The sequence below is a fragment of the Procambarus clarkii genome, unplaced genomic scaffold (assembly GCF_040958095.1).
Source record: "Procambarus clarkii isolate CNS0578487 unplaced genomic scaffold, FALCON_Pclarkii_2.0 HiC_scaffold_113, whole genome shotgun sequence".
Classification (NCBI taxonomy): Eukaryota; Metazoa; Arthropoda; class Malacostraca; order Decapoda; family Cambaridae; genus Procambarus; species Procambarus clarkii.
In genome coordinates this window covers 2,610,225-2,682,313 of record NW_027189146.1, presented here as the reverse complement: position 1 = coordinate 2,682,313, position 72,089 = coordinate 2,610,225, and positions in this window count along the sequence as shown.

Genomic DNA, 72,089 nt, shown 5'->3' with positions numbered 1-72,089 from the left:
GTCACACGCACCACTCCCCACCACTGTCACACACCACTCTCCACCACTGTCACACACACCACTCCCCACCACTGTCACACACCACTCTCCACCACTGTCACACACCACTCTCCACCACTGTCACACACCACTCTCCACCACTGTCACACACACCACTCTCCACCACTGTCACACACCACTCTCCACCACTGTCACACACCACTCTCCAAAACTGACACACACACCACTCCCCACCACTGTCACACACCACTCCCCACCACTGCCACACACCACTCTCCACCACGGTCACACACACCACTCCCCACCACTGTCACACACCACTCTCCACCACTGTCACACACCACTCTCCACTACTGTCACACACCACTCTCCACCACTGTCACACACCACTCTCCACCACTATCACACACACCACTCCCCACCACTGTCACACACACCACTCCCCACCACTGTCACACACCATTCTCCACCACTGTCACACACACCACTCTCCACCACTGTCACACACACCACTCTCCACCACTGCCACACACCACTCTCCACCACTGTCACACACACCACTCTCCACCACTGTCACACACACCACTCCCCACCACTGTCACACACCACACTCCAACACTGTCACACACCATTCTCCACCACTGTCACACACCACACTCCACCACTGTCACACACACCACTCTCCACCACTGTCACACACACCACTCCCCACCACTGTCACACACCACTCTGCACCACTGTCACACACCACTCCCCACCACTGTCACACTCCACTCTCCACAACTGTATCACACACCACTCCCCACCACTGTCACACACACCACTCCCCACCACTGTCACACACCACTCTCCACCACTGTCACAAACACCACTCTCCACCACTGTCACACACCACTCCCCACCACTGTCACACACACCACTCCCCACCACTGTCACACACACCACTCCCCACCACTGTCACACACCACTCTCCACCACTGTCACACACACCACTCTCCACCACTGTCACACACACCACTCCCCACCACTGTCACACACCACACTCCACCACTGTCACACACCATTCTCCACCACTGTCACACACCACACTCCACCACTGTCACACACACCACTCTCCACCACTGTCACACACACCACTCTCCATCAATGTCACATACACCACTCCCCACCACTGTCACACACAACTCTCCACCACTGTCACACACCACTCTCCACCACTGTCACACACCACTCTTCACCACTGTCACACACACCACTCTCCACCACTGTCTCACACACCACTCTCCACCATTGTCACACACACACATATGCCCGAAACGCTTTGAGTAATAGTGGCTTTAGGCATTGTATGTACTAGCTCTACCTATAAGTCAACCAATCCTTGTAAAAATTTATTGTATGTATGTACCTTACCTAAATAAAATTGTATTGTATTGTATTGTACACCACTCCCCACCACTGTCACACACCACTCTCCACCACTGTCACACACCACTGTCACACACACCACTCCCCACCACTGTCACACACCACTCTCCACCACTGTCACACACGACTCTCCACCACTGTCACACACACCACTCCCCACCACTGTACCCCACCACTCTCCACCACTGTCACACTCCACTCTCCACCACTGTCACACACACCACTCCCCACCACAGTCACACACCACTCTCCAGCACTGTCACACGCACCACTCCCCACCACTGTCACACACCACTCTCCACCACTGTCACACACACCACTCCCCACCACTGTCACACACCACTCTCCACCACTGTCACACACCACTCTCCACCACTGTCACACACCACTCTCCACCACTGTCACACACACCCCTCTCCACCACTGTCACACACCACTCTCCACCACTGTCACACACCACTCTCCACCACTGTCACACACACCACTCCCCACCACTGTCACACACCACTCCCCACCACTGCCACACACCACTCTCCACCACTGTCACACACACCACTCCCCACCACTGTCACACACCACTCTCCACCACTGTCACACACCACTCTCCACTACTGTCACACACCACTCTCCACCACTGTCACACACCACTCTCCACCACTGTCACACACACCACTCCCCACCACTGTCACACACACCACTCCCCACCACTGTCACACACCATTCTCCACCACTGTCACACACACCACTCTCCACCACTGTCACACACACCACTCTCCACCACTGCCACACACCACTCTCCACCACTGTCACACACACCACTCTCCACCACTGTCACACACACCACTCTCCACCACTGTCACACACACCACTCTCCACCACTGTCACACACACCACTCCCCACCACTGTCACACACCACACTCCAACACTGTCACACACCATTCTCCACCACTGTCACACACCACACTCCACCACTGTCACACACACCACTCTCCACCACTGTCACACACACCACTCCCCACCACTGTCACACACCACTCTGCACCACTGTCACACACCACTCCCCACCACTGTCACACTCCACTCTCCACCACTGTCACACACACCACTCCCCACCACTGTCACACACACCACTCCCCACCACTGTCACACACCACTCTCCACCACTGTCACACACACCACTCCCCACCACTGTCACACACACCACTCCCCACCACTGTCACACACCACTCTCCACCACTGTCACACACCACTCTCCACCACTGTCACACACCACTCTCCACCACTGTCACACACACCACTCTCCACCACTGTCACACACCACTCCCAACCACTGTCACACACACCACTCCCCACCACTGTCACACACACCACTCCTCACCACTGTCACACACCACTCTCCACCACTGTCACACACACCACTCTCCACCACTGTCACACACACCACTCCCCACCACTGTCACACACCACACTCCACCACTGTCACACACCATTCTCCACCACTGTCACACACCACACTCCACCACTGTCACACACCACTCTCCACTACTGTCACACACCACTCTCCACCACTGTCACACACCACTCTCCACCACTGTCACACACCATTCTCCACCACTGTCACACACCACACTCCACCACTGTCACACACCACTCTCCACTACTGTCACACACCACTCTCCACCACTGTCACACACCACTCTCCACCACTGTCACACACACCACTCCCCACCACTGTCACACACACCACTCCCCACCACTGTCACACACCACTCTCCACCACTGTCACACACCACTCTCCACTACTGTCACACACCACTCTCCACCACTGTCACACACCACTCTCCACCACTGTCACACACACCACTCCCCACCACTGTCACACACACCACTCCCCACCACTGTCACACACCATTCTCCACCACTGTCACACACACCACTCTCCACCACTGTCACACACACCACTCTCCACCACTGCCACACACCACTCTCCACCACTGTCACACACACCACTCTCCACCACTGTCACACACACCACTCCCCACCACTGTCACACACCACACTCCAACACTGTCACACACCATTCTCCACCACTGTCACACACCACACTCCACCACTGTCACACACACCACTCTCCACCACTGTCACACACACCACTCCCCACCACTGTCACACACCACTCTGCACCACTGTCACACACCACTCCCCACCACTGTCACACTCCACTCTCCACCACTGTCACACACACCACTCTCCACCACTGTCACACACACCACTCCCCACCACTGTCACACACCACACTCCACCACTGTCACACACCATTCTCCACCACTGTCACACACCACACTCCACCACTGTCACACACACCACTCTCCACCACTGTCACACACACCACTCCCCACCACTGTCACACACCACTCCCCACCACTGTCACACACCACTCTCCACCACTGTCACACACACCACTCCCCACCACTGTCACACACCACTCTCCACCACTGTCACACACACCACTCCCCACCACTGTCACACACCACTCTCCACCACTGTCACACACACCACTCCCCACCACTGTCACACACCACTCCCCACCACTGCCACACACGACTCTCCACCACTGTCACACACACCACTCCCCACCACTGTCACACACCACTCTACACCACTGTCACACACACCACTCTCCACTACTGTCACACACCACTCTCCACCACTGTCACACACACCACTCTTCACCACTGTCACACACACCACTCTCCACCACTGTCACACACACCACTCCCCACCACTGTCACACACCACTCCCCACCACTGCCACACACCACTCTCCACCACTGTCACACACCACTCTCCACGACTGTCACACACACCACTCCCCACCACTGTCACACACCACTCTCCACCACTGTCACACACCACTCTCCACCACTGTCACACACCACTCTCGACCACTGTCACACACACCACTCCCCACCACTGCCACACACCACTCTCCACCACTGTCACACACAACTTTCCTCCACTGTCACACACACCACTCCCCACCACTGTCACACACCACTCTCCACCACTGTCACACACACCACTCTCCACCACTGTCACACACACCACTCCCCACCACTGTCACACACCACTCTCCACCACTGTCACACACACCACTCTCCACCACTGTCACACACCACTCTCCACCACTGTCACACACCACTCTCCACCACTGTCACGCACCACTCTCCACTACTGTCACACACCACTCTCCACCACTGTCACACACCACTCTCCACCACTGTCACACACACCACTCCCCACGACTGTCACACACCACTCTCCACCACTGTCACACAAACCACTCTCCACCACTGTCACACACACCACTCTCCACCACTGTCACACACACCACTCTCCACCACTGTCACACACACCACTCTCCACCACTGTCATACACACCACTCCCCACCACTGTCACACACCACTCTCCACCACTGTCACACACCACTCCCCACCACTGTCATACACACCACTCTCCACCACTGTCACACACCACTCCCCACCACTGTCACACTCCACTCTCCACCACTGTCACACACACCACTCCCCACCACTGTCACACACACCACTCCTCATCACTGTCACACACCACTCTCCACCACTGTCACACACACCACTCTCCACCACTGTCACACACACCACTCCCCACCACTGTCACACACACCACTCCCCACCACTGTCACACAACACTCTCCACCACTGTCACACACACCACTCTCCACCACTGTCACACACACCACTCCCCACCACTGTCACACACCACTCTCCACCACTGTCACACACCACTCTCCACCACTGTCACACACCACTCTCCACCACTGTCACACACACCATTCTCCACCACTGTCACACACCACTCCCCACCACTGTCACACACACCACTCCCCACCACTGTCACACACACCACTCCCCACCACTGTCACACACCACTCTCCACCACTGTCACACACACCACTCTCCACCACTGTCACATACACCACTCCCCACCACTGTCACACACCACTCTCCACCACTGTCACACACCACTCTCCACCACTGTCACACACCACTCTCCACCACTGTCACACACACCACTCTCCACCACTGTCACACACACCACTCTCCACCATTGTCACACACACATATATGCCCGAAACGCTTTGAGTAATAGTGGCTTTAGGCATTGTATGTACTAGCTCTACCTATAAGTCAACCAATCCTTGTAAAAATTTATTGTATGTATGTACCTTACCTAAATAAAATTGTATTGTATTGTATTGTACACCACTCCCCACCACTGTCACACACCATTCTCCACCACTGTCACACACACCACTCTCCACCACTGTCACACACACCACTCTCCACCACTGCCACACACCACTCTCCACCACTGTCACACACACCACTCTCCACCACTGTCACACACACCACTCCCCACCACTGTCACACACCACACTCCAACACTGTCACACACCATTCTCCACCACTGTCACACACCACACTCCACCACTGTCACACACACCACTCTCCACCACTGTCACACACACCACTCCCCACCACTGTCACACACCACTCTGCACCACTGTCACACACCACTCCCCACCACTGTCACACTCCACCACTGTCACACACACCACTCTCCACCACTGTCACACACACCACTCCCCACCACTGTCACACACCACACTCCACCACTGTCACACACCATTCTCCACCACTGTCACACACCACACTCCACCACTGTCACACACACCACTCTCCACCACTGTCACACACACCACTCCCCACCACTGTCACACACCACTCCCCACCACTGTCACACACCACTCTCCACCACTGTCACACACACCACTCCCCACCACTGTCACACACCACTCTCCACCACTGTCACACACACCACTCCCCACCACTGTCACACACCACTCTCCACCACTGTCACACACACCACTCCCCACCACTGTCACACACCACTCCCCACCACTGCCACACACCACTCTCCACCACTGTCACACACACCACTCCCCACCACTGTCACACACCACTCTACACCACTGTCACACACACCACTCTCCACTACTGTCACACACCACTCTCCACCACTGTCACACACACCACTCTTCACCACTGTCACACACACCACTCTCCACCACTGTCACACACACCACTCCCCACCACTGTCACACACCACTCCCCACCACTGCCACACACCACTCTCCACCACTGTCACACACCACTCTCCACGACTGTCACACACACCACTCCCCACCACTGTCACACACCACTCTCCACCACTGTCACACACCACTCTCCACCACTGTCACACACCACTCTCGACCACTGTCACACACACCACTCCCCACCACTGCCACACACCACTCTCCACCACTGTCACACACAACTTTCCACCACTGTCACACACACCACTCCCCACCACTGTCACACACCACTCTCCACCACTGTCACACACACCACTCTCCACCACTGTCACACACACCACTCCCCACCACTGTCACACACCACTCTCCACCACTGTCACACACACCACTCTCCACCACTGTCACACACCACTCTCCACCACTGTCACACACCACTCTCCACCACTGTCACGCACCACTCTCCACTACTGTCACACACCACTCTCCACCACTGTCACACACCACTCTCCAACACTGTCACACACACCACTCCCCACCACTGTCACACACACCACTCCCCACGACTGTCACACACCACTCTCCACCACTGTCACACAAACCACTCTCCACCACTGTCACACACACCACTCTCCACCACTGTCACACACACCACTCTCCACCACTGTCACACACACCACTCTCTACCACTGTCATACACACCACTCCCCACCACTGTCACACACCACTCTCCACAACTGTCACACACCACTCCCCACCACTGTCATACACACCACTCTCCACCACTGTCACACACCACTCCCCACCACTGTCACACTCCACTCTCCACCACTGTCACACACACCACTCCCCACCACTGTCACACACACCACTCCTCATCACTGTCACACACCACTCTCCACCACTGTCACACACACCACTCTCCACCACTGTCACATACACCACTCCCCACCACTGTCACACACCACTCCCCACCACCGTCACACTCCACTCTCCACCACTGTCACACACACCACTCCCCACCACTGTCACACACACCACTCCCCACCACTGTCACACACCACTCTCCACCACTGTCACACACACCACTCTCCACCACTGTCACACACACCACTCCCCACCACTGTCACACACCACTCTCCACCACTGTCACACACCACTCCTCATCACTGTCACACACCACTCTCCACCACTGTCACACACACCACTCTCCACCACTGTCACATACACCACTCCCCACCACTGTCACACACCACTCCCCACCACCGTCACACTCCACTCTCCACCACTGTCACACACACCACTCCCCACCACTGTCACACACACCACTCCCCACCACTGTCACACACCACTCTCCACCACTGTCACACACACCACTCTCCACCACTGTCACACACACCACTCCCCACCACTGTCACACACCACTCCCCACCACTGTCACACACCACTCCCCACCGCCGTCACACTCCACTCTCCACCACTGTCACACACTCCACTCCCCACCACTGTCACACACACCACTCCCCACCACTGTCACACACCACTCTCCACCACTGTCACACACACCACTCCCCACCACTGTCACACACACCACTCCCCACCACTGTCACACACCACTCTCCACCACTGTCACATACACCACTCCCCACCACTGTCACACACCACTCTCCACCACTGTCACACACCACTCTCCACCACTGTCACACACCACTCTCCACCACTGTCACACACACCACTCTCCACCACTGTCACACACACCACTCTCCACCATTGTCACACACACATATATGCCCGAAACGCTTTGAGTAATAGTGGCTTTAGGCATTGTATGTACTAGCTCTACCTATAAGTCAACCAATCCTTGTAAAAATTTATTGTATGTATGTACCTTACCTAAATAAAATTGTATTGTATTGTATTGTACACCACTCCCCACCACTGTCACACACCACTCTCCACCACTGTCACACACCACTCTCCACCACTGTCACACACACCACTCCCCACCACTGTCACACACCACTCTCCACCACTGTCACACACCACTCTCCACCACTGTCACACACCACTCTCCACAACTGTCACACACACCACTCCCCACCACTGTCACACACCGCTCTCCACCACTGTCACACACACCACTCCCCACCACTGTCACACACCACTCTCCACCACTGTCACACACACCACTCCCCACCACTGTCACACACCACTCTCCACCACTGTCACACACCACTCTCCACCACTGTCACACACACCACTCTCCACCACTGTCACACACCACTCTCCACCACTGTCACACACCACTCTCCACCACTGTTGCACACACCACTCCCCACCACTGTTACACACAACTCCCCACCACTGCCACACACCACTCTCCACCACTGTCACACACACCACTCCCCACCACTGTCACACACCACTCTCCACCACTGTCACACACCACTCTCCACTACTGTCACACACCACTCTCCACCACTGTCACACACCACTCTCCACCACTGTCACATACACCACTCCCCACTACTGTCACACACACCACTCCCCACCACTGTCACACACCACTCTCCACCACTGTCACACACACCACTCTCCACCACTGTCACACACACCACTCTCCACCACTGTCACACACACCACTCCCCACCACTGTCACACACCACACTCCACCACTGTCACACACCATTCTCCACCACTGTCACACACCACACTCCACCACTGTCACACACACCACTCTCCACCACTGTCACACACACCACTCCCCACCACTGTCACACACCACTCCCCACCACTGTCACACACCACTCTCCACCACTGTCACACACACCACTCCCCACCACTGTCACACACCACTCTCCACCACTGTCACACACACCACTCCCCACCACTGTCACACACCACTCTCCACCACTGTCACACACACCACTCCCCACCACTGTCACACACCACTCCCCACCACTGCCACACACCACTCTCCACCACTGTCACACACACCACTCCCCACCACTGTCACACACCACTCTACACCACTGTCACACACACCACTCTCCACTACTGTCACACACCACTCTCCACCACTGTCACACACACCACTCTTCACCACTGTCACACACACCACTCTCCACCACTGTCACACACACCACTCCCCACCACTGTCACACACCACTCCCCACCACTGCCCCACACCACTCTCCACCACTGTCACACACCACTCTCCACGACTGTCACACACACCACTCCCCACCACTGTCACACACCACTCTCCACCACTGTCACACACCACTCTCCACCACTGTCACACACCACTCTCGACCACTGTCACACACACCACTCCCCACCACTGCCACACACCACTCTCCACAACTGTCACACACTACTTTCCACCACTGTCACACACACCACTCCCCACCACTGTCACACACCACTCTCCACCACTGTCACACACACCACTCTCCACCACTGTCACACACACCACTCCCCACCACTGTCACACACCACTCTCCACCACTGTCACACACACCACTCTCCACCACTGTCACACACCACTCTCCACCACTGTCACACACCACTCTCCACCACTGTCACGCACCACTCTCCACTACTGTCACACACCACTCTCCACCACTGTCACACACCACTCTCCACCACTGTCACACACACCACTCCCCACCACTGTCACACACACCACTCCCCACGACTGTCACACACCACTCTCCACCACTGTCACACAAACCACTCTCCACCACTGTCACACACACCACTCTCCACCACTGTCACACACACCACTCTCCACCACTGTCACACACACCACTCTCCACCACTGTCATACACACCACTCCCCACCACTGTCACACACCACTCTCCACCACTGTCACACACCACTCCCCACCACTGTCATACACACCACTCTCCACCACTGTCACACACCACTCCCCACCACTGTCACACTCCACTCTCCACCACTGTCACACACACCACTCCCCACCACTGTCACACACACCACTCCTCATCACTGTCACACACCACTCTCCACCACTGTCACACACACCACTCTCCACCACTGTCACACACCACTCCCCACCACTGCCACACACCACTCTCCACCACTGTCACACACACCACTCCCCACCACTGTCACACACCACTCTACACCACTGTCACACACACCACTCTCCACTACTGTCACACACCACTCTCCACCACTGTCACACACACCACTCTTCACCACTGTCACACACACCACTCTCCACCACTGTCACACACACCACTCCCCACCACTGTCACACACCACTCCCCACCACTGCCCCACACCACTCTCCACCACTGTCACACACCACTCTCCACGACTGTCACACACACCACTCCCCACCACTGTCACACACCACTCTCCACCACTGTCACACACCACTCTCCACCACTGTCACACACCACTCTCGACCACTGTCACACACACCACTCCCCACCACTGCCACACACCACTCTCCACCACTGTCACACACAACTTTCCACCACTGTCACACACACCACTCCCCACCACTGTCACACACCACTCTCCACCACTGTCACACACACCACTCTCCACCACTGTCACACACACCACTCCCCACCACTGTCACACACCACTCTCCACCACTGTCACACACACCACTCTCCACCACTGTCACACACCACTCTCCACCACTGTCACACACCACTCTCCACCACTGTCACGCACCACTCTCCACTACTGTCACACACCACTCTCCACCACTGTCACACACCACTCTCCACCACTGTCACACACACCACTCCCCACCACTGTCACACACACCACTCCCCACGACTGTCACACACCACTCTCCACCACTGTCACACAAACCACTCTCCACCACTGTCACACACACCACTCTCCACCACTGTCACACACACCACTCTCCACCACTGTCACACACACCACTCTCCACCACTGTCATACACACCACTCCCCACCACTGTCACACACCACTCTCCACCACTGTCACACACCACTCCCCACCACTGTCATACACACCACTCTCCACCACTGTCACACACCACTCCCCACCACTGTCACACTCCACTCTCCACCACTGTCACACACACCACTCCCCACCACTGTCACACACACCACTCCTCATCACTGTCACACACCACTCTCCACCACTGTCACACACACCACTCTCCACCACTGTCACATACACCACTCCCCACCACTGTCACACACCACTCCCCACCACCGTCACACTCCACTCTCCACCACTGTCACACACACCACTCCCCACCACTGTCACACACACCACTCCCCACCACTGTCACACACCACTCTCCACCACTGTCACACACACCACTCTCCACCACTGTCACACACACCACTCCCCACCACTGTCACACACCACTCTCCACCACTGTCACACACCACTCTCCACCACTGTCACACACCACTCTCCACCACTGTCACACACACCATTCTCCACCACTGTCACACACCACTCCCCACCACTGTCACACACACCACTCCCCACCACTGTCACACACACCACTCCCCACCACTGTCACACACCACTCTCCACCACTGTCACACACACCACTCTCCACCACTGTCACATACACCACTCCCCACCACTGTCACACACCACTCTCCACCACTGTCACACACCACTCTCCACCACTGTCACACACCACTCTCCACCACTGTCACACACACCACTCTCCACCACTGTCACACACACCACTCTCCACCATTGTCACACACACATATATGCCCGAAACGCTTTGAGTAATAGTGGCTTTAGGCATTGTATGTACTAGCTCTACCTATAAGTCAACCAATCCTTGTAAAAATTTATTGTATGTATGTACCTTACCTAAATAAAATTGTATTGTATTGTATTGTACACCACTCCCCACCACTGTCACACACCACTCTCCACCACTGTCACACACCACTCTCCACCACTGTCACACACACCACTCACCACCACTGTCACACACCACTCTCCACCACTGTCACACACCACTCTCCACCACTGTCACACACCACTCTCCACAACTGTCACACACACCACTCCCCACCACTGTCACACACCACTCTCCACCACTGTCACACACACCACTCCCCACCACTGTCACACACCACTCTCCACCACTGTCACACACACCACTCCCCACCACTGTCACACACCACTCTCAACCACTGTCACACACCACTCTCCACCACTGTCACACACCACTCTCCACCACTGTCACACACACCACTCTCCACCACTGTCACACACCACTCTCCACCACTGTCACACACCACTCTCCACCACTGTTACACACACCACTCCCCACCACTGTCACACACAACTCCCCACCACTGCCACACACCACTCTCGACCACTGTCACACACACCACTCCCCACCACTGTCACACACCACTCTCCACCACTGTCACACACCACTCTCCACTACTGTCACACACCACTCTCCACCACTGTCACACACCACTCTCCACCACTGTCACATACACCACTCCCCACTACTGTCACACACACCACTCCCCACCACTGTCACACACCACTCTCCACCACTGTCACACACACCACTCTCCACCACTGTCACACACACCACTCTCCACCACTGTCACACACAACACTCTCCACCACTGTCACACACACCACTCCCCACCACTGTCACACACCACTCTCCACCACTGTCACACACCATTCCCCACCACTGTCACACACACCACTCCCCACCACTGTCACACACACCACTCTCCACCACTGTCACACACCACTCCCCACCACTCTCACACACACCACTCCCCACCACTGTCACACACCACTCTCCACCACTGTCACACACACCGCTCTCCACCACTGTCACACACACCACTCCCCACCACTGTCACACACCACTCTCCACCACTGTCACACACCACTCTCCACCACTGTCACACACCACTCTCCACCACTGTCACACACATCACTCTCCACCACTGTCACACACCACTCCCCACCACTGTCGCACACACCACTCCCCACCACTGTCACACACACTACTCCTCACCACTGTCACACACCACTCTCCACCACTGTCACACACACCACTCTCCACCACTGTCACATACACCACTCCCCACCACTGTCACACACCACTCTCCACCACTGTCACACACCACTCTCCATTACTGTCACACACCACTCTCCACCACTGTCACACACACCACTCTCCACCACTGTCACACACACCACTCTCCACCATTGTCACACACACACATATGCCCGAAACGCTTTGAGTAATAGTGGCTTTAGGCATTGTATGTACTAGCTCTACCTATAAGTCAACCAATCCTTGTAAAAATTTATTGTATGTATGTACCTTACCTAAATAAAATTGTATTGTATTGTATTGTACACCACTCCCCACCACTGTCACACACCACTCTCCACCACTGTCACACACCACTCTCCACCACTGTCACACACACCACTCCCCACCACTGTCACACACCACTCTCCACCACTGTCACACACCACTCTCCACCACTGTCACACACACCACTCCCCACCACTGTCACACACCACTCTCCACCACTGTCACACACCACTCTCCACCACTGTCACACACACCACTCCCCACCACTGTCATACACCACTCTCCACCACTGTCACACACACCACTCTCCACCACTGTCACACACCACTCTCCAGCACTGTCACACGCACCACTCCCCTCCACTGTCACACACCACTCTCCACCACTGTCACACACACCACTCCCCACCACTGTCACACACCACTCTCCACCACTGTCACACACCACTCTCCACCACTGTCACACACCACTCTCCACCACTGTCACACACACCACTCTCCACCACTGTCACACACCACTCTCCACCACTGTCACACACCACTCTCCACCACTGTCACACACACCACTCCCCACCACTGTCACACACCACTCCCCACCACTGCCACACACCACTCTCCACCACTGTCACACACACCACTCCCCACCACTGTCACACACCACTCTCCACCACTGTCACACACCACTCTCCACCACTGTCACACACCACTCTCCACCACTGTCACACACCACTCTCCACCACTGTCACACACACCATTCTCCACCACTGTCACACACCACTCCCCACCACTGTCACACACACCACTCCCCACCACTGTCACACACACCACTCCCCACCACTGTCACACACCACTCTCCACCACTGTCACACACACCACTCTCCACCACTGTCACATACACCACTCCCCACCACTGTCACACACCACTCTCCACCACTGTCACACACCACTCTCCACCACTGTCACACACCACTCTCCACCACTGTCACACACACCACTCTCCACCACTGCCACACACACCACTCTCCACCATTGTCACACACACATATATGCCCGAAACGCTTTGAGTAATAGTGGCTTTAGGCATTGTATGTACTAGCTCTACCTATAAGTCAACCAATCCTTGTAAAAATTTATTGTATGTATGTACCTTACCTAAATAAAATTGTATTGTATTGTATTATACACCACTCCCCACCACTGTCACACACCATTCTCCACCACTGTCACACACACCACTCTCCACCACTGTCACACACACCACTCTCCACCACTGCCACACACCACTCTCCACCACTGTCACACACACCACTCTCCACCACTGTCACACACACCACTCCCCACCACTGTCACACACCACACTCCAACACTGTCACACACCATTCTCCACCACTGTCACACACCACACTCCACCACTGTCACACACACCACTCTCCACCACTGTCACACACACCACTCCCCACCACTGTCACACACCACTCTGCACCACTGTCACACACCACTCCCCACCACTGTCACACTCCACTCTCCACCACTGTCACACACACCACTCTCCACCACTGTCACACACACCACTCCCCACCACTGTCACACACCACACTCCACCACTGTCACACACCATTCTCCACCACTGTCACACACCACACTCCACCACTGTCACACACACCACTCTCCACCACTGTCTCACACACCACTCCCCACCACTGTCACACACCACTCCCCACCACTGTCACACACCACTCTCCACCACTGTCACACACACCACTCCCCACCACTGTCACACACCACTCTCCACCACTGTCACACACACCACTCCCCACCACTGTCACACACCACTCTCCACCACTGTCACACACACCACTCCCCACCACTGTCACACACCACTCCCCACCACTGCCACACACCACTCTCCACCACTGTCACACACACCACTCCCCACCACTGTCACACACCACTCTACACCACTGTCACACACACCACTCTCCACTACTGTCACACACCACTCTCCACCACTGTCACACACACCACTCTTCACCACTGTCACACACACCACTCTCCACCACTGTCACACACACCACTCCCCACCACTGCCACACACCACTCTCCACCACTGTCACACACCACTCTCCACGACTGTCACACACACCACTCCCCACCACTGTCAAACACCACTCTCCACCACTGTCACACACCACTCTCCACCACTGTCACACACCACTCTCGACCACTGTCACACACACCACTCCCCACCACTGCCACACACCACTCTCCACCACTGTCACACACAACTTTCCACCACTGTCACACACACCACTCCCCACCACTGTCACACACCACTCTCCACCACTGTCACACACACCACTCTCCACCACTGTCACAAACACCACTCCCCACCACTGTCACACACCACTCTCCACCACTGTCACACACACCACTCTCCACCACTGTCACACACCACTCTCCACCACTGTCACACACCACTCTCCACCACTGTCACGCACCACTTTCCACTACTGTCACACACCACTCTCCACCACTGTCACACACCACTCTCCACCACTGTCACACACACCACTCCCCACCACTGTCACACACACCACTCCCCACGACTGTCACACACCACTCTCCACCACTGTCACACAAACCACTCTCCACCACTGTCACACACACCACTCTCCACCACTGTCACACACACCACTCTCCACCACTGTCACACACACCACTCTCCACCACTGTCATACACACCACTCCCCACCACTGTCACACACCACTCTCCACCACTGTCACACACCACTCCCCACCACTGTCATACACACCACTCTCCACCACTGTCACACACCACTCCCCACCACTGTCACACTCCACTCTCCACCACTGTCACACACACCACTCCCCACCACTGTCACACACCACTCCCCACCACTGTCACACTCCACTCTCCACCACTGTCACACACACCACTCCCCACCACTGTCACACACCACTCTCCACCACTGTCACACACCACTCTCCACCACTGTCACACACCACTCTCCACCACTGTCACACACACCATTCTCCACCACTGTCACACACCACTCCCCATCACTGTCACACACACCACTCCCCACCACTGTCACACACACCACTCCCCACCACTGTCACACTCCACTCTCCACCACTGTCACACACACCACTCTCCACCACTGTCACATACACCACTCCCCACCACTGTCACACACCACTCTCCACCACTGTCACACACCACTCTCCACCACTGTCACACACCACTCTCCACCACTGTCACACACACCACTCTCCACCACTGTCACACACACCACTCTCCACCATTGTCACACACACATATATGCCCGAAACGCTTTGAGTAATAGTGGCTTTAGGCATTGTATGTACTAGCTCTACCTATAAGTCAACCAATCCTTGTAAAAATTTATTGTATGTATGTACCTTACCTAAATAAAATTGTATTGTATTGTATTGTACACCACTCCCCACCACTGTCACACACCACTCTCCACCACTGTCACACACCACTCTCCACCACTGTCACACACACCACTCCCCACCACTGTCACACACCACTCTTCACCACTGTCACACACCACTCTCCACCACTGTCACACACCACTCTCCACAACTGTCACACACACCACTCCCCACCACTGTCACACACCACTCTCCACCACTGTCACACACACCACTCCCCACCACTGTCACACACCACTCTCCACCACTGTCACACACACCACTCCCCACCACTGTCACACACCACTCTCCACCACTGTCACACACCACTCTCCACCACTGTCACACACCACTCTCCACCACTGTCACACACACCACTCTCCACCACTGTCACACACCACTCTCCACCACTGTCACACACCACTCTCCACCACTGTTACACACACCACTCCCCACCACTGTCACACACAACTCCCCACCACTGCCACACACCACTCTCCACCACTGTCACACACACCACTCCCCACCACTGTCACACACCACTCTCCACCACTGTCACACACCACTCTCCACTACTGTCACACACCACTCTCCACCACTGTCACACACCACTGTCACATACACCACTCCCCACTACTGTCACACACACCACTCCCCACCACTGTCACACACCACTCTCCACCACTGTCACACACACCACTCTCCACCACTGTCACACACACCACTCTCCACCACTGTCACACACCACCCTCCACCATTGTCACACACCACTCTCCACCATTGTCACACACCACTGCCACACACCACTCTCCACCATTGCCACACTCCACTCTCCACCACTGCCATACACCACTCTCCACCACTGTCACACACCACTCACCACCACTGCCACACACCACTCTCCACCACTGCCACACACCACTCTCCACCATTGCCACACACCACTCTCCACCATTGCCACACACCACTCTCCACCCCTGTCACACACCACTCTCCACCACTGCAACACACCACTCTCCACCACTACCCCTCACCACTCTCCACCACTGCCACATACCACTCTCCACCACTGACACACACCACTCTCCTCCACTGCCCTTCACCACTCTCCCCCACTGCCACACTCCACTCTCCACCACTGCCCCTCACCACTCTGCACCACTGCCACATACCACTCTCCACCACTGCCACATACCACTCTCCACCACTGACACACACCACTCTCCACCACTGTCACACACCACTCTCCACCACTGACACACACCACTCTCCTCCACTGCCCTTCACCACTCTCCCCCACTGCCACACTTCACTCTCCACCACTGCAACACACCACTCTCCACCACTGTCACACACCACTCTCCACCACTGTCACACACCACTCTCCATCACTGCCACACACCACTCTCCACCACTGTCACACACCACTCTCCACCACTGTCACACACCACTCTCCACCACTGTCACACACCACTCTCCACCACTGTCACACACCACTCTCCACCACTGTCACACACCACTCTCCACCACTGTCACACACCCCTCTCCACCACTGTCACACACCACTCTCCATTACTGCCACATACCACTCTCCACAACTGTCACACTCCACTCTCCATCACTGCCACACACCACTCTCCACCACTGTCACACACCACTCTCCATCACTGTCACACACCACTCTCCACCACTGTCACACACCACTCTCCACCACTGTCACACACCACTCTCCACCACTGTCACACACCACTCTCCATCACTGTCACACACCACTCTCCACCACTGTCACACACACCACTCCCCACCACTGTCACACACCACTCTCCACAACTGTCACACACACCACTCCCCACCACTATCACACACCACTCTCCACCACTGTCACCCACACCACTCTCCACCACTGTCACACACACCACTCTCCACCATTGTCACACACACATATATGCCCGAAACGCTTTGAGTAATAGTGGCTTTAGGCATTGTATGTACTAGCTCTACCTATAAGTCAACCAATCCTTGTAAAAATTTATTGTATGTATGTACCTTACCTAAATAAAATTGTATTGTATTGTATTGTACACCACTCCCCACCACTGTCACACACCACTCTCCACCACTGTCACACACCACTCTCCACCACTGTCACACACACCACTCACCACCACTGTCACACACCACTCTCCACCACTGTCACACACCACTCTCCACCACTGTCACACACCACTCTCCACAACTGTCACACACACCACTCCCCACCACTGTCACACACCACTCTCCACCACTGTCACACACACCACTCCCCACCACTGTCACACACCACTCTCCACCACTGTCACACACACCACTCCCCACCACTGTCACACACCACTCTCAACCACTGTCACACACCACTCTCCACCACTGTCACACACCACTCTCCACCACTGTCACACACACCACTCTCCACCACTGTCACACACCACTCTCCACCACTGTCACACACCACTCTCCACCACTGTTACACACACCACTCCCCACCACTGTCACACACAACTCCCCACCACTGCCACACACCACTCTCGACCACTGTCACACACACCACTCCCCACCACTGTCACACACCACTCTCCACCACTGTCACACACCACTCTCCACTACTGTCACACACCACTCTCCACCACTGTCACACACCACTCTCCACCACTGTCACATACACCACTCCCCACTACTGTCACACACACCACTCCCCACCACTGTCACACACCACTCTCCACCACTGTCACACACACCACTCTCCACCACTGTCACACACACCACTCTCCACCACTGTCACACACAACACTCTCCACCACTGTCACACACACCACTCCCCACCACTGTCACACACCACTCTCCACCACTGTCACACACCATTCCCCACCACTGTCACACACACCACTCCCCACCACTGTCACACACACCACTCTCCACCACTGTCACACACCACTCCCCACCACTCTCACACACACCACTCCCCACCACTGTCACACACCACTCTCCACCACTGTCACACACACCGCTCTCCACCACTGTCACACACACCACTCCCCACCACTGTCACACACCACTCTCCACCACTGTCACACACCACTCTCCACCACTGTCACACACCACTCTCCACCACTGTCACACACATCACTCTCCACCACTGTCACACACCACTCCCCACCACTGTCGCACACACCACTCCCCACCACTGTCACACACACTACTCCTCACCACTGTCACACACCACTCTCCACCACTGTCACACACACCACTCTCCACCACTGTCACATACACCACTCCCCACCACTGTCACACACCACTCTCCACCACTGTCACACACCACTCTCTATTACTGTCACACACCACTCTCCACCACTGTCACACACACCACTCTCCACCACTGTCACACACACCACTCTCCACCATTGTCACACACACACATATGCCCGAAACGCTTTGAGTAATAGTGGCTTTAGGCATTGTATGTACTAGCTCTACCTATAAGTCAACCAATCCTTGTAAAAATTTATTGTATGTATGTACCTTACCTAAATAAAATTGTATTGTATTGTATTGTACACCACTCCCCACCACTGTCACACACCACTCTCCACCACTGTCACACACCACTCTCCACCACTGTCACACACACCACTCCCCACCACTGTCACACACCACTCTCCACCACTGTCACACACCACTCTCCACCACTGTCACACACACCACTCCCCACCACTGTCACACACCACTCTCCACCACTGTCACACACCACTCTCCACCACTGTCACACACACCACTCCCCACCACTGTCATACACCACTCTCCACCACTGTCACACACACCACTCTCCACCACTGTCACACACCACTCTCCAGCACTGTCACACGCACCACTCCCCTCCACTGTCACACACCACTCTCCACCACTGTCACACACACCACTCCCCACCACTGTCACACACCACTCTCCACCACTGTCACACACCACTCTCCACCACTGTCACACACCACTCTCCACCACTGTCACACACACCACTCTCCACCACTGTCACACACCACTCTCCACCACTGTCACACACCACTCTCCACCACTGTCACACACACCACTCCCCACCACTGTCACACACCACTCCCCACCACTGCCACACACCACTCTCCACCACTGTCACACACACCACTCCCCACCACTGTCACACACCACTCTCCACCACTGTCACACACCACTCTCCACCACTGTCACACACCACTCTCCACCACTGTCACACACCACTCTCCACCACTGTCACACACACCATTCTCCACCACTGTCACACACCACTCCCCACCACTGTCACACACACCACTCCCCACCACTGTCACACACACCACTCCCCACCACTGTCACACACCACTCTCCACCACTGTCACACACACCACTCTCCACCACTGTCACATACACCACTCCCCACCACTGTCACACACCACTCTCCACCACTGTCACACACCACTCTCCACCACTGTCACACACCACTCTCCACCACTGTCACACACACCACTCTCCACCACTGTCACACACACCACTCTCCACCATTGTCACACACACATATATGCCCGAAACGCTTTGAGTAATAGTGGCTTTAGGCATTGTATGTACTAGCTCTACCTATAAGTCAACCAATCCTTGTAAAAATTTATTGTATGTATGTACCTTACCTAAATAAAATTGTATTGTATTGTATTATACACCACTCCCCACCACTGTCACACACCATTCTCCATCACTGTCACACACACCACTCTCCACCACTGTCACACACACCACTCTCCACCACTGCCACACACCACTCTCCACCACTGTCACACACACCACTCTCCACCACTGTCACACACACCACTCCCCACCACTGTCACACACCACACTCCAACACTGTCACACACCATTCTCCACCACTGTCACACACCACACTCCACCACTGTCACACACACCACTCTCCACCACTGTCACACACACCACTCCCCACCACTGTCACACACCACTCTGCACCACTGTCACACACCACTCCCCACCACTGTCACACTCCACTCTCCACCACTGTCACACACACCACTCTCCACCACTGTCACACACACCACTCCCCACCACTGTCACACACCACACTCCACCACTGTCACACACCATTCTCCACCACTGTCACACACCACACTCCACCACTGTCACACACACCACTCTCCACCACTGTCTCACACACCACTCCCCACCACTGTCACACACCACTCCCCACCACTGTCACACACCACTCTCCACCACTGTCACACACACCACTCCCCACCACTGTCACACACCACTCTCCACCACTGTCACACACACCACTCCCCACCACTGTCACACACCACTCTCCACCACTGTCACACACACCACTCCCCACCACTGTCACACACCACTCCCCACCACTGCCACACACCACTCTCCACCACTGTCACACACACCACTCCCCACCACTGTCACACACCACTCTACACCACTGTCACACACACCACTCTCCACTACTGTCACACACCACTCTCCACCACTGTCACACACACCACTCTTCACCACTGTCACACACACCACTCTCCACCACTGTCACACACACCACTCCCCACCACTGTCACACACCACTCCCCACCACTGCCACACACCACTCTCCACCACTGTCACACACCACTCTCCACGACTGTCACACACACCACTCCCCACCACTGTCAAACACCACTCTCCACCACTGTCACACACCACTCTCCACCACTGTCACACACCACTCTCGACCACTGTCACACACACCACTCCCCACCACTGCCACACACCACTCTCCACCACTGTCACACACAACTTTCCACCACTGTCACACACACCACTCCCCACCACTGTCACACACCACTCTCCACCACTGTCACACACACCACTCTCCACCACTGTCACAAACACCACTCCCCACCACTGTCACACACCACTCTCCACCACTGTCACACACACCACTCTCCACCACTGTCACACACCACTCTCCACCACTGTCACACACCACTCTCCACCACTGTCACGCACCACTTTCCACTACTGTCACACACCACTCTCCACCACTGTCACACACCACTCTCCACCACTGTCACACACACCACTCCCCACCACTGTCACACACACCACTCCCCACGACTGTCACACACCACTCTCCACCACTGTCACACAAACCACTCTCCACCACTGTCACACACACCACTCTCCACCACTGTCACACACACCACTCTCCACCACTGTCACACACACCACTCTCCACCACTGTCATACACACCACTCCCCACCACTGTCACACACCACTCTCCACCACTGTCACACACCACTCCCCACCACTGTCATACACACCACTCTCCACCACTGTCACACACCACTCCCCACCACTGTCACACTCCACTCTCCACCACTGTCACACACACCACTCCCCACCACTGTCACACACCACTCCCCACCACTGTCACACTCCACTCTCCACCACTGTCACACACACCACTCCCCACCACTGTCACACACCACTCTCCACCACTGTCACACACCACTCTCCACCACTGTCACACACCACTCTCCACCACTGTCACACACACCATTCTCCACCACTGTCACACACCACTCCCCATCACTGTCACACACACCACTCCCCACCACTGTCACACACACCACTCCCCACCACTGTCACACTCCACTCTCCACCACTGTCACACACACCACTCTCCACCACTGTCACATACACCACTCCCCACCACTGTCACACACCACTCTCCACCACTGTCACACACCACTCTCCACCACTGTCACACACCACTCTCCACCACTGTCACACACACCACTCTCCAACACTGTCACACACACCACTCTCCACCATTGTCACACACACATATATGCCCGAAACGCTTTGAGTAATAGTGGCTTTAGGCATTGTATGTACTAGCTCTACCTATAAGTCAACCAATCCTTGTAAAAATTTATTGTATGTATGTACCTTACCTAAATAAAATTGTATTGTATTGTATTGTACACCACTCCCCACCACTGTCACACACCACTCTCCACCACTGTCACACACCACTCTCCACCACTGTCACACACACCACTCCCCACCACTGTCACACACCACTCTTCACCACTGTCACACACCACTCTCCACCACTGTCACACACCACTCTCCACAACTGTCACACACACCACTCCCCACCACTGTCACACACCACTCTCCACCACTGTCACACACACCACTCCCCACCACTGTCACACACCACTCTCCACCACTGTCACACACACCACTCCCCACCACTGTCACACACCACTCTCCACCACTGTCACACACCACTCTCCACCACTGTCACACACCACTCTCCACCACTGTCACACACACCACTCTCCACCACTGTCACACACCACTCTCCACCACTGTCACACACCACTCTCCACCACTGTTACACACACCACTCCCCACCACTGTCACACACAACTCCCCACCACTGCCACACACCACTCTCCACCACTGTCACACACACCACTCCCCACCACTGTCACACACCACTCTCCACCACTGTCACACACCACTCTCCACTACTGTCACACACCACTCTCCACCACTGTCACACACCACTGTCACATACACCACTCCCCACTACTGTCACACACACCACTCCCCACCACTGTCACACACCACTCTCCACCACTGTCACACACACCACTCTCCACCACTGTCACACACACCACTCTCCACCACTGTCACACACCACCCTCCACCATTGTCACACACCACTCTCCACCATTGTCACACACCACTGCCACACACCACTCTCCACCATTGCCACACTCCACTCTCCACCACTGCCATACACCACTCTCCACCACTGTCACACACCACTCACCACCACTGCCACACACCACTCTCCACCACTGCCACACACCACTCTCCACCATTGCCACACACCACTCTCCACCATTGCCACACACCACTCTCCACCCCTGTCACACACCACTCTCCACCACTGCAACACACCACTCTCCACCACTACCCCTCACCACTCTCCACCACTGCCACATACCACTCTCCACCACTGACACACACCACTCTCCTCCACTGCCCTTCACCACTCTCCCCCACTGCCACACTCCACTCTCCACCACTGCCCCTCACCACTCTGCACCACTGCCACATACCACTCTCCACCACTGCCACATACCACTCTCCACCACTGACACACACCACTCTCCACCACTGTCACACACCACTCTCCACCACTGACACACACCACTCTCCTCCACTGCCCTTCACCACTCTCCCCCACTGCCACACTTCACTCTCCACCACTGCAACACACCACTCTCCACCACTGTCACACACCACTCTCCACCACTGTCACACACCACTCTCCATCACTGCCACACACCACTCTCCACCACTGTCACACACCACTCTCCACCACTGTCACACACCACTCTCCACCACTGTCACACACCACTCTCCACCACTGTCACACACCACTCTCCACCACTGTCACACACCACTCTCCACCACTGTCACACACCCCTCTCCACCACTGTCACACACCACTCTCCATTACTGCCACATACCACTCTCCACAACTGTCACACTCCACTCTCCATCACTGCCACACACCACTCTCCACCACTGTCACACACCACTCTCCATCACTGTCACACACCACTCTCCACCACTGTCACACACCACTCTCCACCACTGTCACACACCACTCTCCACCACTGTCACACACCACTCTCCATCACTGTCACACACCACTCTCCACCACTGTCACACACACCACTCCCCACCACTGTCACACACCACTCTCCACAACTGTCACACACACCACTCCCCACCACTATCACACACCACTCTCCACCACTGTCACCCACACCACTCCCCACCACTGTCACACACCACTCTCCACCACTGTCACATACACCACTCCCCACCACTGTCACACACCACTCTCCTCCACTGTCACACACACCACTCTCCACCACTGTCACACACCACTCTCCACCACTGTCACACACACCACTCCCCACCACTGTCACACACCACTCTCCACCACTGTCACACACCACTCTCCACCACTGTCACACACACCACTCTCCACCACTGTCACACACACCACTCCCCACCACTGCCACACTCCACTCTCCACCACTGTCACACACCACTCTCCACCACTGTCACACACACCACTCTCCACCACTGTCACACACACCACTCTCCACCACTGTCACACACACCATTCCCCACCACTGCCACACTCGACTCTCCACCACTGTCACACACCACTCTCGACCACTGTCACACACCACTCTCCACCACTGTCACACACACCACTCTCCACCACTGTCACACACCACTCTCCACCACTGTCACACACCACTCTCCATCATTGTCACACACACCACTCTCCACCACTGTCACACACACCACTCCCCACCACTGTCACACACACCACTCCCCACCACTGTCACACACCACTCTCCACCACTGTCACACTCCACTATCCACCACTGTCACACACCACTCTCCACCACTGTCACACACCACTCTCCATCACTGTCACACTCCACTCTCCACCACTTTCACACACCACTCTCCACCACTGTCACACACCACTCTCCATCACTGTCACACTCCACTCTCCACCACTGTCACACACCACTCTCCACCACTGTCACACACCACTCCCCACCACTGTCACACACCACTCCCCACCACTGTCACACACCACTCTCCACCACTGTCACACACCACTCTCCACCACTGTCACACACCACTCTCCATCACTGTCACACACACCACTCTCCACCACTGTCACACACACCACTCCCCACCACTGTCACACACACCACTCCCCACCACTGTCACACACCACTCTCCACCACTGTCACACACAACTCTCCACCACTGTCACACACCACTCTCCATCACTGTCACACTCCACTCTCCACCACTGTCACACACCACTCTCCACCACTGTCACACACCACTCCCCACCACTGTCACACACCACTCCCCACCACTGTCACACACCACTCTCCACCACTGTCACACACCACTCTCCACCACTGTCACACACCACTCTCCATCACTGTCACACACACCACTCTCCACCACTGTCACACACACCACTCCCCACCACTGTCACACACACCACTCCCCACCACTGTCACACACCACTCTCCACCACTGTCACACACCACTCTCCACCACTGTCACACACACCACTCCCCACCACTGTCACACACCACTCTCCACCACTGTCACACACACCACTCCCCACCACTGCCACACACCACTCTCCACCACTGTCACACACCACTCTCCACCACTGTCACACACACCACTCCCCACCACTGTCACACACCACTCTCCACCACTGTCACACACCACTCTCCACCACTGTCACACACACCACTCTCCACCACTGTCACACACCATTCTCCACCACTGTCACACACACCACTCCCCACCACTGTCACACACCACTCTCCACCACTGTCACACACCACTCTCCACCACTGTCACACACCACTCTCCACCACTGTCACACACACCACTCCCTACCACTGCCACACACACCACTCCCCACCACTGTCACACACCACTCTCCACCACTGTCACACACCACTCTCTACCACTGTCACACAACACTCTCCATCACTGTCACACACAACTCTCCACCACTGTCACGCACCACTCTCCACCACTCTCCACCACTGTCACACACACCACTCTCCACCATTGACACACACACCACTCCCCACCACTGTCACACACCACTCTCCACAACTGTCACACACACCACTCCCCACCACTATCACACACCACTCTCCACCACTGTCACACACACCACTCTCCACCACTGTCACACACACCACTCTCCACCACTGTCACACACACCCCTCCCCACCAATGTCACACACCACTCTCCACAACTGTCACACACACCACTCCCCACCTCTATCACACACCACTCTCCACCACTGTCACACACACCACTCCCCACTACTGTCACACACCACTCTCCACCACTGTCACACACACCACTCCCCACCACTGTCACACACCACTCTCCACCACTGTCACACACACCACTCCCCACCACTGTCACACACACCACTCCCCACCACTGTCACACACCACTCTCCACCACTGTCACACACCACTCTCCACCACTGTCACACACACCACTCCCCACCACTGTCACACACCACTCTCCACCACTGTCACACACCACTATCCACCACTGTCACACACCACTCTCCACCACTGTCACACACCACTCTCCATCACTGTCACACTCCACTCTCCACCACTGTCATACTCCACTATCCACCACTGTCACACACCACTCTCCCCCACTGTCACACACCACTCTCCATCACTGTCACACTCCACTCTCCACCACTGTCACACACCACTCTCCACCACTGTCACACACCACTCCCCACCACTGTCACACACCACTCCCCACCACTGAAACACACCACTCTCCACCACTGTCACACACCACTCTCCACCACTGTCACACACCACTCTCCATCACTGTCACACACACCACTCTCCACCACTGTCACACACACCACTCCCCACCACTGTCACACACACCACTCCCCACCACTGTCACACACCACTCTCCACCACTGTCACACACCACTCTCCACCACTGTCACACACACCACTCCCCACCACTGTCACACACCACTCTCCACTACTGTCACACACACCACTCCCCACCACTGCCACACACCACTCTCCACCACTGTCACACACCACTCTCCACCACTGTCACACACACCACTCCCCACCACTGTCACACACCACTCTCCACCACTGTCACACACCACTCTCCACCACTGTCACACACACCACTCTCCACCACTGTCACACACCACTCTCCACCACTGTCACACACACCACTCCCCACCACTGTCACACACCACTCTCCACCACTGTCACACACCACTCTCCACCACTGTCACACACCACTCTCCACCACTGTCACACACACCACTCCCCACCACTGCCACACACACCACTCCCCACCACTGTCACACACCACTCTCCACCACTGTCACACACCACTCTCCACCACTGTCACACAACACTCTCCATCACTGTCACACACAACTCTCCACCACTGTCACACACCACTCTCCACCACTGTCACACACACCACAATCCACCATTGACACACACACCACTCCCCACCACTGTCACACACCACTCTCCACAACTGACACACACACCACTCCCCACCACTATCACACACCACTCTCCACCACTGTCACACACACCACTCTCCACCACTGTCACACACACCACTCTCCACCACTGTCACACACACCCCTCCCCACCAATGTCACACACCACTCTCCACAACTGTCACACACACCACTCCCCACCTCTATCACACACCACTCTCCACCACTGTCACACACACCACTCCCCACTACTGTCACACACCACTCTCCACCACTGTCACACACACCACTCCCCACCACTGTCACACACCACTCTCCACCACTGTCACACACATCACTCTCCACCACTGTCACACACCACTCTCCACCACTGTCACACACACCACTCCCCACCACTGTCACACACCACTCTCCACCACTGTCACACACCACTCTCCACCACTGTCACACACCACTCTCCACCACTGTCACACACACCACTCCCCACCACTGTCACACACCACTCTCCACCACTGTCACACACCACTCTCCACCACTGTCACACACACCACTCTCCACCTCTGTCACACACACCACTCCCCACCACTGCCACACTCCACTCTCCACCACTGTCACACACCACTCTCCACCACTGTCACACACCACTCTCCACCACTGTCACACACACCATTCCCCACCACTGCCACACTCCACTCTCCACCACTGTCACACACCACTCTCCACCACTGTCACACACCACTCTCCACCACTGTCACACACACCACTCTCCACCACTGTCACACACCACTCTCCACCACTGTCACACACAACTCTCCACCACTGTCACACACCACTCTCCATCACTGTCACACACACCACTCTCCACCACTGTCACACACACCACTTCCCACCACTGTCACACACACCACTCCCCACCACTGTCACACACCACTCTCCACCACTGTCACACACCACTCTCCACCACTGTCACACACCACTCTCCACCACTGTCACACACCACTCCCCACCACTGCCACACACCACTCTCCACCACTGTCACATACACAACTCCCCACCACTGTCACACACCACTCCCCACCACTGTCACACACCACTCTCCACCACTGTCACACACCACTCTCCACCACTGTCACACACCACTCTCCATCACTGTCACACACACCACTCTCCACCACTGTCACACACACCACTCCCCACCACTGTCACACACACCACTCCCTACCACTGTCACACACCACTCTCCACCACTGTCACACACCACTCTCCACCACTGTCACACACACCACTCCCCACCACTGTCACACACCACTCTCCACCACTGTCACACACACCACTCCCCACCACTGTCACACACCACTCTCCACCACTGTCACACACACCACTCTCCACCACTGTCACACACCACTCTCCACCACTGTCACACACCACTCTCCACCACTGTCACACACACCACTCTCCACCTCTGTCACACACACCACTCCCCACCACTGCCACACTCCACTCTCCACCACTGTCACACACCACTCTCCACCACTGTCACACACCACTCTCCACCACTGTCACACACACCATTCCCCACCACTGCCACACTCCACTCTCCACCACTGTCACACACCACTCTCCACCACTGTCACACACCACTCTCCACCACTGTCACACACACCACTCTCCACCACTGTCACACACCACTCTCCACCACTGTCACACACAACTCTCCACCACTGTCACACACCACTCTCCATCACTGTCACACACACCACTCTCCACCACTGTCACACACACCACTTCCCACCACTGTCACACACACCACTCCCCACCACTGTCACACACCACTCTCCACCACTGTCAGACACCACTCTCCACCACTGTCACACACCACTCTCCACCACTGTCACACACCACTCCCCACCACTGCCACACACCACTCTCCACCACTGTCACATACACCACTCCCCACCACTGTCACACACCACTCCCCACCACTGTCACACACCACTCTCCACCACTGTCACACACCACTCTCCACCACTGTCACACACCACTCTCCATCACTGTCACACACACCACTCTCCACCACTGTTACACACACCACTCCCCACCACTGTCACACACACCACTCCCTACCACTGTCACACACCACTCTCCACCACTGTCACACACCACTCTCCACCACTGTCACACACACCACTCCCCACCACTGTCACACACCACTCTCCACCACTGTCACACACACCACTCCCCACCACTGTCACACACCACTCTCCACCACTGTCACACACACCACTCCCCACCACTGTCACACACCACTCTCCACCACTGTCACACACCGCTCTCCACCACTGTCACACACCACTCCCTACCACTGTCACACACCACTCTCCACCACTGTCACACACCACTCTCCACCACTGTCACACACACCACTCTCCACCACTGTCACACACACCACTCCCCACCACTGCCACACTCCACTCTCCACCACTGTCACACACCACTCTCCACCACTGTCACACACCACTCTCCACCACTGTCACACACACCATTCCCCACCACTGCCACACTCCACTCTCCACCACTGTCACACACCACTCTCGACCACTGTCACACACCACTCCCCACCACTGTCACACACACCACTCCCCACCACTGTCACACACCACTCTCCACCACTGTCACACTCCACTATCCACCACTGTAACACACCACTCTCCACCACTGTCACACACCACTCTCCATCACTGTCACACTCCACTCTCCACCACTGTCACACACCACTCTCCACTACTGTCACACACCACTCTCCATCACTGTCACACTCCACTCTCCACCACTGTCACACACCACTCTCCACCACTGTCACACACCACTCCCCACCACTGCCACACACCACTCCCCACCACTGTCACACACCACTCTCCACCACTGTCACACACCACTCTCCACCACTGTCACACACCACTCTCCACCACTGTCACACACACCACTCTCCACCACTGTCACACACACCACTCCCCACCACTGTCACACGCACCACTCCCCACCACTGCCACACACCACTCTCCACCACTGTCACACACACCACTCCCCAACACTGTCACACACCACTCTCCACCGCTGTCACACACCACTCTCCACCACTGTCACACACACCACTCCCCACCACTGTCACACACACCACTCCCCACCACTGTCACACACCACTCTCCACCACTGTCACACTCCACTATCCACCACTGTCACACACCACTCTCCACCACTGTCACACACCACTCTCCATCACTGTCACACTCCACTCTCCACCACTGTCACACACCACTCTCCACCATTGTCACACACCACTCCCCACCACTGTCACACACCACTCCCCACCACTGTCACACACCACTCTCCACCACTGTCACACACCACTCTCCACCACTGTCACACACCACTCTCCATCACTGTCACACACACCACTCTCCACCACTGTCACACACACCACTCCCCACCACTGTCACACACACCACTCCCCACCACTGTCACACACCACTCTCCACCACTGTCACACACCACTCTCCACCACTGTCACACACACCACTCCCCACCACTGTCACACACCACTCTCCACCACTGTCACACACACCACTCCCCACCACTGCCACACACCACTCTCCACCACTGTCACACACCACTCTCCACCACTGTCACACACACCACTCCCCACCACTGTCACACACCACTCTCCACCACTGTCACACACCACTCTCCACCACTGTCACACACACCACTCTCCACCACTGTCACACACCACTCTCCACCACTGTCACACACACCACGCCCCACCACTGTCACACACCACTCTCCACCACTGTCACACACCACTCTCCACCACTGTCACACACCACTCTCCACCACTGTCACACACACCACTCCCCACCACTGCCACACACACACCACTCCCCACCACTGTCACACACCACTCTCCACCACTGTCACACACCACTCTCCACCACTGTCACACAACACTCTCCATCACTGTCACACACAACTCTCCACCACTGTCACACACCACTCTCCACCACTGTCACACACACCACTCTCCACCACTGACACACACACCACTCCCCACCACTGTCACACACCACTCTCCACAACTGTCACACACACCACTCCCCACCACTATCACACACCACTCTCCACCACTGTCACAGACACCACTCTCCACCACTGTCACACACACCACTCTCCACCACTGTCACACACACCACTCACCAACCAATGTCACACACCACTCTCCACAACTGTTACACACACCACTCCCCACCTCTATCACACACCACTCTCCACCACTGTCACACACACCACTCCCCACTACTGTCACACACCACTCTCCACCACTGTCACACACACCACTCCCCACCACTGTCACACACCACTCTCCACCACTGTCACACACACCACTCTCCACCACTGTCACACACCACTCTCCACCACTGTCACACACACTACTCCCCACCACTGTCACACACCACTCTCCACCACTGTCACACACCACTCTCCACCACTGTCACACACACCACTCCCCACCACTGCCACACTCCACTCTCCACCACTGTCACACACCACTCTCCACCACTGTCACACACCACTCTCCACCACTGTCACACACACCATTCCCCACCACTGCCACACTCCACTCTCCGCCACTGTCACACACCACTCTCCACCACTGTCACACACCACTCTCCACCACTGTCACACACACCACTCTCCACCACTGTCACACACCACTCTCCACCACTGTCACACACCACTCTCCACCACTGTCACACACCACTCTCCATCACTGTCACACACACCACTCTCCACCACTGTCACACACACCACTTCCCACCACTGTCACACACACCACTCCCCACCACTGTCACACACCACTCTCCACCACTGTCACACACCACTCTCCACCACTGTCACACACCACTCTCCACCACTGTCACACACCACTCCCCACCACTGTCACACACCACTCTCCACCACTGTCACACACCACTCTCCACCACTGTCACACACCACTCTCCATCACTGTCACACACACCACTCTCCACCACTGTCACATACACCACTCCCCACCACTGTCACACACACCACTCCCTACCACTGTCACACACCACTCTCCACCACTGTCACACACCACTCTCCACCACTGTCACACACACCACTCACCACCACTGTCACACACCACTCTCCACCACTGTCATATCACCACTCCCCACCACTGTCACACACCACTCTCCACCACTGTCACACACCACTCTCCACCACTGCCACACACACCACTTCCTACCACTGTCACACACTACTCTCCACCACTATCACACACCACTCTCCACCACTGTCACACACCATTCTCCTCCACTATCACACACACCACTCCCCACCACTGACACACACCACTCTCTACCATTGTCACACACACCACTCCCCACCACTGCCACACTCCACTCTCCTCCACTGTCACACACCACTCTCCACCACTGTCACACACACCGCTCTCCTCCACTGTCACACACACCACTCCTCACCACTGCCACACACACCTCTCCCCACCACTGCCACACACCACTCTCCACCACTGTCACACACCACTCTCCACCACTGTCACACACACCACTCCCCACCACTGTCACACACCACTCTCCTTCACTGTCACACACACCACTCTCCACCACTGTCACACACACCACTTCCCACCACTGTCACACACACCACTCCCCACCACTGTCACACACCACTCTCTACCACTGTCACACACCACTCTCCACCACTGTCACACACCACTCTCCTTCACTGTCACACACACCACTCTCCACCACTGTCACACACACCACTTCCCACCACTGTCACACACACCACTCCCCACCACTGTCACACACCACTCTCCACCACTGTCACACACCACTCTCCACCACTGTCACACACCACTCTCCACCACTGTCACACACCACTCCCCACCACTGCCACACACCACTCTCCACGACTGTCACATACACCACTCCCCACCACTGTCACACACCACTTCCCACCACTGTCACACACCACTCTCCACCACTGTCACACACCACTCTCCACCACTGTCACACACTACTCTCCATCACTGTCACACACACCACTCTCCACCACTGTCACACACACCACTCCCCACCACTGTCACACACACCACTCCCTACCACTGTCACACACACCACTCCCCACCACTGTCACACACCACTCTCCACCACTGTCATATCACCACTCCCCACCACTGCCACACACCACTCTCCACCACTGTCACACACCACTCTCCACCACTGCCACACACACCACTTCCTACCACTGTCACACACTACTCTCCACCACTATCACACACTCTCCACCACTGTCACACACCACTCTCCACCACTGTCACACAACACTCTCCATCACTGTCACACACAACTCTCCACCACTGTCACACACAACTCTCCACCACTGTCACACACCACTCTCCACCACTGCCACACACCACTCTCCACCACTGTCACACACCACTCTCCACCACTGCCACACACACCACTTCCTACCACTGTCACACACTACTCTCCACCACTATCACACACTCTCCACCACTGTCACACACCACTCTCCACCACTGTCACACAACACTCTCCATCACTGTCACACACAACTCTCCACCACTGTCACACACAACTCTCCACCACTGTCACACACCACTCTCCACCACTGTCACACACACCACTCTCCACCACTGACACACACACCACTCCCCACCACTGTCACACACCACTCTCCATAACTGTCACACACACCACTCCCCACCACTATCACACACCACTCTCCACCACTGTCACACACCACTCTCCACCACTGCCACACACACCACTCTCCACCACTGTCACACACACCACTCCCCACCAATGTCACACACCACTCTCCACAACTGTCACACACACCACTCCCCACCTCTATCACACACCACTCTCCACCACTGTCACACACACCACTCCCCACTACTGTCACACACCACTCTCCACCACTGTCACACACACCACTCCCCACCACTGTCACACACCACTCTCCACCACTGTCACACACACCACTCTCCACCACTGTCACACACCACTCTCCACCACTGTCACACACACCACTCCCCACCACTGTCACACACCACTCTCCACCACTGTCACACACCACTCTCCACCACTGTCACACACACCACTCTCCACCTCTGTCACACACCCCACTCCCCACCACTGCCAGACTCCACTCTCCACCACTGTCACACACCACTCTCCACCACTGTCACACACCACTCTCCACCACTGTCACACACACCATTCCCCACCACTGCCACACTCCACTCTCCACCACTGTCACACACCACTCTCCACCACTGTCACACACCACTCTCCACCACTGTCACACACACCACTCTCCACCACTGTCACACACCACTCTCCACCACTGTCACACACCACTCTCCACCACTGTCACACACCACTCTCCATCACTGTCACACACACCACTCTCCACCACTGTCACACACACCACTTCCCACCACTGTCACACACACCACTCCCCACCACTGTCACACACCACTCTCCACCACTGTCACACACCACTCTCCACCACTGTCACACACCACTCTCCACCACTGTCACACACCACTCCCCACCACTGCCACACACCACGCCCCACCTCTGTCACACACCACTCTCCACCACTGTCACACACTACTCTCCATCACTGTCACACACACCACTCTCCACCACTGTCACACACACCACTCCCCACCACTGTCACACACACCACTCCCTACCACTGTCACACACCACTCTCCACCACTGTCACACACCACTCTCCACCACTGTCACACACCACTCTCCACCACTGTCACACACACCACTCTCCACCTCTGTCACACACACCACTCCCCACCACTGCCACACTCCGCTCTCCACCACTGTCACACACCACTCTCCACCACTGTCACACACCACTCTCCACCACTGTCACACACACCATTCCCCACCACTGCCACACTCCACTCTCCACCACTGTCACACACCACTCTCCACCACTGTCACACACCACTCTCCACCACTGTCACACACACCACTCTCCACCACTGTCACACACCACTCTCCACCACTATCACACACCACTCTCCACCACTGTCACACACCACTCTCCATCACTGTCACACACACCACTCTCCACCACTGTCACACACACCACTTCCCACCACTGTCACACACACCACTCCCCACCACTGTCACACACCACTCTCCACCACTGTCACACACCACTCTCCACCACTGTCACACACCACTCTCCACCACTGTCACACACCACTCCCCACCACTGCCACACACCACTCTCCACCACTGTCACATACACCACTCCCCACCACTGTCACACACCACTCTCCACCACTGTCACACACCACTCTCCACCACTGTCACACACTACTCTCCATCACTGTCACACACACCACTCTCCACCACTGTCACACACACCACTCCCCACCACTGTCACACACACCACTCCCTACCACTGTCACACACCACTCTCCACCACTGTCACACACCACTCTCCACCACTGTCACACACACCACTCCCCACCACTGTCACACACCACTCTCCACCACTGTCATATCACCACTCCCCACCACTGTCACACACCACTCTCCACCACTGTCACACACCACTCTCCACCACTGCCACACACACCACTTCCTACCACTGTCACACACTACTCTCCACCACTATCACACACCACTCTCCTCCACTGTCACACACCACTCTCCACCACTGTCACACACACCACTCCCCACCACTGTCACACACCACTCCCCACCAATGCCACACTCCACTCTCCTCCACTGTCTCACACCACTCTCCACCACTGTCACACACACCGCTCTCCACCACTGTCACACACACCACTCCTCACCACTGCCACACACACCACTCCCCACCACTGCCACACACCACTCTCCACCACTGTCACACACCACTCTCCACCACTGTCACACACACCACTCCCCACCACTGTCACACACCACTCTCCACCACTGTCACACACACCGCTCTCCACCACTGTCACACACACCACTCCCCACCACTGTCACACACCACTCTCCACCACTGTCACACACACACCACTCTCCACCACTGTCACACACCACTCTCCACCACTGTCACACACCTTTCTCCACCACTGTCACACACCACTCTCCACCACTGTCACACACCACTCTCCACCACTGTCACACACACCACTCTCCACCACTGTCACACACACCACTCCCCACCACTGTCACACACCACTCTCCACCATTGTCACACACACACATATGCCCGAAACGCTTTGCGTAATAGTGGCTTTAGGCATTGTATGTACTAGCTCTACCTATAAGTCAACCAATCCTTGTAAAAATTTATTGTATGTATGTACCTTACCTAAATAAAATTGTATTGTATTGTATTGTACACCACTCCCCACCACTGTCACACACCACTCTCCACCACTGTCACACACCACTCTCCACCACTGTCACACACACCACTCCCCACCACTGTCACACACCACTCTCCACCACTGTCACACACCACTCTCCACCACTGTCACACACACCACTCCCCACCACTGTCACACACCACTCTCCACCACTGTCACACACCACTCTCCACCACTGTCACACACACCACTCCCCACCACTGCCACACACCACTCTCCACTACTGTCACATACACCACTCCCCACCACTGTCACACACCACGCCCCACCTCTGTCACACACCACTCTCCACCACTGTCACACACCACTCTCCACCACTGTCACACACTACTCTCCATCACTGTCACACACACCACTCTCCACCACTGTCACACACACCACTCCCCACCACTGTCACACACACCACTCCCTACCACTGTCACACACCACTCTCCACCACTGTCACACACCACTCTCCACCACTGTCACACACCACTCTCCACCACTGTCACACACACCACTCTCCACCTCTGTCACACACACCACTCCCCACCACTGCCACACTCCGCTCTCCACCACTGTCACACACCACTCTCCACCACTGTCACACACCACTCTCCACCACTGTCACACACACCATTCCCCACCACTGCCACACTCCACTCTCCACCACTGTCACACACCACTCTCCACCACTGTCACACACCACTCTCCACCACTGTCACACACACCACTCTCCACCACTGTCACACACCACTCTCCACCACTATCACACACCACTCTCCACCACTGTCACACACCACTCTCCATCACTGTCACACACACCACTCTCCACCACTGTCACACACACCACTTCCCACCACTGTCACACACACCACTCCCCACCACTGTCACACACCACTCTCCACCACTGTCACACACCACTCTCCACCACTGTCACACACCACTCTCCACCACTGTCACACACCACTCCCCACCACTGCCACACACCACTCTCCACCACTGTCACATACACCACTCCCCACCACTGTCACACACCACTCTCCACCACTGTCACACACTACTCTCCATCACTGTCACACACACCACTCTCCACCACTGTCACACACACCACTCCCCACCACTGTCACACACACCACTCCCTACCACTGTCACACACCATTCTCCACCACTGTCACACACCACTCTCCACCACTGTCACACACACCACTCCCCACCACTGTCACACACCACTCTCCACCACTGTCATATCACCACTCCCCACCACTGTCACACACCACTCTCCACCACTGTCACACACCACTCTCCACCACTGCCACACACACCACTTCCTACCACTGTCACACACTACTCTCCACCACTATCACACACCACTCTCCTCCACTGTCACACACCACTCTCCACCACTGTCACACACACCACTCCCCACCACTGTCACACACCACTCCCCACCAATGCCACACTCCACTCTCCTCCACTGTCACACACCACTCTCCACCACTGTCACACACACCGCTCTCCACCACTGTCACACACACCACTCCTCACCACTGCCACACACACCACTCCCCACCACTGCCACACACCACTCTCCACCACTGTCACACACCACTCTCCACCACTGTCACACACACCACTCCCCACCACTGTCACACACCACTCTCCACCACTGTCACACACACCGCTCTCCACCACTGTCACACACACCACTCCCCACCACTGTCACACACCACTCTCCACCACTGTCACACACACACCACTCTCCACCACTGTCACACACCACTCTCCACCACTGTCACACACCACTCTCCACCACTGTCACACACACCACTCCCCACCACTGTCACACACACCACTCCCCACCACTGTCACACACCTTTCTCCACCACTGTCACACACCACTCTCCACCACTGTCACACACCACTCTCCACCACTGTCACACACACCACTCTCCACCACTGTCACACACACCACTCCCCACCACTGTCACACACCACTCTCCACCATTGTCACACACACACATATGCCCGAAACGCTTTGCGTAATAGTGGCTTTAGGCATTGTATGTACTAGCTCTACCTATAAGTCAACCAATCCTTGTAAAAATTTATTGTATGTATGTACCTTACCTAAATAAAATTGTATTGTATTGTATTGTACACCACTCCCCACCACTGTCACACACCACTCTCCACCACTGTCACACACCACTCTCCACCACTGTCACACACACCACTCCCCACCACTGTCACACACCACTCTCCACCACTGTCACACACCACTCTCCACCACTGTCACACACACCACTCCCCACCACTGTCACACACCACTCTCCACCACTGTCACACACCACTCTCCACCACTGTCACACACACCACTCCCCACCACTGTCACACACCACTCTCCACCACTGTCACACACACCACTCCCCACCACTGTCACACACCACTCTCCACCACTGTCACACACACCACTCCCCACCACTGTCACACACCACTCTCCACAACTGTCACACACACCACTCCCCACCACTGTCACACACCACTCCCCACCACTGCCACACACCACTCTCCACCACTGTCACACACACCACTCCCCACCACTGTCACACACCACTCTACACCACTGTCACACACACCACTCTCCACTACTGTCACACACCACTCTCCACCACTGTCACACACACCACTCTCCACCACTGTCACACACACCACTCTCCACCACTGTCACACACACCACTCCCCACCATTGTCACACACCACTCCCCACCACTGCCACACACCACTCTCCACCACTGTCACACACCACTCTCCACCACTGTCACACACACCACTCCCCACCACTGTCACACACCACTCTCCACCACTGTCACACACCACTCTCCACCACTGTCACACACCACTCTCGACCACTGTCACACACACCACTCCCCACCACTGTCACACACCACTCTCCACCACTGTCACACACAACTTTCCACCACTGTCACACACACCACTCCCCACCACTGTCACACACCACTCTCCACCACTGTCACACACACCACTCTCCACCACTGTCACACACACCACTCCCCACCACTGTCGCACACCACTCTCCACCACTGTCACACACACCACTCTCCACCACTGTCAAACACCACTCTCCACCACTGTCACACACCACTCTCCACCACTGTCACACACCACTCTCCACTACTGTCACACACCACTCTCCACCACTGTCACACACCACTCTCCACCACTGTCACACACACCACTCCCCACCACTGTCACACACACCACTCCCCACCACTGTCACACACCACTCCCCACCACTGTCACACACCACTCCACCACTGTCACACACCACTCTCCACCACTGTCACACACACCACTCCCCACCACTGTCACACACCACTCTCCACCACTGTCACACACACCACTCCCCACCACTGTCACACACCACTCTCCACCACTGTCACACACACCACTCCCCACCACTGTCACACACCACTCTCCACAACTGTCACACACACCACTCCCCACCACTGTCACACACCACTCCCCACCACTGCCACACACCACTCTCCACCACTGTCACACACACCACTCCCCACCACTGTCACACACCACTCTACACCACTGTCACACACACCACTCTCCACTACTGTCACACACCACTCTCCACCACTGTCACACACACCACTCTCCACCACTGTCACACACACCACTCTCCACCACTGTCACACACACCACTCCCCACCATTGTCACACACCACTCCCCACCACTGCCACACACCACTCTCCACCACTGTCACACACCACTCTCCACCACTGTCACACACACCACTCCCCACCACTGTCACACACCACTCTCCACCACTGTCACACACCACTCTCCACCACTGTCACACACCACTCTCGACCACTGTCACACACACCACTCCCCACCACTGTCACACACCACTCTCCACCACTGTCACACACAACTTTCCACCACTGTCACACACACCACTCCCCACCACTGTCACACACCACTCTCCACCACTGTCACACACACCACTCTCCACCACTGTCACACACACCACTCCCCACCACTGTCGCACACCACTCTCCACCACTGTCACACACACCACTCTCCACCACTGTCAAACACCACTCTCCACCACTGTCACACACCACTCTCCACCACTGTCACACACCACTCTCCACTACTGTCACACACCACTCTCCACCACTGTCACACACCACTCTCCACCACTGTCACACACACCACTCCCCACCACTGTCACACACACCACTCCCCACCACTGTCACACACCACTCTCCACCACTGTCACACACACCACTCATCACCACTGTCACACACCACTCTCCACCACTGCCACACACCACTCTCCACCACTGTCACACACACCACTCTCCACCACTGTCACACACACCACTCTCCACCACTGTCACACACACCACTCTCCACCACTGTCACACACACCACTCTCCACCACTGTCACACACACCACTCATCACCACTGTCACACACCACTCTCCACCACTGCCACACACCACTCTCCACCACTGTCACACACACCACTCTCCACCACTGTCACACACACCACTCTCCACCACTGTCACACACACCACTCTCCACCACTGTCACACACACCACTCTCCACCACTGTCACACACACCACTCCCCACCACTGTCACACACCACTCTCCACCACTGTCACACACCACTCCCCACCACTGTCACACACCACTCTCCACCACTGTCACACACACCACTCCCCACCACTGTCACACACACCACTCCCCACCACTGTCACACACCACTCTCCACCACTGTCACACACACCACTCTCCACCACTGTCACACACCACTCCCCACCACTGTCACACACACCACTCCCCACCACTGTCACACACACCACTCCCCACCACTGTCACACACCACTCTCCACCACTGTCACACACACCACTCTCCACCACTGTCACACACACCACTCCCCACCACTGTCACACACCACTCTCCACCACTGTCACACACCACTCTCCACCACTGTCACACACCACTCTCCACCACTGTCACACACACCACTCTCCACCACTGTCACACACCACTCCCCACCACTGTCACACACACCACTCCCCACCACTGTCACACACCACTCTCCACCACTGTCACACACACCACTCTCCACCACTGTCACATACACCACTCCCCACCACTGTCACACACCATTCTCCACCACTGTCACACACCACTCTCCACCACTGTCACACACCACTCTCCACCACTGTCACACACACCACTCTCCACCACTGTCACACACACCACTCTCCACCACTGTCACACACACCACGCCCCACCACTGTCACACACCACTCTCCACCACTGTCACACACCACTCTCCACCACTGTCACACACCACTCTCCACCACTGTCACACACACCACTCCCCACCACTGCCACACACACCACTCCCCACCACTGTCACACACCTCTCTCCACCACTGTCACACACCACTCTCCACCACTGTCACACAACACTCTCCATCACTGTCACACACAACTCTCCACCACTGTCACACACCACTCTCCACCACTGTCACACACACCACTCTCCACCACTGACACACACACCACTCCCCACCACTGTCACACACCCCTCTCCACAACTGTCACACACACCACTCCCCACCACTATCACACACAACTCTCCACCACTGTCACACACACCACTCTCCACCACTGTCACACACACCACTCTCCACTACTGTCACACACACCACTCCCCACCAATGTCACACACCACTCTCCACAACTGTCACACACACCACTCCCCACCTCTATCACACACCACTCTCCACCACTGTCACACACACCACTCCCCACTACTGTCACACACCACTCTCCACCACTGTCACACACACCACTCCCCACCACTGTCACACACCACTCTCCACCACTGTCACACACACCACTCTCCACCACTGTCACACACCACTCTCCACCACTGTCACACACACCACTCCCCACCACTGTCACACACCACTCTCCACCACTGTCACACACCACTCTCCACCACTGTCACACACACCACTCTCCACCTCTGTCACACACACCACTCCCCACCACTGCCACACTCCACTCTCCACCACTGTCACACACCACTCTCCACCACTGTCACACACCACTCTCCACCACTGTCACACACACCATTCCCCACCACTGCCACACTCCACTCTCCACCACTGTCACACACCACTCTCCACCACTGTCACACACCACTCTCCACCACTGTCACACACACCACTCTCCACCACTGTCACACACCACTCTCCACCACTGTCACACACCACTCTCCACCACTGTCACACACCACTCTCCATCACTGTCACACACACCACTCTCCACCACTGTCACACACACCACTTCCCACCACTGTCACACACACCACTCTCCACCACTGTCACACACCACTCTCCACCACTGTCACACACCACTCTCCACCACTGTCACACACCACTCTCCACCACTGTCACACACCACTCCCCACCACTGCCACACACCACTCTCCACCACTGTCACATACACCACTCCCCACCACTGTCACACACCACTCCCCACCACTGTCACACAGCACTCTCCACCACTGTCACACACCACTCTCCACCACTGTCACACACTACTCTCCATCACTGTCACACACACCACTCTCCACCACTGTCACACACACCACTCCCCACCACTGTCACACACCACTCTCCACCATTGTCACACACACACATATGCCCGAAACGCTTTGCGTAATAGTGGCTTTAGGCATTGTATGTACTAGCTCTACCTATAAGTCAACCAATCCTTGTAAAAATTTATTGTATGTATGTACCTTACCTAAATAAAATTGTATTGTATTGTATTGTACACCACTCCCCACCACTGTCACACACCACTCTCCACCACTGTCACACACCACTCTCCACCACTGTCACACATACCTCTCCCCACCACTGTCACACACCACTCTCCACCACTGTCACACACCACTCTCCACCACTGTCACACACACCACTCCCCACCACTGTCACACACCACTCTCCACCACTGTCACACACCACTCTCCACCACTGTCGCACACACCACTCCCCACCACTGTCACACACCACTCTCCACCACTGTCACACACACCACTCCCCACCACTGTCACACACCACTCTCCACCACTGTCACACACACCACTCCCCACCACTGTCACACACCACTCTCCACCACTGTCACACACACCACTCCCCACCACTGTCACACACCACTCCCCACCACTGCCACACACCACTCTCCACCACTGTCACACACACCACTCCCCACCACTGTCACACACCACTCTACACCACTGTCACACACACCACTCTCCACTACTGTCACACACCACTCTCCACCACTGTCACACACACCACTCTCCACCACTGTCACACACACCACTCTCCACCACTGTCACACACACCACTCCCCACCACTGTCACACACCACTCCCCACCACTGCCACACACCACTCTCCACCACTGTCACACACCACTCTCCACCACTGTCACACACACCACTCCCCACCACTGTCACACACCACTCTCCACCACTGTCACACACCACTCTCCACCACTGTCACACACCACTCTCGACCACTGTCACACACACCACTCCCCACCACTGTCACACACCACTCTCCACCACTGTCACACACAACTTTCCACCACTGTCACACACACCACTCCCCACCACTGTCACACACCACTCTCCGCCACTGTCACACACACACCTCTCCACCACTGTCACACACACCACTCCCCACCACTGTCACACACCACTCTCCACCACTGTCACACACACCACTCTCCACCACTGTCAAACACCACTCTCCACCACTGTCACACACCACTCTCCACCACTGTCACACACCACTCTCCACTACTGTCACACACCACTCTCCACCACTGTCACACACCACTCTCCACCACTGTCACACACACCACTCCCCACCACTGTCACACACACCACTCCCCACCACTGTCACACACCACTCTCCACCACTGTCACACACACCACTCATCACCACTGTCACACACCACTCTCCACCACTGCCACACACCACTCTCCACCACTGTCACACACACCACTCTCCACCACTGTCACACACACCACTCTCCACCACTGTCACACACACCACTCTCCACCACTGTCACACACACCACTCTCCACCACTGTCACACACACCACTCCCCACCACTGTCACACACAACTCTCCACCACTGTCACACACCACTCCCCACCACTCTCATACACACCACTCTCCACCACTGTCACACACCACTCCCCACCACTGTCACACTCCACTCTCCACCACTGTCACACAAACCACTCCCCACCACTGTCACACACACCACTCCCCACCACTGTCACACACCACTCTCCACCACTGTCACACACACCACTCTCCACCACTGTCACACACACCACTCCCCACCACTGTCACACACCACTCTCCACCACTGTCACACACCACTCTCCACCACTGTCACACACCACTCTCCACCACTGTCACACACACCACTCTCCACCACTGTCACACACCACTCCCCACCACTGTCACACACACCACTCCCCACCACTGTCACACACACCACTCCCCACCACTGTCACACACCACTCTCCACCACTGTCACACACACCACTCTCCACCACTGTCACACACACCACTCTCCACCACTGTCACACACCACTCTCCACCACTGTCACACACCACTCTCCACCACTGTCACACACCACTCTCCACCACTGTCACACACACCACTCTCCACCACTGTCACACACCACTCCCCACCAATGTCACACACACCACTCCCCACCACTGTCACACACCACTCTCCACCACTGTCACACACACCACTCTCCACCACTGTCACATACACCACTCCCCACCACTGTCACACACCACTCTCCACCACTGTCACACACACCACTCCCCACCACTGTCACACACCACTCTCCACCACTGTCACACACCACTCTCCACCACTGTCACACACCACTCTCCACCACTGTCACACACACCACTCTCCACCACTGTCACACACCACTCCCCACCACTGTCACACACACCACTCCCCACCACTGTCACACACACCACTCCCCACCACTGTCACACACCACTCTCCACCACTGTCACACACACCACTCTCCACCACTGTCACACACACCACTCCCCACCACTGTCACACACCACTCTCCACCACTGTCACACACCACTCTCCACCACTGTCACACACCACTCTCCATCACTGTCACACACACCACTCTCCACCACTGTCACACACCACTCCCCACCACTGTCACACACACCACTCCCCACCACTGTCACACACCACTCTCCACCACTGTCACACACACCACTCTCCACGACTGTCACATACACCACTCCCCACCACTGTCACACACCACTCTCCACCACTGTCACACACCACTCTCCACTACTGTCACACCACTCTCCACCACTGTCACACACACCACTCTCCACAACTGTCACACACACCACTCTCCACCATTGTCACACACACACATATGCCCGAAACGCTTTGAGTAAAAGTGGCTTTAGGCATTGTATGTACTAGCTCTACCTATAAGTCAACCAATCCTTCTAAAAATTTATTGTATGTATGTACCTTACCTAAATAAAATTGTATTGTATTGTATTGTACACCACTCCCCACCACTGTCACACACCACTCTCCACCACTGTCACACACCACTCTCCACCACTGTCACACACACCACTCCTCACCACTGTCACACACCACTCTCCACTTCTGTCACACACCACTCTCCACCACTGTCACACACACCACTCTCCACCACTGTCACACACCACTCTCCACCACTGTCACACACACCACTCCCCACCACTGTCACACACCACTCTCTACCACAGTCACACACCACTCTCCACCACTGTCACACACCACTCTCCACCACTGTCACACACCACTCTCCACCACTGTCACACACACCACTCCCCACCACTGTCACACACCACTCTCTACCACTGTCACACACCACTCTCCACCACTGTCACACACCACTCTCCACCACTGTCACACACACCACTCTCCACCACTGTCACACACCACTCTCCACCACTGTCACACACCACTCTCCACCACTGTCACACACACCACTCCCCACCACTGTCACACACCACTCCCCACCACTGCCACACACCACTCTCCACCACTGTCACACACACCACTCCCCACCACTGTCACACACCACTCTCCACCACTGTCACACACCACTCTCCACTACTGTCACACACCACTCTCCACCACTGTCACACACCACTCTCCACCACTGTCACACACACCACTCCCCACCACTGTCACACACACCACTCCCCACCACTGTCACATACCAATCTCCACCACTGTCACACACACCACTCTCCACCACTGTCACACACACCACTCTCCACCACTGCCACACACCACTCTCCACCACTGTCACACACACCACTCTCCACCACTGTCACACACACCACTCTCCACCACTGTCACACACACCACTCTCCACCACTGTCACACACACCACTCTCCACCACTGTCACACACACCACTCTCCACCACTGTCACACACCACTCCCCACCACTGTCACACACCACTCTCCACCACTGTCACACACACCACTCCCCACCACTGTCACACACACCACTCCCCACCACTGTCACACACCTTTCTCCACCACTGTCACACACACCACTCTCCACCACTGTCACACACCACTCTCCACCACTGTCACACACCACTCTCCACCACTGTCACACACCACTCTCCACCACTGTCACACACCACTCTCCACCACTGTCACACACCACTCTCCACCACTGTCACACACACCACTCCCCACTACTGTCACACACCACTCTCCACCACTGTCACACACACCACTCTCCACCACTGTCACACACACCACTCCCCACCACTGTCACACACCACTCTCCACCACTGTCACACACCACTCTCCACCACTGTCACACACCACTCTCCACCACTGTCACACACACCACTCTCCACCACTGTCACACACCACTCCCCACCACTGTCACACACACCACTCCCCACCACTGTCACACACCACTCTCCACCACTGTCACACACACCACTCTCCACCACTGTCACATACACCACTCCCCACCACTGTCACACACCATTCTCCACCACTGTCACACACCACTCTCCACCACTGTCACACACCACTCTCCACCACTGTCACACACACCACTCTCCACCACTGTCACACACACCACTCTCCACCACTGTCACACACACCACGCCCCACCACTGTCACACACCACTCTCCACCACTGTCACACACCACTCTCCACCACTGTCACACACCACTCTCCACCACTGTCACACACACCACTCCCCACCACTGCCACACACACCACTCCCCACCACTGTCACACACCTCTCTCCACCACTGTCACACACCACTCTCCACCACTGTCACACAACACTCTCCATCACTGTCACACACAACTCTCCACCACTGTCACACACCACTCTCCACCACTGTCACACACACCACTCTCCACCACTGACACACACACCACTCCCCACCACTGTCACACACCCCTCTCCACAACTGTCACACACACCACTCCCCACCACTATCACACACAACTCTCCACCACTGTCACACACACCACTCTCCACCACTGTCACACACACCACTCTCCACTACTGTCACACACACCACTCCCCACCAATGTCACACACCACTCTCCACAACTGTCACACACACCACTCCCCACCTCTATCACACACCACTCTCCACCACTGTCACACACACCACTCCCCACTACTGTCACACACCACTCTCCACCACTGTCACACACACCACTCCCCACCACTGTCACACACCACTCTCCACCACTGTCACACACACCACTCTCCACCACTGTCACACACCACTCTCCACCACTGTCACACACACCACTCCCCACCACTGTCACACACCACTCTCCACCACTGTCACACACCACTCTCCACCACTGTCACACACACCACTCTCCACCTCTGTCACACACACCACTCCCCACCACTGCCACACTCCACTCTCCACCACTGTCACACACCACTCTCCACCACTGTCACACACCACTCTCCACCACTGTCACACACACCATTCCCCACCACTGCCACACTCCACTCTCCACCACTGTCACACACCACTCTCCACCACTGTCACACACCACTCTCCACCACTGTCACACACACCACTCTCCACCACTGTCACACACCACTCTCCACCACTGTCACACACCACTCTCCACCACTGTCACACACCACTCTCCATCACTGTCACACACACCACTCTCCACCACTGTCACACACACCACTTCCCACCACTGTCACACACACCACTCTCCACCACTGTCACACACCACTCTCCACCACTGTCACACACCACTCTCCACCACTGTCACACACCACTCTCCACCACTGTCACACACCACTCCCCACCACTGCCACACACCACTCTCCACCACTGTCACATACACCACTCCCCACCACTGTCACACACCACTCCCCACCACTGTCACACAGCACTCTCCACCACTGTCACACACCACTCTCCACCACTGTCACACACTACTCTCCATCACTGTCACACACACCACTCTCCACCACTGTCACACACACCACTCCCCACCACTGTCACACACCACTCTCCACCATTGTCACACACACACATATGCCCGAAACGCTTTGCGTAATAGTGGCTTTAGGCATTGTATGTACTAGCTCTACCTATAAGTCAACCAATCCTTGTAAAAATTTATTGTATGTATGTACCTTACCTAAATAAAATTGTATTGTATTGTATTGTACACCACTCCCCACCACTGTCACACACCACTCTCCACCACTGTCACACACCACTCTCCACCACTGTCACACATACCTCTCCCCACCACTGTCACACACCACTCTCCACCACTGTCACACACCACTCTCCACCACTGTCACACACACCACTCCCCACCACTGTCACACACCACTCTCCACCACTGTCACACACCACTCTCCACCACTGTCGCACACACCACTCCCCACCACTGTCACACACCACTCTCCACCACTGTCACACACACCACTCCCCACCACTGTCACACACCACTCTCCACCACTGTCACACACACCACTCCCCACCACTGTCACACACCACTCTCCACCACTGTCACACACACCACTCCCCACCACTGTCACACACCACTCCCCACCACTGCCACACACCACTCTCCACCACTGTCACACACACCACTCCCCACCACTGTCACACACCACTCTACACCACTGTCACACACACCACTCTCCACTACTGTCACACACCACTCTCCACCACTGTCACACACACCACTCTCCACCACTGTCACACACACCACTCTCCACCACTGTCACACACACCACTCCCCACCACTGTCACACACCACTCCCCACCACTGCCACACACCACTCTCCACCACTGTCACACACCACTCTCCACCACTGTCACACACACCACTCCCCACCACTGTCACACACCACTCTCCACCACTGTCACACACCACTCTCCACCACTGTCACACACCACTCTCGACCACTGTCACACACACCACTCCCCACCACTGTCACACACCACTCTCCACCACTGTCACACACAACTTTCCACCACTGTCACACACACCACTCCCCACCACTGTCACACACCACTCTCCGCCACTGTCACACACACACCTCTCCACCACTGTCACACACACCACTCCCCACCACTGTCACACACCACTCTCCACCACTGTCACACACACCACTCTCCACCACTGTCAAACACCACTCTCCACCACTGTCACACACCACTCTCCACCACTGTCACACACCACTCTCCACTACTGTCACACACCACTCTCCACCACTGTCACACACCACTCTCCACCACTGTCACACACACCACTCCCCACCACTGTCACACACACCACTCCCCACCACTGTCACACACCACTCTCCACCACTGTCACACACACCACTCATCACCACTGTCACACACCACTCTCCACCACTGCCACACACCACTCTCCACCACTGTCACACACACCACTCTCCACCACTGTCACACACACCACTCTCCACCACTGTCACACACACCACTCTCCACCACTGTCACACACACCACTCTCCACCACTGTCACACACACCACTCCCCACCACTGTCACACACAACTCTCCACCACTGTCACACACCACTCCCCACCACTCTCATACACACCACTCTCCACCACTGTCACACACCACTCCCCACCACTGTCACACTCCACTCTCCACCACTGTCACACACACCACTCCCCACCACTGTCACACACACCACTCCCCACCACTGTCACACACCACTCTCCACCACTGTCACACACACCACTCTCCACCACTGTCACACACACCACTCCCCACCACTGTCACACACCACTCTCCACCACTGTCACACACCACTCTCCACCACTGTCACACACCACTCTCCACCACTGTCACACACACCACTCTCCACCACTGTCACACACCACTCCCCACCACTGTCACACACACCACTCCCCACCACTGTCACACACACCACTCCCCACCACTGTCACACACCACTCTCCACCACTGTCACACACACCACTCTCCACCACTGTCACACACACCACTCTCCACCACTGTCACACACCACTCTCCACCACTGTCACACACCACTCTCCACCACTGTCACACACCACTCTCCACCACTGTCACACACACCACTCTCCACCACTGTCACACACCACTCCCCACCAATGTCACACACACCACTCCCCACCACTGTCACACACCACTCTCCACCACTGTCACACACACCACTCTCCACCACTGTCACATACACCACTCCCCACCACTGTCACACACCACTCTCCACCACTGTCACACACACCACTCCCCACCACTGTCACACACCACTCTCCACCACTGTCACACACCACTCTCCACCACTGTCACACACCACTCTCCACCACTGTCACACACACCACTCTCCACCACTGTCACACACCACTCCCCACCACTGTCACACACACCACTCCCCACCACTGTCACACACACCACTCCCCACCACTGTCACACACCACTCTCCACCACTGTCACACACACCACTCTCCACCACTGTCACACACACCACTCCCCACCACTGTCACACACCACTCTCCACCACTGTCACACACCACTCTCCACCACTGTCACACACCACTCTCCATCACTGTCACACACACCACTCTCCACCACTGTCACACACCACTCCCCACCACTGTCACACACACCACTCCCCACCACTGTCACACACCACTCTCCACCACTGTCACACACACCACTCTCCACGACTGTCACATACACCACTCCCCACCACTGTCACACACCACTCTCCACCACTGTCACACACCACTCTCCACTACTGTCACACCACTCTCCACCACTGTCACACACACCACTCTCCACAACTGTCACACACACCACTCTCCACCATTGTCACACACACACATATGCCCGAAACGCTTTGAGTAAAAGTGGCTTTAGGCATTGTATGTACTAGCTCTACCTATAAGTCAACCAATCCTTCTAAAAATTTATTGTATGTATGTACCTTACCTAAATAAAATTGTATTGTATTGTATTGTACACCACTCCCCACCACTGTCACACACCACTCTCCACCACTGTCACACACCACTCTCCACCACTGTCACACACACCACTCCTCACCACTGTCACACACCACTCTCCACCTTCTGTCACACACCACTCTCCACCACTGTCACACACACCACTCTCCACCACTGTCACACACCACTCTCCACCACTGTCACACACACCACTCCCACCACTGTCACACACCACTCTCTACCACAGTCACACACCACTCTCCACCACTGTCACACACCACTCTCCACCACTGTCACACACCACTCTCCACCACTGTCACACACACCACTCTCCCACCACTGTCACACACCACTCTCTACCACTGTCACACACCACTCTCCACCACTGTCACACACCACTCTCCACCACTGTCACACACACCACTCTCCACCACTGTCACACACCACTCTCCACCACTGTCACACACCACTCTCCACCACTGTCACACACCACTCTCCACCTACTGTCACACACCACTCTCCACCACTGTCACACACCACTCTCCACCACTGTCACACACACCACTCCCCACCACTGTCACACACACCACTCTCCCACCACTGTCACACACCACTCTCCACCACTGTCACACACACCACTCATCCACCACTGTCACACACCACTCTCCACCACTGTCCACACACCACTCTCCACCACTGTCACACACACCACTCTCCACCACTGTCACACACACCACTCTCCACCACTGTCACACACACCACTCTCCACCACTGTCACACACACCACTCTCCACCACTGTCACACACACCACTCACCACCACTGTCACACACCACTCTCCACCACTGTCACACACACCACTCTCCACCACTGTCACACACACCACTCTCCACCACTGTCACACACACCACTCTCCACCACTGTCACACACACCACTCTCCACCACTGTCACACACACCACTCTCCACCACTGTCACACACACCACTCTCCACCACTGTCACACACCACTCTCCACCACTGTCACACACCACTCCCCACCACTGTCACACACCACTCTCCACCACTGTCACACACACCACTCCCCACCACTGTCACACACACCACTCTCCCACCACTGTCACACACCACTCTCCACCACTGTCACACACACCACTCTCCACCACTGTCACACACCACTCTCCACCACTGTCACACACCACTCTCCCACCACTGTCACACACACCACTCCCCACCACTGTCACACACCACTCTCCACCACTGTCACACACACCACTCTCCACCACTGTCACACACACCACTCCCCACCACTGTCACACACCACTCTCCACCACTGTCACACACCACTCTCCACCACTGTCACACACCACTCTCCACCACTGTCACACACACCACTCTCCACCACTGTCACACACCACTCCCCACCACTGTCACACACACCACTCCCCACCACTGTCACACACCACTCTCCACCACTGTCACACACACCACTCTCCACCACTGTCACATACACCACTCCCCACCACTGTCACACACCATTCTCCACCACTGTCACACACCACTCTCCACCACTGTCACACACCACTCTCCACCACTGTCACACACACCACTCTCCACCACTGTCACACACACCACTCTCCACCACTGTCACACACACCACGCCCCACCACTGTCACACACCACTCTCCACCACTGTCACACACCACTCTCCACCACTGTCACACACCACTCTCCACCACTGTCACACACACCACTCCCCACCACTGCCACACACACCACTCCCCACCACTGTCACACACCTCTCTCCACCACTGTCACACACCACTCTCCACCACTGTCACACAACACTCTCCATCACTGTCACACACAACTCTCCACCACTGTCACACACCACTCTCCACCACTGTCACACACACCACTCTCCACCACTGACACACACACCACTCCCCACCACTGTCACACACCCCTCTCCACAACTGTCACACACACCACTCCCCACCACTATCACACACAACTCTCCACCACTGTCACACACACCACTCTCCACCACTGTCACACACACCACTCTCCACTACTGTCACACACACCACTCCCCACCAATGTCACACACCACTCTCCACAACTGTCACACACACCACTCCCCACCTCTATCACACACCACTCTCCACCACTGTCACACACACCACTCCCCACTACTGTCACACACCACTCTCCACCACTGTCACACACACCACTCCCCACCACTGTCACACACCACTCTCCACCACTGTCACACACACCACTCTCCACCACTGTCACACACCACTCTCCACCACTGTCACACACACCACTCCCCACCACTGTCACACACCACTCTCCACCACTGTCACACACCACTCTCCACCACTGTCACACACACCACTCTCCACCTCTGTCACACACACCACTCCCCACCACTGCCACACTCCACTCTCCACCACTGTCACACACCACTCTCCACCACTGTCACACACCACTCTCCACCACTGTCACACACACCATTCCCCACCACTGCCACACTCCACTCTCCACCACTGTCACACACCACTCTCCACCACTGTCACACACCACTCTCCACCACTGTCACACACACCACTCTCCACCACTGTCACACACCACTCTCCACCACTGTCACACACCACTCTCCACCACTGTCACACACCACTCTCCATCACTGTCACACACACCACTCTCCACCACTGTCACACACACCACTTCCCACCACTGTCACACACACCACTCTCCACCACTGTCACACACCACTCTCCACCACTGTCACACACCACTCTCCACCACTGTCACACACCACTCTCCACCACTGTCACACACCACTCCCCACCACTGCCACACACCACTCTCCACCACTGTCACATACACCACTCCCCACCACTGTCACACACCACTCCCCACCACTGTCACACAGCACTCTCCACCACTGTCACACACCACTCTCCACCACTGTCACACACTACTCTCCATCACTGTCACACACACCACTCTCCACCACTGTCACACACACCACTCCCCACCACTGTCACACACCACTCTCCACCATTGTCACACACACACATATGCCCGAAACGCTTTGCGTAATAGTGGCTTTAGGCATTGTATGTACTAGCTCTACCTATAAGTCAACCAATCCTTGTAAAAATTTATTGTATGTATGTACCTTACCTAAATAAAATTGTATTGTATTGTATTGTACACCACTCCCCACCACTGTCACACACCACTCTCCACCACTGTCACACACCACTCTCCACCACTGTCACACATACCTCTCCCCACCACTGTCACACACCACTCTCCACCACTGTCACACACCACTCTCCACCACTGTCACACACACCACTCCCCACCACTGTCACACACCACTCTCCACCACTGTCACACACCACTCTCCACCACTGTCGCACACACCACTCCCCACCACTGTCACACACCACTCTCCACCACTGTCACACACACCACTCCCCACCACTGTCACACACCACTCTCCACCACTGTCACACACACCACTCCCCACCACTGTCACACACCACTCTCCACCACTGTCACACACACCACTCCCCACCACTGTCACACACCACTCCCCACCACTGCCACACACCACTCTCCACCACTGTCACACACACCACTCCCCACCACTGTCACACACCACTCTACACCACTGTCACACACACCACTCTCCACTACTGTCACACACCACTCTCCACCACTGTCACACACACCACTCTCCACCACTGTCACACACACCACTCTCCACCACTGTCACACACACCACTCCCCACCACTGTCACACACCACTCCCCACCACTGCCACACACCACTCTCCACCACTGTCACACACCACTCTCCACCACTGTCACACACACCACTCCCCACCACTGTCACACACCACTCTCCACCACTGTCACACACCACTCTCCACCACTGTCACACACCACTCTCGACCACTGTCACACACACCACTCCCCACCACTGTCACACACCACTCTCCACCACTGTCACACACAACTTTCCACCACTGTCACACACACCACTCCCCACCACTGTCACACACCACTCTCCGCCACTGTCACACACACACCTCTCCACCACTGTCACACACACCACTCCCCACCACTGTCACACACCACTCTCCACCACTGTCACACACACCACTCTCCACCACTGTCAAACACCACTCTCCACCACTGTCACACACCACTCTCCACCACTGTCACACACCACTCTCCACTACTGTCACACACCACTCTCCACCACTGTCACACACCACTCTCCACCACTGTCACACACACCACTCCCCACCACTGTCACACACACCACTCCCCACCACTGTCACACACCACTCTCCACCACTGTCACACACACCACTCATCACCACTGTCACACACCACTCTCCACCACTGCCACACACCACTCTCCACCACTGTCACACACACCACTCTCCACCACTGTCACACACACCACTCTCCACCACTGTCACACACACCACTCTCCACCACTGTCACACACACCACTCTCCACCACTGTCACACACACCACTCCCCACCACTGTCACACACAACTCTCCACCACTGTCACACACCACTCCCCACCACTCTCATACACACCACTCTCCACCACTGTCACACACCACTCCCCACCACTGTCACACTCCACTCTCCACCACTGTCACACAAACCACTCCCCACCACTGTCACACACACCACTCCCCACCACTGTCACACACCACTCTCCACCACTGTCACACACACCACTCTCCACCACTGTCACACACACCACTCCCCACCACTGTCACACACCACTCTCCACCACTGTCACACACCACTCTCCACCACTGTCACACACCACTCTCCACCACTGTCACACACACCACTCTCCACCACTGTCACACACCACTCCCCACCACTGTCACACACACCACTCCCCACCACTGTCACACACACCACTCCCCACCACTGTCACACACCACTCTCCACCACTGTCACACACACCACTCTCCACCACTGTCACACACACCACTCTCCACCACTGTCACACACCACTCTCCACCACTGTCACACACCACTCTCCACCACTGTCACACACCACTCTCCACCACTGTCACACACACCACTCTCCACCACTGTCACACACCACTCCCCACCAATGTCACACACACCACTCCCCACCACTGTCACACACCACTCTCCACCACTGTCACACACACCACTCTCCACCACTGTCACATACACCACTCCCCACCACTGTCACACACCACTCTCCACCACTGTCACACACACCACTCCCCACCACTGTCACACACCACTCTCCACCACTGTCACACACCACTCTCCACCACTGTCACACACCACTCTCCACCACTGTCACACACACCACTCTCCACCACTGTCACACACCACTCCCCACCACTGTCACACACACCACTCCCCACCACTGTCACACACACCACTCCCCACCACTGTCACACACCACTCTCCACCACTGTCACACACACCACTCTCCACCACTGTCACACACACCACTCCCCACCACTGTCACACACCACTCTCCACCACTGTCACACACCACTCTCCACCACTGTCACACACCACTCTCCATCACTGTCACACACACCACTCTCCACCACTGTCACACACCACTCCCCACCACTGTCACACACACCACTCCCCACCACTGTCACACACCACTCTCCACCACTGTCACACACACCACTCTCCACGACTGTCACATACACCACTCCCCACCACTGTCACACACCACTCTCCACCACTGTCACACACCACTCTCCACTACTGTCACACCACTCTCCACCACTGTCACACACACCACTCTCCACAACTGTCACACACACCACTCTCCACCATTGTCACACACACACATATGCCCGAAACGCTTTGAGTAAAAGTGGCTTTAGGCATTGTATGTACTAGCTCTACCTATAAGTCAACCAATCCTTCTAAAAATTTATTGTATGTATGTACCTTACCTAAATAAAATTGTATTGTATTGTATTGTACACCACTCCCCACCACTGTCACACACCACTCTCCACCACTGTCACACACCACTCTCCACCACTGTCACACACACCACTCCTCACCACTGTCACACACCACTCTCCACTTCTGTCACACACCACTCTCCACCACTGTCACACACACCACTCTCCACCACTGTCACACACCACTCTCCACCACTGTCACACACACCACTCCCCACCACTGTCACACACCACTCTCTACCACAGTCACACACCACTCTCCACCACTGTCACACACCACTCTCCACCACTGTCACACACCACTCTCCACCACTGTCACACACACCACTCCCCACCACTGTCACACACCACTCTCTACCACTGTCACACACCACTCTCCACCACTGTCACACACCACTCTCCACCACTGTCACACACACCACTCTCCACCACTGTCACACACCACTCTCCACCACTGTCACACACCACTCTCCACCACTGTCACACACACCACTCCCCACCACTGTCACACACCACTCCCCACCACTGCCACACACCACTCTCCACCACTGTCACACACACCACTCCCCACCACTGTCACACACCACTCTCCACCACTGTCACACACCACTCTCCACTACTGTCACACACCACTCTCCACCACTGTCACACACCACTCTCCACCACTGTCACACACACCACTCCCCACCACTGTCACACACACCACTCCCCACCACTGTCACATACCAATCTCCACCACTGTCACACACACCACTCTCCACCACTGTCACACACACCACTCTCCACCACTGCCACACACCACTCTCCACCACTGTCACACACACCACTCTCCACCACTGTCACACACACCACTCTCCACCACTGTCACACACACCACTCTCCACCACTGTCACACACACCACTCTCCACCACTGTCACACACACCACTCTCCACCACTGTCACACACCACTCCCCACCACTGTCACACACCACTCTCCACCACTGTCACACACACCACTCCCCACCACTGTCACACACACCACTCCCCACCACTGTCACACACCTTTCTCCACCACTGTCACACACACCACTCTCCACCACTGTCACACACCACTCTCCACCACTGTCACACACCACTCTCCACCACTGTCACACACCACTCTCCACCACTGTCACACACCACTCTCCACCACTGTCACACACCACTCTCCACCACTGTCACACACACCACTCCCCACTACTGTCACACACCACTCTCCACCACTGTCACACACACCACTCTCCACCACTGTCACACACACCACTCCCCACCACTGTCACACACCACTCTCCACCACTGTCACACACCACTCTCCACCACTGTCACACACCACTCTCCACCACTGTCACACACACCACTCTCCACCACTGTCACACACCACTCCCCACCACTGTCACACACACCACTCCCCACCACTGTCACACACCACTCTCCACCACTGTCACACACACCACTCTCCACCACTGTCACATACACCACTCCCCACCACTGTCACACACCATTCTCCACCACTGTCACACACCACTCTCCACCACTGTCACACACCACTCTCCACCACTGTCACACACACCACTCTCCACCACTGTCACACACACCACTCTCCACCACTGTCACACACACCACGCCCCACCACTGTCACACACCACTCTCCACCACTGTCACACACCACTCTCCACCACTGTCACACACCACTCTCCACCACTGTCACACACACCACTCCCCACCACTGCCACACACACCACTCCCCACCACTGTCACACACCTCTCTCCACCACTGTCACACACCACTCTCCACCACTGTCACACAACACTCTCCATCACTGTCACACACAACTCTCCACCACTGTCACACACCACTCTCCACCACTGTCACACACACCACTCTCCACCACTGACACACACACCACTCCCCACCACTGTCACACACCCCTCTCCACAACTGTCACACACACCACTCCCCACCACTATCACACACAACTCTCCACCACTGTCACACACACCACTCTCCACCACTGTCACACACACCACTCTCCACTACTGTCACACACACCACTCCCCACCAATGTCACACACCACTCTCCACAACTGTCACACACACCACTCCCCACCTCTATCACACACCACTCTCCACCACTGTCACACACACCACTCCCCACTACTGTCACACACCACTCTCCACCACTGTCACACACACCACTCCCCACCACTGTCACACACCACTCTCCACCACTGTCACACACACCACTCTCCACCACTGTCACACACCACTCTCCACCACTGTCACACACACCACTCCCCACCACTGTCACACACCACTCTCCACCACTGTCACACACCACTCTCCACCACTGTCACACACACCACTCTCCACCTCTGTCACACACACCACTCCCCACCACTGCCACACTCCACTCTCCACCACTGTCACACACCACTCTCCACCACTGTCACACACCACTCTCCACCACTGTCACACACACCATTCCCCACCACTGCCACACTCCACTCTCCACCACTGTCACACACCACTCTCCACCACTGTCACACACCACTCTCCACCACTGTCACACACACCACTCTCCACCACTGTCACACACCACTCTCCACCACTGTCACACACCACTCTCCACCACTGTCACACACCACTCTCCATCACTGTCACACACACCACTCTCCACCACTGTCACACACACCACTTCCCACCACTGTCACACACACCACTCTCCACCACTGTCACACACCACTCTCCACCACTGTCACACACCACTCTCCACCACTGTCACACACCACTCTCCACCACTGTCACACACCACTCCCCACCACTGCCACACACCACTCTCCACCACTGTCACATACACCACTCCCCACCACTGTCACACACCACTCCCCACCACTGTCACACAGCACTCTCCACCACTGTCACACACCACTCTCCACCACTGTCACACACTACTCTCCATCACTGTCACACACACCACTCTCCACCACTGTCACACACACCACTCCCCACCACTGTCACACACCACTCTCCACCATTGTCACACACACACATATGCCCGAAACGCTTTGCGTAATAGTGGCTTTAGGCATTGTATGTACTAGCTCTACCTATAAGTCAACCAATCCTTGTAAAAATTTATTGTATGTATGTACCTTACCTAAATAAAATTGTATTGTATTGTATTGTACACCACTCCCCACCACTGTCACACACCACTCTCCACCACTGTCACACACCACTCTCCACCACTGTCACACATACCTCTCCCCACCACTGTCACACACCACTCTCCACCACTGTCACACACCACTCTCCACCACTGTCACACACACCACTCCCCACCACTGTCACACACCACTCTCCACCACTGTCACACACCACTCTCCACCACTGTCGCACACACCACTCCCCACCACTGTCACACACCACTCTCCACCACTGTCACACACACCACTCCCCACCACTGTCACACACCACTCTCCACCACTGTCACACACACCACTCCCCACCACTGTCACACACCACTCTCCACCACTGTCACACACACCACTCCCCACCACTGTCACACACCACTCCCCACCACTGCCACACACCACTCTCCACCACTGTCACACACACCACTCCCCACCACTGTCACACACCACTCTACACCACTGTCACACACACCACTCTCCACTACTGTCACACACCACTCTCCACCACTGTCACACACACCACTCTCCACCACTGTCACACACACCACTCTCCACCACTGTCACACACACCACTCCCCACCACTGTCACACACCACTCCCCACCACTGCCACACACCACTCTCCACCACTGTCACACACCACTCTCCACCACTGTCACACACACCACTCCCCACCACTGTCACACACCACTCTCCACCACTGTCACACACCACTCTCCACCACTGTCACACACCACTCTCGACCACTGTCACACACACCACTCCCCACCACTGTCACACACCACTCTCCACCACTGTCACACACAACTTTCCACCACTGTCACACACACCACTCCCCACCACTGTCACACACCACTCTCCGCCACTGTCACACACACACCTCTCCACCACTGTCACACACACCACTCCCCACCACTGTCACACACCACTCTCCACCACTGTCACACACACCACTCTCCACCACTGTCAAACACCACTCTCCACCACTGTCACACACCACTCTCCACCACTGTCACACACCACTCTCCACTACTGTCACACACCACTCTCCACCACTGTCACACACCACTCTCCACCACTGTCACACACACCACTCCCCACCACTGTCACACACACCACTCCCCACCACTGTCACACACCACTCTCCACCACTGTCACACACACCACTCATCACCACTGTCACACACCACTCTCCACCACTGCCACACACCACTCTCCACCACTGTCACACACACCACTCTCCACCACTGTCACACACACCACTCTCCACCACTGTCACACACACCACTCTCCACCACTGTCACACACACCACTCTCCACCACTGTCACACACACCACTCCCCACCACTGTCACACACAACTCTCCACCACTGTCACACACCACTCCCCACCACTCTCATACACACCACTCTCCACCACTGTCACACACCACTCCCCACCACTGTCACACTCCACTCTCCACCACTGTCACACACACCACTCCCCACCACTGTCACACACACCACTCCCCACCACTGTCACACACCACTCTCCACCACTGTCACACACACCACTCTCCACCACTGTCACACACACCACTCCCCACCACTGTCACACACCACTCTCCACCACTGTCACACACCACTCTCCACCACTGTCACACACCACTCTCCACCACTGTCACACACACCACTCTCCACCACTGTCACACACCACTCCCCACCACTGTCACACACACCACTCCCCACCACTGTCACACACACCACTCCCCACCACTGTCACACACCACTCTCCACCACTGTCACACACACCACTCTCCACCACTGTCACACACACCACTCTCCACCACTGTCACACACCACTCTCCACCACTGTCACACACCACTCTCCACCACTGTCACACACCACTCTCCACCACTGTCACACACACCACTCTCCACCACTGTCACACACCACTCCCCACCAATGTCACACACACCACTCCCCACCACTGTCACACACCACTCTCCACCACTGTCACACACACCACTCTCCACCACTGTCACATACACCACTCCCCACCACTGTCACACACCACTCTCCACCACTGTCACACACACCACTCCCCACCACTGTCACACACCACTCTCCACCACTGTCACACACCACTCTCCACCACTGTCACACACCACTCTCCACCACTGTCACACACACCACTCTCCACCACTGTCACACACCACTCCCCACCACTGTCACACACACCACTCCCCACCACTGTCACACACACCACTCCCCACCACTGTCACACACCACTCTCCACCACTGTCACACACACCACTCTCCACCACTGTCACACACACCACTCCCCACCACTGTCACACACCACTCTCCACCACTGTCACACACCACTCTCCACCACTGTCACACACCACTCTCCATCACTGTCACACACACCACTCTCCACCACTGTCACACACCACTCCCCACCACTGTCACACACACCACTCCCCACCACTGTCACACACCACTCTCCACCACTGTCACACACACCACTCTCCACGACTGTCACATACACCACTCCCCACCACTGTCACACACCACTCTCCACCACTGTCACACACCACTCTCCACTACTGTCACACCACTCTCCACCACTGTCACACACACCACTCTCCACAACTGTCACACACACCACTCTCCACCATTGTCACACACACACATATGCCCGAAACGCTTTGAGTAAAAGTGGCTTTAGGCATTGTATGTACTAGCTCTACCTATAAGTCAACCAATCCTTCTAAAAATTTATTGTATGTATGTACCTTACCTAAATAAAATTGTATTGTATTGTATTGTACACCACTCCCCACCACTGTCACACACCACTCTCCACCACTGTCACACACCACTCTCCACCACTGTCACACACACCACTCCTCACCACTGTCACACACCACTCTCCACTTCTGTCACACACCACTCTCCACCACTGTCACACACACCACTCTCCACCACTGTCACACACCACTCTCCACCACTGTCACACACACCACTCCCCACCACTGTCACACACCACTCTCTACCACAGTCACACACCACTCTCCACCACTGTCACACACCACTCTCCACCACTGTCACACACCACTCTCCACCACTGTCACACACACCACTCCCCACCACTGTCACACACCACTCTCTACCACTGTCACACACCACTCTCCACCACTGTCACACACCACTCTCCACCACTGTCACACACACCACTCTCCACCACTGTCACACACCACTCTCCACCACTGTCACACACCACTCTCCACCACTGTCACACACACCACTCCCCACCACTGTCACACACCACTCCCCACCACTGCCACACACCACTCTCCACCACTGTCACACACACCACTCCCCACCACTGTCACACACCACTCTCCACCACTGTCACACACCACTCTCCACTACTGTCACACACCACTCTCCACCACTGTCACACACCACTCTCCACCACTGTCACACACACCACTCCCCACCACTGTCACACACACCACTCCCCACCACTGTCACATACCAATCTCCACCACTGTCACACACACCACTCTCCACCACTGTCACACACACCACTCTCCACCACTGCCACACACCACTCTCCACCACTGTCACACACACCACTCTCCACCACTGTCACACACACCACTCTCCACCACTGTCACACACACCACTCTCCACCACTGTCACACACACCACTCTCCACCACTGTCACACACACCACTCTCCACCACTGTCACACACCACTCCCCACCACTGTCACACACCACTCTCCACCACTGTCACACACACCACTCCCCACCACTGTCACACACACCACTCCCCACCACTGTCACACACCTTTCTCCACCACTGTCACACACACCACTCTCCACCACTGTCACACACCACTCTCCACCACTGTCACACACCACTCTCCACCACTGTCACACACCACTCTCCACCACTGTCACACACCACTCTCCACCACTGTCACACACCACTCTCCACCACTGTCACACACACCACTCCCCACTACTGTCACACACCACTCTCCACCACTGTCACACACACCACTCTCCACCACTGTCACACACACCACTCCCCACCACTGTCACACACCACTCTCCACCACTGTCACACACCACTCTCCACCACTGTCACACACCACTCTCCACCACTGTCACACACACCACTCTCCACCACTGTCACACACCACTCCCCACCACTGTCACACACACCACTCCCCACCACTGTCACACACCACTCTCCACCACTGTCACACACACCACTCTCCACCACTGTCACATACACCACTCCCCACCACTGTCACACACCATTCTCCACCACTGTCACACACCACTCTCCACCACTGTCACACACCACTCTCCACCACTGTCACACACACCACTCTCCACCACTGTCACACACACCACTCTCCACCACTGTCACACACACCACGCCCCACCACTGTCACACACCACTCTCCACCACTGTCACACACCACTCTCCACCACTGTCACACACCACTCTCCACCACTGTCACACACACCACTCCCCACCACTGCCACACACACCACTCCCCACCACTGTCACACACCTCTCTCCACCACTGTCACACACCACTCTCCACCACTGTCACACAACACTCTCCATCACTGTCACACACAACTCTCCACCACTGTCACACACCACTCTCCACCACTGTCACACACACCACTCTCCACCACTGACACACACACCACTCCCCACCACTGTCACACACCCCTCTCCACAACTGTCACACACACCACTCCCCACCACTATCACACACAACTCTCCACCACTGTCACACACACCACTCTCCACCACTGTCACACACACCACTCTCCACTACTGTCACACACACCACTCCCCACCAATGTCACACACCACTCTCCACAACTGTCACACACACCACTCCCCACCTCTATCACACACCACTCTCCACCACTGTCACACACACCACTCCCCACTACTGTCACACACCACTCTCCACCACTGTCACACACACCACTCCCCACCACTGTCACACACCACTCTCCACCACTGTCACACACACCACTCTCCACCACTGTCACACACCACTCTCCACCACTGTCACACACACCACTCCCCACCACTGTCACACACCACTCTCCACCACTGTCACACACCACTCTCCACCACTGTCACACACACCACTCTCCACCTCTGTCACACACACCACTCCCCACCACTGCCACACTCCACTCTCCACCACTGTCACACACCACTCTCCACCACTGTCACACACCACTCTCCACCACTGTCACACACACCATTCCCCACCACTGCCACACTCCACTCTCCACCACTGTCACACACCACTCTCCACCACTGTCACACACCACTCTCCACCACTGTCACACACACCACTCTCCACCTCTGTCACACACACCACTCCCCACCACTGCCACACTCCACTCTCCACCACTGTCACACACCACTCTCCACCACTGTCACACACCACTCTCCACCACTGTCACACACACCATTCCCCACCACTGTCACACACCACTCTCCACCACTGTCACACACACCACTCTCCACCACTGTCACACACCACTCTCCACCACTGTCACACACCACTCTCCACCACTGTCACACACCACTCTCCATCACTGTCACACACACCACTCTCCACCACTGTCACACACACCACTTCCCACCACTGTCACACACACCACTCTCCACCACTGTCACACACCACTCTCCACCACTGTCACACACCACTCTCCACCACTGTCACACACCACTCTCCACCACTGTCACACACCACTCCCCACCACTGCCACACACCACTCTCCACCACTGTCACATACACCACTCCCCACCACTGTCACACACCACTCCCCACCACTGTCACACAGCACTCTCCACCACTGTCACACACCACTCTCCACCACTGTCACACACTACTCTCCATCACTGTCACACACACCACTCTCCACCACTGTCACACACACCACTCCCCACCACTGTCACACACCACTCTCCACCATTGTCACACACACACATATGCCCGAAACGCTTTGCGTAATAGTGGCTTTAGGCATTGTATGTACTAGCTCTACCTATAAGTCAACCAATCCTTGTAAAAATTTATTGTATGTATGTACCTTACCTAAATAAAATTGTATTGTATTGTATTGTACACCACTCCCCACCACTGTCACACACCACTCTCCACCACTGTCACACACCACTCTCCACCACTGTCACACATACCTCTCCCCACCACTGTCACACACCACTCTCCACCACTGTCACACACCACTCTCCACCACTGTCACACACACCACTCCCCACCACTGTCACACACCACTCTCCACCACTGTCACACACCACTCTCCACCACTGTCGCACACACCACTCCCCACCACTGTCACACACCACTCTCCACCACTGTCACACACACCACTCCCCACCACTGTCACACACCACTCTCCACCACTGTCACACACACCACTCCCCACCACTGTCACACACCACTCTCCACCACTGTCACACACACCACTCCCCACCACTGTCACACACCACTCCCCACCACTGCCACACACCACTCTCCACCACTGTCACACACACCACTCCCCACCACTGTCACACACCACTCTACACCACTGTCACACACACCACTCTCCACTACTGTCACACACCACTCTCCACCACTGTCACACACACCACTCTCCACCACTGTCACACACACCACTCTCCACCACTGTCACACACACCACTCCCCACCACTGTCACACACCACTCCCCACCACTGCCACACACCACTCTCCACCACTGTCACACACCACTCTCCACCACTGTCACACACACCACTCCCCACCACTGTCACACACCACTCTCCACCACTGTCACACACCACTCTCCACCACTGTCACACACCACTCTCGACCACTGTCACACACACCACTCCCCACCACTGTCACACACCACTCTCCACCACTGTCACACACAACTTTCCACCACTGTCACACACACCACTCCCCACCACTGTCACACACCACTCTCCGCCACTGTCACACACACACCTCTCCACCACTGTCACACACACCACTCCCCACCACTGTCACACACCACTCTCCACCACTGTCACACACACCACTCTCCACCACTGTCAAACACCACTCTCCACCACTGTCACACACCACTCTCCACCACTGTCACACACCACTCTCCACTACTGTCACACACCACTCTCCACCACTGTCACACACCACTCTCCACCACTGTCACACACACCACTCCCCACCACTGTCACACACACCACTCCCCACCACTGTCACACACCACTCTCCACCACTGTCACACACACCACTCATCACCACTGTCACACACCACTCTCCACCACTGCCACACACCACTCTCCACCACTGTCACACACACCACTCTCCACCACTGTCACACACACCACTCTCCACCACTGTCACACACACCACTCTCCACCACTGTCACACACACCACTCTCCACCACTGTCACACACACCACTCCCCACCACTGTCACACACAACTCTCCACCACTGTCACACACCACTCCCCACCACTCTCATACACACCACTCTCCACCACTGTCACACACCACTCCCCACCACTGTCACACTCCACTCTCCACCACTGTCACACAAACCACTCCCCACCACTGTCACACACACCACTCCCCACCACTGTCACACACCACTCTCCACCACTGTCACACACACCACTCTCCACCACTGTCACACACACCACTCCCCACCACTGTCACACACCACTCTCCACCACTGTCACACACCACTCTCCACCACTGTCACACACCACTCTCCACCACTGTCACACACACCACTCTCCACCACTGTCACACACCACTCCCCACCACTGTCACACACACCACTCCCCACCACTGTCAC